Source organism: Numida meleagris, chromosome 19 (genome assembly GCF_002078875.1).
Source record: "Numida meleagris isolate 19003 breed g44 Domestic line chromosome 19, NumMel1.0, whole genome shotgun sequence".
Taxonomy (NCBI): Eukaryota; Metazoa; Chordata; class Aves; order Galliformes; family Numididae; genus Numida; species Numida meleagris.
In genome coordinates this window covers 8,729,720-8,800,229 of record NC_034427.1, presented here as the reverse complement: position 1 = coordinate 8,800,229, position 70,510 = coordinate 8,729,720, and the positions used below count along the sequence as shown (strand labels likewise).

Genomic DNA, 70,510 nt, shown 5'->3' with positions numbered 1-70,510 from the left:
ACCTAGCAGAGATCCTGACTCAAAGGTGACTCACACACACCTCTATCGCCCGTGTGAGTGTGGGTGCTCGTGTCTGGGCACCTGCTGCGTGCGTTTGTTGCATCTTGTGTTTGGTGTGGTTGGAAATCAATGAGCGGTGCGAAAGAGGAAAGAAAAACTTCAGTTGAATAATTGCTATAGTGAACACCAAGGGGAAAACAATATTATAGCAGTGTGCAAGCAGCCCTAATGAAAATCAAGTCTGTGAGCTTCTGTTCTGTTCATGAAGCCAAAGAGATCCAGCCTTTCTGTAAAGACTTCAGGTTGGAGAGTAGGAAAAGTTTCTTCTCCAAAAGAGCAGTGATGCAGTGGCACAGGCTGCCCTGGGATGGTGGATCACCGTCCCTGGAGGTGTTCAAGCACCATGGAGATGTGGCACTGAGGGATGTGGTCAGTGGGCATGGTGGGGTGGGCTGAGGTTGGACTTGGGGGTCTTAGAGCTCTTTACTAGCCTCAGTGATTCTGTGATTCTTTGACTTTCTGTATTGAACAGAAGGCAGGTGATAGTCCAAATGTAGGTACTGGGGAACTGTAAGTGGTACCTTTGTTCCAGTCTTCTTTTTAACAGGGTTTGCCTGGCTGCTTCTTTGCTTTTGTGTTGATGGGTTGGTTGCTATTCGTGCTCCTTGGAAAGGAGACAGAGGTTGGCTTTGGTTAGGACAGGCTGTCCAGGGCATGGGCTAGCCAGCAGGAAATCCACTGGACTCAGGAGCTCAGCAGAACTCATCTGTGCTGGGAGGAGGAAGGTGCCTCCCCAGGAAATGTTCCCTATGCCGAGGCAGGTGCTGCTTCTGTGTGCCTGCTGCAGCTTCATTGCTGTTGGAGTGTTCTGTGTGGCAGTGAAATGGCAGCACTGGGAGTTTTTCTCCTGCATGTTTATGGGGTTTTGCGCGACGTGGAGTCTCAGAGTGCCCATTAATTGAGTTTATGTTTGCTTGGAGCTTCGTTACTAGGCCTGAGGAATGTAGAAAGGGATGTAAGAGCACTCCATCTTTCACTTTAGAGGAGAGCAAAGGAGTTGAATATAAATCTCTCTATATTACAGCTGGGCAGAGAGCAAGGCCACGCTGACTCCTGCCATGCTAAGCCTTATGGTGGTGAAGCCAGAACACTTCCAGAAGGGGCAGTGAAGAACAAAAACCTCTCCCAGTGCTGAGGGCCACGTGTTGCTCCTGGAGCAGGCTCCTTGTGCTGTGGTCGCTGGTTCCATTCTGTGTTTGGTCCTCCTTCTTCTTGTCCTCTGCATGGCAAGTATGGGGACGTTGTCCAAGCAAACCCCTCACTGGGCCTTCCTCCAAGTTTCCTGGGTTTATTAGCACTGATTTGTGCTTTGAGGACTAGTGAGACTCCTGAGTCATCTCCTTAGGCAGGGAGCTATTTATTGCAGTGTGTGTGTTACACTCCATGGGAGTGGGTGTCTCTCTTCCGCTTTTGGATCCTGCCCTGACTCTATATAAAGACTCCAGGCTTGAATGAGCAGCAAAACTCTGGCTCTGCTGTTGGGAAGATGCATGCTGCTGACCCGTGTCTCTGGCTGAAGGAGCGTGGTGGTTCCGAGCACTGGTAGGGGTTTGCATGGGATATTTGTCCTCCTCAGCATCTCCCAGCTGCTAGGACAGCTTGTGGGGACACGGGGCACTGCGTGATGGTGTCCAGGAGTGCTTCTTGCTCTGCAGTGGCTCACAACCAAGCAGGAAGTGTGACTGGTAACTCCTTTTCACCCCTCAGGTTGATTTGCTGATGCTTTTGGCTTTTTGATGAGTGGGTGTTTTTTTTTCTGTTTAGGAGAGGTTGAGGTATTTCCTAGCAGCTGTAATTCTCCGTTGGTATCAGAGCAAAGACTTGGAAGTGCCACAGGCAAATGCAGACAGGCTCCTCTGAGACACTGACAGCACAGGAGCTGAGAGGAGCTTCACCGTGTCATTTCTCCTGGGGTGGAGAAAGGTCTACCCTGTGTCTTCGTGTCTGGGTGCCAGGCCAGTCCCTCCCCAGCAGCTCTGTGGGGAGCAGCATCTGTCTGAGCAAGGACTGATGGCGGCGTTGGACCAGGGCTGGCTTCACACCCCATTAAGCATCACGCTGAGCCACAGGGACGAGTCCTTGTGTTGTGTCTAACTGAACTGCTGGCACTTCAGGAGGGCTCTGTCTTCATAGCCTGAGGGGTTGATGCGTTTAATCTGTATTAGTGCTAAAGAAACTTTGTTAATTGCAAGATCGTGGTTTGGTCCTGGGGGCTCCTGGTACACGTCACCGTGGTCTGTTTTTGTTTGGTTGGTGGTTGTTTTTTTGGTTGTGGGATTTTCTAATAAAAAGGAAAAAAGAGAGAAAGAGGTTGGGCAACTTTCTCTGTTGTGTCTCAGACATGATAAGCAGCCATTTAGAATTTGGCACTGAATCTTTTTTCTTGCTTTTCACACTTTCCCTTTTAGAATCTAGATGTTTTTAATGTAAAATTCTTATTTGCTGCTGCTCTCTTAACGTGCATGCTAATAAGGAGAAAGAGGGATCCCTGCACTGAGCTTTTGTTGCTCCTGATTTTCCCTTTTGCAGCAGAAATTAGATCTAATGTGAAGCCTCCATGAGCTGAGCTGTGACCACTGGTGGGTGCTGGGAGCATCGTGAGTAGTGCTGGATGGCCTGGGGCTCGCTACAGTTCAGTAGGTGCCACATTTGAGCCAGGAAAGATAACAGCATGCAGGGCTGGGACGTGGTTGTAGGTCAGTGATGGCTTCATAGAATGATTAAGGTTGGAGATGACCTCTAAAATCATTGAGTCCAACCATTCATCTTCCTTGATGCGGGAGGAATGATTTGAGGTCTCCCTGTATGGCGAAGTAACGAGGGTGTTGGAATGGGACAGATGAACAGGACTCTAAAGATGTCTCTGTTTCTGCTGCAGCTCTGCTGGGAGATGGGGATGTAGGCACATGTAAGTGGGTGAAACGTGTCCCAGGCTCAGGTTTTTGCTCTGTGCTTAGGAACGGCCAAACCTCGTGCAGGACCTTGGGCACCTGGGGAGCATTTCATCCCACTTGCCATTTTTGGCTCCCTTCTTTGTGAAACCTCTGCAGAGTGAATAAGCCTGAGCCCCAGCTCCCTGCAGAGAAGCTGAAACATGCTGAACCCCCAAAACAAGCTGCATTCCTACTCAACCTTGCTCTGTTGGCCCTTGCCGTGGGAGTGGATATTATTAAAAGCACCCAAGGGAAACTCGTTAAGACAATGGATTGCCAGCCCCACCCATAGCCAGGAGTGCCCGTCTTTCCTGCAGCTGCATCTTGGCATGATGTGGGTCAGAAAGAGCTGGAGCTGAGCCCGAGCCTGTACTGTGTTCCCAGCCCTGATGGATGGGGACAGAACCAGGTGGCTGGTGCAGCCAGCCCGGCGCTGGCTCAGCTCGGACCTGCTGGGGCAGCACTGTTATTTTTCATTTGCAGAAAGCGCAGCAGAAATTAAATAAAAGTTAATTAAATCTTTTTCTCTTTTTTTTTTTTTTGCCTGCTTCCTCTCCCTGTTTCTAGGGAAGACTGTAAAAATGTGCTAGAGAGGAAGCGAAACTCTGAGCATCCTCTGGTGAACGCAGAATATGGGCCCTGTGGGACTGCGGGGAAAGGCCCTGTAATTACGGGGAACGTCCTGCGAGGCTGGGTTACACAACCAGGACGGAGAGCTGCTCCTGCTCTGTGTGTTAGCAGCAGGCTGATGAGGCTGTGACTCAAAATACTACCTGGCTGTTATCCATTCATTGCTTTCTATCATTGCTGGTGTCCTCTACGCACAGCGCAGACCGCTCGCGAGGCTCCGAGCCAAGGCAGCAGGGGAGGAGCGTGCAGGACCGCAGCAGGGCCATTTGATATTGACAGTGACACGGTTCCCAGGTGGCCCCAGCATGTCTTGGGGCTGGCTGACGGTCGCACGGCAATGCCACCAAGTGAAGGTGAATCATGCCCAGCTCGGGCAGGAGCAGTGTGCTGCTCACGAGCCGTTGGGTTAGGGGATGGAGTGTTGTAGCGAGTGCCTGGAGATGTTGTACGTGGGGACTTGCACCTCTGCGTGGTGCTGGCCGTGCCCTGGTGTCATGCTGTAGGATGCTGTTCTGCTTTTGAGCTGTTATGTGATGCTGTTGTTGGCTCTGATCTGTGCGAGCCTTGCTTGCTGGTGTGCTTAGCAGCGTCTGGTGCCAGGCTTTGTGCTCCTCTAGGAGGATTTATGAGTCTGTGGGCATGTCTGGGTTTACACGTGGGCTTAACCTTAGCTGTGTGCTGGGGCGAATCATCCCCATTTGGGAGGAATTCTGCACCACAGATGAGAACCTGTGGCAGTGCCCAGCACCCTGTGCTGTCACCATGGCCTCTCCCTCCTCCAGCAGCAGTAATCACTTCCTACACAAACAAGGAGGCTTCAGTGTGTATCCTTGTCCTGCTAGGCCTTCCTTGGCTTTGAATTATTAAATAATGTCTCTGTTACGCATCACAAAGTTTGTTAGAACGCAGCTACTTATCAGAAGAGAAAATAGTCATTTCCCTCCGTCAAGAGTTGACTTCATCTACTTGTGAGACTTGCAATAAATGGAAGAGCATTTTACAGGAAAGACATCTGGGGAGGCTGAGGTTGGAAGTAGCTATGTAGAAGCACCATCTTTCCAAAACAATATGCAGTTCTTTGTGGTGATATCCCTTTGGTAACTAATCTGTATCTTCTCTCTCAATCAAAGCCAACATATGTGGGTTTCTCGTTGTCTCTGAGAGCACTGCCTGCAGAGTGCTATCTTTTCCAAGGTCAGATTTTTGCCCGCTGCTTGTAAGAAGTCGGACGGTACCCACTGCTTTGGAAGAGGCTGGGTTTGAGCAGCAGCAGCCCAGCCTGTGTCTCTCCTGTTCGTTTTTCTCTTGCTTGAGCAGTGCCTTGCCCCAGTGCCCCTACAGCATCCCTGAGCAGCACTGTTTGATTGGACCCAGGCAGGCAATTCCCTATTATTCCTAAGGAATACATGATGGGAACTTGCTTGAGAATGAGCTGGATGGTGGAAATGGGGTCACGCTGGTGTCAGGCTGGGGCTGATTCCCTCTGGACCATCCCTGTGCTGCTGAGCTCCCAGGAGCAGCCATCCAGTGCAGCGCTGCAGGAGCTGCCTGGGGACCGGCTGGTGCCTAGAGAAGCGGGTTAAAGCAGGTTTTCACAAAGCCTTTGCCTGCCATTTTAAATGGGAAGGATGTTTCCTTGGCAACGAGATGGATGCTTCCCAGCAGAGCATATGGCTTCCATCGACTTTGATTTACCGGCGTGTTGAAATGGCAGCTAGATAATCCTCTTCGGCTTTAATGTGTCCGTGCCCCGTGTCCCTGTTATTTGGGAGCTTTAAAGACCCTGGGTCGAGTCCTTGCAGTGCTGGACTTGTTCCCAGCATCCTGAGATGGAGCTGGCAGGATCCCCACATCCTGGAGACCTATGCAAGTAGGGAGCAGCACCTGAGCATCACCCCTAGCAGGGAGCTGCAGGGCAGGCAGGAAAACATCCCCTGTTCCTGCTGCCTTCCACCAGCTGAGCTCCTCCTCCTAAGGGAGAATCATCTGCAGTCCTCTCTTCCTATTTTCCCCCTGCTTTAAATCATTTTTAGATGTTTTCCACCTTTCACCACACAATCATCTGCCTCTTGCAGCTTGCTATTTATTGTTGTGTTTACTGGCTCTGGGAAATAAGGAGAGGGAACAAACCTCTCATTTGCTGGATTGGGCTCTGCGGGTTTGCTGAGCTCGTGCATCCTCCTCCTTGCTGCTGCCCATCAGAGAGGAAGGCTCTCTGTGCTTTGGCAAACTGGATGAAAACTGGCCAATATGGCCAAATATTAGGGGGAGCAGCCAGACAGGGCAATCACATGAGCCTCATTGCCTTAGGAACTGGGATAAAAATAGACAGAGAACTCCTTTCACACGACTGGGTGGTGCTGGGGCGGGTGCAGGGCTACGAGTAGCAGGGGATGCTGGGCTCAGGGCTTGGAAGGGTGACCCTAAATGGGATGGAAGCAGAGTGCTGGCCTGCAAGCATCTGCACTGCAGGGATGGGGATGTGCTGCCCCGTTGTTATTGCACCGATGCTGCATGGTTGGGTGAATCCCTCGTGCTGAGCGTGGGTAGCAAAGCAAATCCCCTGGCCTTTGGGAATGGGGACAGGGTCAGGGCTCCTTCTGCCTGCAGCCCACCTGTGTTCCTCTGCACGCTCCATTATTCCTATGGGTGCATTTTCTTACCTCTGTGGTCACCATCCCTTGGGGACTGGGTTTCCCTGGCTGCCACCAGCTCCTGCTGCTGCGCTCCAGGCCCCTCTAACTGCCAGCTGAGGGAGGGTGAATTGAGCAGGTGGGGAAATCACCAGCACTAAGCCATATTGCCCGTACTGTGCAAGTCTGCGAATGCGTCCTTCTTTTCCCCGCGACTCAGTTAATTAAAACTGATGAGCAAGTGACATTAGCAATGCTTTGGTAATGCTTGTGTTTCCTGCTTTGGCTTTACCCATGAGCTTTTTGCTCCAAGACCCCGCTTTCTTGTCTTCGTTATCAAGGCACAAAGTGGGGGCCAGACCTGCCCTCAGCATGCGCTGAAATCTCAGCCCATCCTTTGCTGCTGGCTGTCACAATGGGAAGGGAGCCTGAGAGCACAGCTCTGGGGTCCTATGTCTAGGAAAGCATAAACCATGGGCTTGAGGCATGGCGAAAGTGAGATGATAAAGGCAGCACAGGGATGCTGCTGAGGCTCGGAGCTGGTCCCTGCAGCTCCCTGTGGGGCTCACTGTGAGGATGCTCAGTGCTGAGGTGCTTTAATTCTTGTGGCTGTAGAAGCAGTGCAAAGGCGGAAACATGGAAACAAAGCTAAGGATGCTCAGAGAGGTGCAGCTTGTCCTTGGTGTGCAGGGAACCTCAGTCTTGAGCTGAATAGCTGATTCTGGGACAGACCTTTGGAAAGCTGGCTACTATTCCTGTCTGCAGCAGGAACCAGCCCTGCATATTTTGAAGACAATCTTCCTATCTGCAATTAGACCAGGGCCTATTTTTGTATATCCCATTCCCTCGAGGAATGTTTAGATGAGATGCAGCATTACATTTTGCAGGGACATCTTGCTTTTAACCCAATTTGAGAGCACAGTTAAGTCAGGTCAAGTGACTTGCACAAGTCAGCAAGAGGATTTTTTATGCCTCCATGCTCAGATCATGCAGAATAACCCTTAGCTTTTTTAATTTATTTCCTTTTTTTTCCCCTTATGGTATTGCTGAAAAGCAGGGCTTTGCTGTGAAGATGCAGAGAGAACTTGATCTTTGTATGCAGATAAAGGTTAAATTTGTAAGGCTTGTGTTCCTGTACTTACTACTAATAATTTCTCAGAGGTAGAGAGGAAGCAGAGATTCTTTTCGGGGAATACCCTGTGGGATGAAGCACAGGCAGTGCTCAGATTTCAATCTGAATAATACTGGTATTGCATGAGACAGCAACTTTCCCTTGCATTAAGATCAATGAACATACCCTGAATAAATGCCTGCACAGGCATTTTAAGAATTACTCAAATGTCCGATGTTTGATACTCTTAATTTACCTCTGAACGCACCATAATTGCACTGTGGTCTTTAGGGTTCTGTCCTGTGAACCATTCCTGCAGTTGCACGGATGTATTTCTCCCCATCTGGTTTTTGCATCAAATCTCAGCCCTGCGGCACAGAGCCCGTGGGCAGGTGTGCTGATTGATGAATGCTTTGGGTTTTCCTCCAGACCTCTGGCTGCATTTCCCAGTGATTCATGCTTGAGGAGGACAGAGAGGAACATTTGAGCTAGAGCTTGGTGTGTTTTCATTATTAGCAACACGGCTTTGTTATGAGTTTGAGGCGCCTTGAGTAAGTTAAGTAATTAGAGCCAGGCAAGTCTATAAAAGAGACTGCTGATGGCTGAAATGCAAGCCTTTTTCCTGCCGTGAACGCTCAGTTCTTGGTCTCTATCGCTGATCTTTTCCAGCTGGCATTTGTTCTTTGAGCATTCCATCCAGGAAAGCTCTGATGTGTTCGAGCTGTTTGGTGTACAAGAACTGTGGAGATGTGGCACTGAGGGATGTGGTTAGTGGGCATGGTGGGATGGGCTGATGGTTGGATCTTAGTGATCTTTTCTAGCCTTAATGATGGTATGATTCTATGCTCAGTCTTGCTTGTAAATGTGGATGTGTATATGACTTTGCTGGACAAGGGACAAGGTCTGCCATACAAAACCTTTTTCTGCTCAAATTGCTGCAGTGCATAGGTTCAGGATTTGTGGGATTGGGGCAGATGAGGCCATTCCTGCTCTTTGCATTACAAACAAGAGGGAGCTGTTGGGGAAGCTCTTCAAGCAGGAACTCTTCAAATGTGGTGGACACTGAGGGAGAATATGTATGTCAGCCCATAGCCTGTCCTTTCTCTAACTGAGAAACATAGTTCCTTGATAGAGGGAAGGCAGAAGAGCAGGCGTGTTGGAGAAGACCCATCTCCTAGTTTGCCACGTTGCTGTCACGCAGCTTTGCTAGTGACCTTGGGAGATGATTTTGGCTGAGGCTGAGGGATGTGGAAACCTGGAGTGGGGCACTGAGGCTTGTGTTGAGCCTTGTAAATGGGTAGCTGGGCTGCGGGGTTCCTTATGTGAAGAACGATGATGGATGCTCCTGGTTAGGGCAGGGACAACGTGCATCGTCATGAGCCCTTGGACAGCCATGGCATGGTCAAAGTTCTGCTTCTGATTCAGTGGAGATTCACATTTAGCTGTAAGTACTCCTGTTCTGAGTGCTAAAAGGCTTTTTACAGCCTCTGTTTATCCTCGGTTTTTTTCCACCCTGGTTTATTGTCGTTGCTGCATTTCGAGGCCTCTGATTTACACCCAAGTTTCAGGTACTTGAAAGTCAGCATCTTCCAGAGACCACAGCAAATGGATTGCTGGGATTACAGCTGGACTGCCCATAAGCATTTTGGTTTTATTTTAGCACAATTATCAATGCCTTGTTTATTTCCCCAAAGCCATTTTTAGGTGTTTTAAGTTATTTTCTATTGTGTGGCTCTCAAATGCCTGGAGTAAAATACTCCCTCCTTTCCAGTTTTGCTTGTTCTAATTAAACAAATCATTAATTCCTTCCCCACTTCTATCGGAAGGCAGCAATGCATGTAATGAGCCCATTGCCTTGTGCCACCTCCTTGCATTGCATCCATCCCCAACGCATCCCAGCATCCCACTGGTGCTCCATGTAAATGGGTGTGTGGGTTCCAAGGGAGTGTCTTTTGGAAGGCAAATGAGATTGATAACCTGAAAAGATTTATAAGGATTCTGTTCTTTACTTTTCCCAAAGAAGAGATAAAAGAAAAATCTTTCACATTTCAAGTTATTTTATTTCTTTATTTGTTTACTTATTTGTTTATTGGAGCGGGAGCTCACTCGTTTCTTTTTCTACTGCTAACATGTAATGTGGCGGAGATGAAACCTGGATATGCCAGATTTTGTGCCATGATTTATAATCCGGAATAAGAAGCTTGCCATGGGTGTTTTAAGTTGACATAACCTTTGGATGGAAAGCCAAACTTTGGAGGACTTTGGGTTTCTCAGTGTTAGCAGCAGTCAGATTTGCACAGCTGAGTCTTGGCTGAGCATGAAGGTGGAAGCAACTCAAGAAGTGGCTGTCCCCAGCAGCTCGCAGGCTGTTGCCAGCTCTGTCCCTGCTGTCACCTATGGAGGGGATGGATGTCCAGCAGCACTTGCTGTCCTTTGCATCCTTGGCCAGTTTGGAGAGGTCGGTGCCAGCTCTGCCATGTAGGGCCCAGCTCCTTTCTGCTTGGGGGGAGGATATTGTCTTCTGCCCAGCTCTAAGCAGAATTGGCATCTTTAATATAAAAATCATTAGATGGGACGTAATTAACGTTCCTTATTGCATATTAACATTACCCAGAGTCAGGCTGGAGACATAATTTCCTTTGATTAGATATGTAGCTTAAAAATTAGATTCATCCCAACCTCTATGCTGTTTACTGGCCTGTTTCCCTTTCCCTTGCTATCCATTATGAGCTGGAGCCCTGTCCTGCACTGTCTGGGTAGATTAGGTGAAATGAAAGCAGAGTCAGCCTCCCACTGCCTGCCCTCCATGGGAGCTCGGAGGGTGCTCCCCACCTCGGCATGGACACGGCTCAGCTTTCTCCTTTTATCCCATGCAAACAGGGGAGCTGCAGAGCCTTCAGGGCCTTCTAGGAGCTGTGCAAACCCCAACTCCATGAATCCAGTCAAAAAAATGTTTCACTCCCGAAGTCTACTTTTCCAGAGGTTTGGGAACCATGGGTTTGAGCAGAGCAGCCCTGGCTCATCCCACACAGCCACAGCTTGCACAAGGAAGATGTTCACCAGCAGGCATCTGTACAAGAACCTTATCTATTGGGTTATGCTTTCAGCTCATGTTGAAGTGATAGAGCAAGTGTCTTTTCCTTCCTTTTTTTTTTTTTTCTGCCCCATCAATACATTTCTAATAACAAAGGTAACATGCAGGACTCCTCTTTCTCCTGGCATCGATCCCCAGCAGGACTCGCTGTTTCAGTGTGGCTTCATTCTGGATCCATTTGAAGCATCCACCTTAGTAAACAAGGTGTGCACGTCTGCTCTGATGTCAGCACTTTGCTTTCAGCACCTGTCTAAGCATTTTATTGTGATATTCAGTCCCAGAAACACAACCCACGCCCTACTTCTTCAATCAGAATATGTGGGATTTTCTTTTCCCCCATCCTCTCCCGTGATCTATTTTTTTCCCCTCTTCTCTTTCTTCTTTCATCGATTATTCATTTGTTTCTCACTCCAGCGTGGGAGTGTGCACCAAAATCTGGGCCACCCTGGGAGCGGGGCTGCCTGACCCATTTGCAGCTCCCTCTCTCTGCACCGGCACAGCCTGCGAAAACCACTTTGGGTGAGAGTGATGGTGAGTGGGATTGCAAGGGGCAGTTCCTTGCTTTTTGGGGTTGTTCCAGGTCCCCGAGTACCAGAAAGGGAGAAATCAAGGGACTGTCCTGAGCTGTTCTGTGCTGAATGGGGCTTGCTGCTGGCAAAACTCAGCCCTTACGGGGCGGCTCTGAAGGTCCCTTCCCTCCAGCAGACTCAGCACTGCCTGTGGTCAGAATAAATACTGCCAGTCCCCCCCCCCTCTACCTGAGCACTGTGATGATAATGGCCATTGCGAAGCCGCAGGCACGGCCCTGCGGTGCCTCTCTTTACACAGTGCCGAGGAGCTGTACCCAGCAGCCCGACCGTGCCTTATAAATATTTTGAAAGGCAGTTTGTAGGAATGTGAGACAAAGCCAGACAGATGAATTATTTAATGCTTTGAAAGAATGCAGCTTTTAGTTCCTCCCTGTGCTGGCCTACTTCGTTGTTTCAGTAAATTGATCTGCAGTAAATTAATTCCCCTTCTTTTGTTTGAGTAAGCGGCGGGCATGGCAGGTTGGTGGGAGCTGCTCCGGCCACGAGCAGGTGCCAGGACACCTCCATGGCTGCAGAGCTGGCATCAGACGTCAGAAGAGAGTGGAGCTTTGGGTTGGCATTGGTGCACTCAGTGCCCACACAGAGAGGACACTCGGTGGGGACAGCCTCTGTGTGCATTTTATCATAGAGCCACAGAATATCCCAAGTTGGAAGGGACCTATAGGGATCATCATGTCCACCTTCTGGCTCCATGCAGTGCCACCCAAAATCCAAACCTCACCTCTGTTAAATCCCCATCTTGGGTAATCTGTGGACGAGGGATGCTGGGAAAGCAGTCGGTGGAATTAAATCTGAAGAGCTGCCAAGTTTTTCTGGCAGTGAGGAGGCAATAAAGGAGCGTTTCCATGCTCGTTGGAGCTGGCATAACAGGGAAGTGATCTCAGAGGCTATCACAGCCACGTGCTGGGAATGGGGGTGTCTTGGCACTGGCCAAACTGGGACTGGTCCAGTGGGTCCTCCCACGCCCAACCCTTCCTGTTCATAGCATCGGGGATCCACATTCCCTTTTGCATGTTGGTTCTCCCCCACTGTTAGACACGAGCCCTGCAACTGATCTGCAGAGTGCGGTCCCAGCGTGATCCCAGGCGTGATTGCATGGGCCTGGTGGCCTCGTTGCTGTCACTTCTTATCCCCTCAGTGCCAGCGAAAGGTATCCTTGTAAAGGGACAGTGTTAAAGCAGCAGCTCGGTGAATGCTCCTATATGTAAATGTCAAAATGTGTGACCAAGTGTGAAAAGTTCTTGCTCTGAAGACTGATGTTCTGTCCCTCTGTGTTTTTTTGTTTTTATCTTTTTGTGTTCTGTAGTTTTCTACTTGTTTTCTCCTGCCTGGTGCTGTCTGTCTTCTCAACCATTGATGAGTATCAGAACAGCTCTGAAGGGGCCCTTTATATTCTGGTGAGTTGGGATTTGCAAACAAAGTGACTGATGCCACATCAAAATAAAGTTAAAAATACACACAAAAAAGCAACCCCTAAGATTGGGGATATTTAACTCAGGCAAGAACTTGACACTGATGCACAAGTGACAGTTCTATTGGGACCCGCAGTAAGGAAAGGAGAAATCTGCATCAGGGCACTCAGGAGTAACCTGAGCACAATATTTTCTCTGATTAAATATTTTAAAGCCCTCTTCCTGAACTTTTTCTGTTGTTTTTGCTTTGCTCCACTGTCTCATCCCCCAAGCAGCAAAGTGAAAACCCAGCGGCTAAGGTCTGAGCATCGCTCAAACTAGGGCTTTCTACCACGTGGTCCTGTGGGGCAACTCTGCCTTGTGTAGAAGCGCAGGGTTGGGGCTGCAGGACTTGGTCTCTAATTCTGGAGCATGCCCTTCACCACATTTCCTTCTAGGCTGACCACGTGTTGTCTCCCCTAGGAAATCGTCACCATCGTGGTGTTCGGGGTGGAGTATTTTGTGCGGATCTGGGCAGCCGGCTGCTGCTGCCGGTACCGGGGCTGGAGAGGAAGGTTGAAATTTGCCCGCAAGCCGTTCTGCGTCATCGGTAAGACCTGCCTCCTGCATGGGGTTTCCCAACCTAAGATGGCTATTGAAGAGCTTGCTTGCACAGTGCTGCAGTTTCTTGCTTGCAGTTTGGGGATTGCTCCTCACCCGGAGAAGGGAGAGGAGGAGCTGAGGTCCCCGTCCAATCTCTCCATCGATTTGCTCACTCTGTGCCTCATTTTGCCTTCCCTGGTGCCGAGGAGCTGCATCACAAGGGGATTGTGAGACTTAATTAATTCCTGCTCATAAAGCACTCGGTGCTCCTGTTGTGCGAGGGGCCATCTGAGCACTGCGGGTGCTTCGTTTGGGGTCAGGAGTGGCAGTTGATCCATGCCATGCCCCATGGAGCCCACGTTCAGGTGTCCAGAACTAGCAAGGGTCACACATGGGACTTTAGCTTATTGCACAGAAAGTCATTCATTAAAAATTGTATAGAAAAACAAGAAAGAGGAAGAGTTTCAGGATCCTGCCCCATCCCTGGAGGTGCTCAAGGCCAGGTCGGATGGGGCCCTGGGCAACCCCACCTAGTGCCTGATTTGGTGATTGGCAACCTTGTCCGTGGCAGGGGGTGGAACTAGATGGTCTTTGAGTTCTCTTTCAACCCAGGCCAACATATGCTTCTATGATCTTTGGGTTTGGGATTTATAGCGTAAGGCTTCTTTTCTTGGACTCTTGCTTGGATTTTCTCTTTCCTCGAGCACCCTGTGGTTGCTATGGTGAACCTCTGGGTTTCATTCCCTGTTTAGACAGGAGAGCTCACGCTTCTGGGCAGCACAGTGTCACAGCACCTAAAAAAGGGCCTGGCAAGGGCTTAGCCTAGCTTAGCCCTGGATGAGAATGCAGTTGTGTGGTATTGGGCAAGTTTTCTTGGGAATGATGAGTGTGGAGGAGTAAACTCAAATGTTTCCATCGGGTGTGTAGCTGCTCCTTTTGTCCGCTTAAGGTTTCTGCTGTGTCCCTCCAGCACCAGGTATTACAATACCACTTCCACACACATCCTTCTGCTGCCGGTGGCAGTGGGAGCGCCGTCCCCTTTGGTGGTGCTCCAGCAACACGTCTCCAGCTTTCAATGCCCTTTGTTCATGCAGACATCATGGTGCTGATCGCATCCATTGCCGTGCTGGCAGCGGGCTCCCAGGGCAACGTCTTTGCCACCTCGGCGCTCAGGAGCTTGCGCTTCCTGCAGATCCTGCGCATGATCCGCATGGACCGGCGGGGTGGCACCTGGAAGCTGCTGGGCTCCGTGGTCTACGCACACAGCAAGGTGAGCAAGCCCCAGGCAGGGACATGGAGCCACTCTTTTCATTTCCCCCACTGGGGATATTGCCTCGGTTTGGTTCCCCACCCCAAATATCTCCCAGGCTAGGGAGGATGGAAGGGACACTAGGTGGTGATATGCAGAGCTGGAACACAAGGTCCCTTGGAGCCCTCCAGCCAGTAGAAGAGAAATGGGAGGGACGCTGGAATGTTTATAAGGAATGTCTTGAACACAGTGACCACCTGCACACTGAGCTCATTTCTAAGAGTTAGCAATTAGCTGGCAGATTTTGGGGCTCATGTTTCACTTTTAACTTCTCTGTGGGCTGGTGAAGCAATTATATTTTCATTTCTGTTCCACATCTTTAAGTACTGGAGCTGTGACTGCTCCCTTTCCTTCTCCACTTGCTGAGGTGTTTTAGGTGATGTACTCTGCAGGGCAGGGGTCACCCTGTGAGTGCTGCATGGCACCACCAGCGCGTGGGCCCATCTCAGATGTCCCCTCTCTTCACTGCATTGAAAATCAGCACTTCTGATCTCCAGCCGAAACCCAAAGCCTAAATATGCACAAACGCAGAGAAGGTTCAGCTCTGAGGCCAACCGCAAGCAAGTGGCTCAGCTTTCGGAGATGCACACCAGGATTGCAATTATTCTATTCTATCCCTTAATGATCTTGCAGGAGCTGATTACTGCCTGGTATATTGGCTTCCTCTGCCTCATTCTGGCCTCTTTCCTGGTATACTTGGCCGAGAAAGGAGAAAATGAGCACTTTGATACGTACGCAGATGCACTCTGGTGGGGTCTGGTAAGTAATTTTCTTAGAGCAGCTGCTGGTTATTAAAATAAAATGTCCATTAACCCTCCATTTTCTATCACTTATGTGAGGAATCAACTTACAGACTGCTTAGTTAACATTTTTATTAAATGGCTTCAGGCTACTCCATTTAGCTACATTTCTTAAGTAAAGCTTGTAGGAGATAGTATGGGATTGCATTTCTTGAGCTAGCCGGGGCAGCACGGTGAGAGGGGGGCTCATGTGCTGCTCAGCCATGGGACTCTGCTCCATTGTGGCAGATCTAATAGGGACCCCGTGCTCATCATTGTGACAAGTATTGTCACCATTCCGTCATTTATCATCATACTTGAGCTGTTAAATGCACTGGACTAGATTTCGTAAAATTAATGCATTCTGAGTACCAAGAAAACTTCAGTGCTGAAAGCACTCCCTTTGCAAATCTTTGCTGACAAAAGAGGAAAGGGCAATACTTCCAGTTTGCTCTGTGTGTGCGTGGGAATTATTGGATTACTCGATTAACAAAGGGAGAATTAATGACGTTCTAATCTCCTTGCATTATTGTTCTTCTGCTCTGGCACTGCAGCGCTGGTTTGGCCTTGATTACAAAGCATGTAATGAAAATCCCAGATCTGATCAAATCCCAATAACAGGCTTGGGGAGGAATCGGCTGATCAAGCAGCTCCTCTTCTTCAATAAAGGGAATGAAATGCTGTTAAGGCAGTGAATTGCTTTTCAAGCCCCTTGGTTATGACAGAAAATAAAAACAAAGCCCAATTTGACATAACTAGGAAATAAACAATGGGGGAAAGCTGACGGCCCAGATCAGAGCTCAGCATGGGGAAAGCCATGGGCAGAGCTGTCCCTTCCCGGGCTGGAGAGCCTCATGCAGAGCTTCCCACCTCATTCCCCATTTCAGAATGTGTTGGTGCACCACGTGGTGTTGCTCCTGTCCATCTGAGAGTGGCGTTTCAGCCTCATTAAAATCAGCAAACGTTGTCATTGTCCAGCTCACAGGTCCAGTACAGGACATGCTAAGAAATGAGCAGAATGAATCAGCTGTTGGGTTCAGGAGCTTGGTGGCTCCAAATCCTTGCAGTCGTCTCCATAAATTGTAAAAAATTATAACCCATCTTCGTAGTGATTAAGGAGTGAACGTTGCTTCAGCTCAATGTTTCAGCACGGAATAGCCACATGGATGCATTTTACTAAACGCTTTGTCAAAGTGGCAGCTAATTGATAGGGCTTTTAGTGGGTGTAATTAAACGGTGCTTTGGGATTGGGCTTCCATTTGGTTAAAGCAGTTTTGCTCCAAGCTGAAGGTGTAAAGTTTCTGACAGCACACTGGGGATACTGGGACTCCGCCACCCGTGGAGACATCTCTGTCGTTGGGGGCTGTGGGTCAGGGACCTTGGGTCCTTTGGGCAGAAGTCTCCAAGAGGATGTCCCCATCATGCTGGTCCTCCTGCCCTGTGTGTCACAGGCTCTCCAAACTCTTCCTCAATTCCTGATGGAGTGCACAGCATTCCCCATTTGTGAGGTTCATGGACTGAAGCAGGAAAAGTCACCTTTTGCTGCAGTTTGAAGCTGAAGGGTTCTTTGTTTCCAGCAAATCTCTCAGCTCCTTCCCCAGAACACACACAACAGCTTGCCAGCCTCTCTTGGTGTATTACATTAATACCAAGGAGGGGAAAAATACCTCTAAATTAGGTTGTACAAAGCAGCCTGTTGGGCTAATGTGCTGTTTTTAAGTAGGAAGGGAGACCAGCTAATAAGCACTGCTGGGAAAATGGGCAATAAACAGCATCAGCTCTTTATGTGTGCAAATAACCTTGATTTCTTTTGAGAGGTGCTGATGATGGGATGGACCCCGAGTTTGTCTGCTCCCCACCACCTGCTTGGGGAATTTTGGTGGCATTGCTTTATTTAATTTTATTATTGTTTTAGTATTTTATTTTAGTACTTATTGTTTTATTATTTTATTTCAGTACATACTTATAAAAAAAAAATGATGGAGAGCAGTTTTTACATGTGCAGATAGTGATAGGACAAGGAGGAGGGGGGTGGTTTTAAACTAAAATAGAGGACATTCTTTACCCAGAGAGTGGTGAGGCCCTGGCCCTGCTGCCCAGCGAGCTGTGGATGCCACATCCCTGGAGGTGCCCATGGCCACGGAGGGCCCTGTGCAGCCTGGTCTACGGGAGGTGTCTCTGTCCATGGTAGTGGTTGGAGCTGGGTGGGCTTTAAGGTCTCTTCCAACCCAAGCCATGTGATTTCCAGTAGAGAGCTGTGTGACTGAGGGCCGGGGCTCTCCTCTCGCAGATCACCCTGACCACCATCGGCTATGGGGACAAGTACCCGCAGACCTGGAACGGGCGGCTGCTGGCTGCAACCTTCACGCTCATCGGTGTTTCCTTCTTCGCTCTCCCGGCCGTGAGTGTGGGCTGGGCTGGGTGGGCAGTGGTGGGGCTGAGCAATTATCTTAGGGTCAACCTGTGGCTTCATGCACCCGAAGAACTCCCAGCTTCAACTGCTTGGCTGCTTCTGAGTCAAAAAAGAAAAAAAAAAAATAGCAGAGAGGAAACCTCGTGTGGACAGCCACAGTGTGTATAAGCAAACAGGATGGAAAATGTGGACGTAGTGCTTCACAAATGAGATGGAAGGTGTTTGTTGAAGTGAAACCATATTCCTGCTGCTGTTCCTAGGGGTGGCTGTGCCATTTCAGTAAATCACCCTGCTTCTTTTTGCAGTGCGTTGCAGTGTGTTGCATGGATCTGATTTTCCCCCATAGGGATAATTTGCTGCATGGTTGTGCGATATGGATGTTTCATGTTTTATCAGCAGTTTTTACCAAAGCAGCGAGCACCAGCAAAGCCCCCACTTGGGGCTGCCTTGGTTGAGGGCTCCTTGCTCCTTTCCTCATGCATTTGAAGCAAAAATGAGACAGAGCAAAGTTTTGGAAGGAAAGCTGGATGCAACCTCTCAAAGCTTCTCTAACACTTGCTAACTGCACAATTTCATTCTTTTCCCCAGGGCATTTTAGGTTCAGGGTTTGCTCTGAAGGTCCAGGAGCAGCATCGGCAAAAGCACTTTGAGAAGAGGCGAAACCCAGCAGCAGGACTGATTCAGGTTAGGAGTCGGGAGCCTCAGGGTTGCATCCTCTCAGTTTTGGGGTCTAAATGGACTTTTAGGAGCAGGGGAGGAGAAAAACAGGGCTGCCTGTCTGAAGTGTGAGACAGCAGCTGGTGGCTGGTCTTGTCTGGGAACAAATGCCAGGAAGGCAGCCATAGGGATGCAGCATATGTGAAAGGCAGTCTGGGGGAGAAAAGGAACTAAACCCAGCCCAGCGCAGTGAGACAAATACACTGGGACAGTCTGTTTTCACCAATTATATGTATTTTTTTTCAAAGAGAATATTTATACTGATATCAAGTTACAATTGGGAGCATTCTCCTCATGCTAACAGATGTCTGCACAGAAGGCTGGCCTTGGCGGATAGCTTGGAGATTTGCAGTTAGAGTGGTTTTACACTCCCCTGCTCTCTTCTCTGCAAATTGTGTAGCTCCCCAATGCGCAACTGCAGCGCTGCTGACAGCGAGTGCCTGGTACCTGCAGCATCTTTAGCACTAGATCAGTGGCATCATGGTAGCACCCCAAATGTGTCATGTGTCAAATGGGTTGGTGGCATCATGGTAGCACCCCGAATGTGTCACATGTGAAATGGATTGTTGGCACCGTGGTTGCACCCCAAATGTATCACATCCCAAATGGGTCGGTGGCATCACGGTAGCACCCCAAATGTGTCACACATCAACGAGAAGTCAAAATGTCAGACCCACAGATAGCAGAGAATCGGTGTTGGTAGAGGTTTATGGAACCCAGCCTGCATCTCCATCGCAGCCTGTCTCCTCATAGGCTGCATGGAGGTTCTATGCCACCAACCTGTCCCGCACGGACCTGCACTCCACCTGGCAGTACTACGAGCGCACCGTCACCGTCCCCATGTACAGGTACCTCCTCCTCGCGCCGCCCGCCTCGTGGTGCCAGTGTCTCCGTGTTTATTTTTGTTACCTGGACATAGACTTTTATTGTTCATTTAAGTTTTTATTCACGTAAACTTTTAATTTATTTAAGTTTAAAAAAATTGATTTCCACAGCTCTTAAGAGCCGGAATATGTCTTTTCTTTCAAAGTTTATTTGTTTTTGCTTTGTTTCATTTTGTGTTTCTTTTGGCCTCAATTTTAATTTCCCTATTATTTTTTTTTTCTTTTCATCTCTGTGTGTATGTATGTGCTCTTCTTTTCACCTTTATTTCTCCACGCCCGGGGTAGTTGCGTTGTGTTGTGACAGTGCCGTGCCCAGGTGTGAAGACTCCAAGCTGCCCTGGACCTAGGTAAATGCTGCCTTGCCCTGCGTGCAGCAATCCGCGCTGCTCCGGCCGGGCTCTAATGGTCCTTCTGCCTTTCAGCACTCTTCTGTCCCTCTGGGCTGCCCTGGAACTGTCCCCAGGTGCATTTGGCCTTGGTCCCAATTTCCTTTTCCTCTTCCTCTTTTCCTTTCCCTCTTCCCCTTTCCTTTTCCTTCCTGGGCAGCACTGTGCATTCCTTTCTGGTGTGTTTTGGGACTGCCCAGGTCTCTCTGGATGGTGTTGGTTGGATATTCCTGCAGCTTTGTGAGGGTTTTTGGGGCACGATGGGGCTCCTTGTGCTCTCAACCCTTGTGGTGCAGAGCTGTTGTCCAGCGCTGGGTTGTGCCAATGCCAGTGCAAAATCCCTCTGTGTTTTCTGTGTTACTGGTGCCTTTTAGCCATTTGAATGCATTTCCCAGGGCAAGCATTAGTCTGTGTTTGAAGTGTTAGCCAGCCTGTTAATCCATCTTAGAAGCCTGTTGGAATTCACGTTGTCATGGTCAGTAAGTTGTCGTTGGATTCATTCCCAGTGTGTGCCTGATGGGTTGTTTGTTCCCTGAAGATATTTATGAACTGACATCAAGATTTTGCTTTAAGAAAAACAAAACAACAACTCAATGAAACAGAACCAAACTGTTTCCCAATAGCATTAAAACCCACTCATCCCACTCTCTATGTCCCACCTCTGCATTGGTTGGGACCAGCTGCCGAGAGGAGGAGCACCTGGCCCAAAGCCCTCTGCAAAGCGCACAACGCTGACGTTGGCTTCAGTGGGCTTGGTCATGGTTATACTGCTCTTGGAAATCCCGAACTTAGCATGCAGCCAGACATACAGGGGCACCCTTTGGCATGAGGATGAGTGCATCTGGCACTTCCCTGGGGATGGGGCTCTCTGCTCTCTCTGCTTCACCCTAAAACTCCAGTTGCAGTCCATGCACAGGCAACTTGAACATAACCGTGGGAGGTGAGCCCTCATGGCTTCAGCTCTTTGTTTGTTTGTTTGTTTGACCAAGCAAGCTGTGAACTTCTTTTTGAGTCTCTTTTGGATGTGTTCAACTGGAATAATTCAAAATACTTGTCCCCTAATTTAAAAGGGGGGTAACTGTATGTTCTGGCTGCCGCTTCCATCTCTCACACTGCCCATCTACCCTTCCTACCCACTTCTCTAAGCCAGCTGGCGTGCACCAACAGCTGCACCCTGAGCCCAATGCCATGGTGTTGGCTGCTGCATGCAGCTGAGCTGCACGCCATGCTTGGGAACTGGGTAGGGAGACACAGCATCCCCTCTGCCAGAGGTGAGCTGCAGTCACTGCTGCCTTAGCACCTTTTCTGCTCAACATTGGGCTGCTTGTCCCTCCTAGCAGGAGCCCCATGACTTGAGCTTATGTCTTTTCCCAAGGCACCTTTGAAAAGAGGGGCTGTTTGGTGGAGAAAATTGGTAGCTATGACTTGAAGGTGCTTGTGTGTGCCCAAAGCATCACTCAGAGCACTGCAGGAGAGCTGGTCTCACTCTGCTGGGGAAAATAGGGTGGGCTCTGAGAGCATCTCAGCTTTGATGTTGAAATTCAAAATGTGGTAAAGCAAATCTGCAATGTACATCTGGCTCCTATATGAAAAAAACAAAACCAACAATAACAACAACAAAAAAAAACAACAACCGAAACCGAACAACAACAAAACCCCCAAACTTACTCTTTATTATCACTCAAGAGAACAGGGTATTGTTCTCGGCTATGTTCCTATACTTGCACATAAGAAGTTACTGAAATGTCACGTTTCAGTAGAAGCTGGAGCTCCTTGGAGCCATCCTGCTGGTCCAGGGAGCCCCTAGCTGGTGGCACCGAGTGCTGTGGATTCCTCCCTGAAGATCTCTCAGAACCCCCCCACATTTTCCCTGCCCCGTGGTGCCTGTTTGCTTTGGGAGCGAGGTGCCAGCAGCCTGTCTCGTGGGTGGCAGTGGTGCGAGGAGCAGGGAGCGAGCTCAGCCCGCACTGGTGCTCACCCGCGGCCTGGTCCCCGCGCGCCTGCTCCCAGGGTGCACTTGGTTCACGTGCTAATTTTCTTTGTTCTGTTTCTTTTCTCCCTCCCTCCATTTTTCTTTCCCTTATCCCTTTGGTTTTCTTTGGTGAAAACTCTTGAAAAGCACGCAAACGCAAACGTACGGTGCCTCCAGGTATGACGTGCATGTGACTCTGAACTGTGTGTCATGTCGCTCCTTGTTCTTCGTTTGGGACTGTAACATCCAAAGCCTTTAACTAAAAAAAAAACAAACAAACCCAGAAAGCTCTGAAGATCAGGTTTTTGTCAAAGGAATGAGCAAAAGCCCAAACCAGACCGCCCATCCCGCTGCCTGCTGACTAACTCCATGTGCCTCTATACGCGTTTTAGCTATTGGTTCGCACAAGTGTTGGGAAACTGTCTTCCAAAATGATGATTTAAGGAAGGAGAATGGGAGAGCGCTTGATCAGCTTGCTTTATTAACGATGATTTCTTGATGGTCTTACCAATCTCCTCCAAATCATACAGCTCTTAACAACAATACCTCCCCATTCATACTTCCATTTCCCCTCTCCCATTACTCATGTGTGTTCCCCTTCCCCAGCCCTCTTCTCCCATCCATCAGTATATCTGTTATCTCAGTGCTGTAGGAGCTGTGCACCCTGGGTAGCACTGAGTCTGCTGCCCTTGCTGGTGCGAGGGGTGCTGGTGGCACCATGGGACACGTCGGTGGTAGTGCAGAATAAAATCGCAGCAGTGGCTGTGCCTGTTTTTTAAGGAGAATGGGAGATCAAATGTAGGCCCAGTGTGCTAAGCCGAAAAGTTCGCTAAGGATTTCCCCCAGTAATTCAGTGGGATGCTTGGAAAAGGAGCGTCCCATCTCAGCAGGGTAATTACGTTTTGTTTTTTCCTTCTGTAACTGAGCTGGAGCCAAGCAGTTATTAGTCTTGGTTGTTCCTTCTGAGAGCTGACCTTTCAATCCAATGAAACAGACGTATATGTGGCTGGGGTGAGATTTATTGCAAACAATATTATCTCAGGTTCTGCAGAAGAGAGCAGGTTTTCAGATGATAGGCGTATTTTATGTGAGGTGGGTACCTGAAGGTGCAGTAAAGTCAATATTTGAAGATGTGGAATTAATGGCTTACGTTTGGAGACTGTGAGCCAAGCTCTGTTCATAGAGCAGTTTAAATCCTCACTAGATGCATTAACGCAGATGTGATTTAGTGCCTGATTTCCAAACCTGGTTCCAGTTTTCACAAATATGAGTTTTTGCTGCCTTACTAAATCACACTTACCACTTTGTGTGGTTAATTTACAGCAAATTGCATCCGTGATTGAAAGTGCAAGATTATGAGTGCACGTTAGTGCTGTGCAGGGCAGCAGCCTACTTTGAGAACTGGGCGTTTTTCTACTGCTGGAAATGAAATAAGAACATGATGCTTCCACTCCAGCTCTTACCATAACATTTTTCATAAGTCTCATAAATATTCCCCACTATGAGGAATGACTTAGACTGGAGTCAGTGTCATGGTGAGCGTGATAATCAGCTCCTTGTAGAACTCCAGCGCAGCATGGAGACTCATTTTAGTCCCCATCACAGTATCCATCTCCTCCTCATCACCCCCTCCCCCATCGCTCATACTGGGGCTGTTCAAACAAATCATCACCGTCTGTGTGTGTGTTGTGTGTGGGTGTGCGTGCTCCTGTGCTCTGTGGTGTGCTGCTGCCGTCTCTCCTCGTGTTGTGGGCTCTCAGTGATGTCCTGGTCGGAGGCATGATGTCCCCATTGTCCCCAAATGCTTGAACGTTGTCTGTGCTACCAGGAAAAGCAATTGTACCTTCCCTTTGGCTTGGGGAGTGGAGTCAGTCTGGTGTTTGTGTGTGTGGCCCTGGGAGGTGACGGGTTGCAGCTGGGTGTTCCAATGGTGGCATGGGCTGTGTGTGCTCCTGGGGTGTGCAGACCTCACCCAGCTCCCCTTCACCAAAACGCGCTTCCCTTTGTTAACCAAGTGGCACGGGACTGGGAGGAGAGAGAGAAAAGCACACAGAGCCCTGACAAAGCAGGCTTCCCTTTGGGCTTCTGGTGAAGTGATGCAATGCAGAGCAGTTTCCCAGGCTGCTCATGTAAGGGTAGGGTAGGCTGAGCACTCAGTTTGGATCACATTTGGGGTCTATATGGGACCGAGTTGATGCCCATTTTTATTAACTGTCTTTTCAGTGCAGCATTCTTTTCTCCACCACATGTGCACCGTGCCCACAACTGCTGCAGGAGCAGTGAATCTCTGTGGTTGCTTATGTCATCACCTCTGCATGGACCATCTCTGGTGATCCTCGAGGTTGTCACCTTCAGCACAGTGCAGACCTTGGGTTGTGGGCTAATGCAAGGGAAGGGTCCTTCTGGGACCCTGAATCCTTCTCTTTAGTGAACAGGGACCCCAAATCCTTCCATTCAATGAGTTCATGAGGTCTTAGCTCTGTGACTTGCATCAGAGACCTGCATTTGTGATCCTGGCTGGAGAAGTTGGGGTTGTTGCCCTGTGTTCTGGTGGGTATGGAGCTCTTTGAAGAAGAGACGTCCATAAAAGAGAAGGAGGAGTTGGACTTGATGATCCTTATGGGTCCCTTCCAACTTGGGATATTCCACGATTCTAAAGAAGAATAGTTGTACACTCAGCATTAAGTGCTGAATACACTTTGCAGTTAGCAGTACACTTTGTGCTTGATTTTATGCACCTCCTTCTCCCGTCTTGGCATCAATCTGCAAATGCTGTGGTGGGTTTGCACGGAGGTGACAGCCCAGCACTTGCACACTGCTCCAGTGCTCCAAAGTCAGCCTCCTCCTGATCCTGAGGAGGATCATTAATTCGTCTACTCAGGACATGCTCTCCTCTGGGTGGAAGTGAGCAGAGCTGCACTGCGGAGCAGAGCCAAATTTTTCAGCCCTATTTTTATTCTTTCCTCCATCCTTAAAATTGGAACATTTTTTGATTGCCTCAGTTTTGTAAATGCTGAATCTGTTCTGCTGAACAGCCACGTTTTGAGTATGGGATTTGTGCATGCAGAGGAAAGGCTTTTCCAGTTGTTGCTTTTTTTTCTTTCAGTTAGAGGAAAACTGTGAACCTATTGGTCTCTTAATGGCTTAAAAGCTGTCAGCAGACCTATTGCTTCCCCTTTCCTTCCAGTACTCAGCTGCAGTTTGGGGCAGTTTGAGCAGATTCTGCTTCCATCAAAGCCCATGTGGCTCCTTTCCCAGCATGAACAAACAGCCCCCTCCTGGGAGCTGTGCCTCTTTGGGCTGTGGCCCCATCCTTGTTGCAGGCACTACTGGAGACAGCTGCTGTGCTTGCTTTGCACCCTATAGCAGAGCCATGGCATGTAGCCTTTCAGCAATATGTGCTGCTGGCCCAGAAGGGAGCTTGCAGCAAGCCATGGGATGAGCCTGAGAGAGAAAGGAAAGCCCTGGTTCCTTCCTGATCCAGAAGGCCATCATACAGGACTATGCCTCTTTTGGGGGCAAAACCTTCTGCAGGCAGTAGGGAATCAGTAGATCTCCACCCAGCCGTGCTCTGCCTTTCCTGGCACCCTGCAGGCTGCTCCCTGCATACACCTCATGCATCCTGAGAGCAGCGGGGCTGAGTTTCCCCATGTGCCTCCAGCAGAGGAGCATCTCTCCACCTGACACCCAGCAAACCTCCTGCCACGACACCCCCGTGCTGCCCAGAAATGCTGCCAGACTCTGATGGTCAGGAGTGTGGTGAAGGAGACAATTTCTCTCTCTCTTGCTGTCCCAATCTCTTCCCAGCACCCTGCTATAGGTCATTTTGGGAGCAGCGGGTGATCCCCTCTCCTGCCCCAGCTGTCCTCATTGCAGTCAGTGGCACTGAGTTGTAGTGAAAGGAGAGGGCAGCAGGCGAAGCTTCCAGAAGGGGAGGCTCTGGGATCAGCTCTGCCTGAATGTTAACACTCTTTCTTCTCTCCCTGTAGACTCATCCCACCTCTGAACCAGCTGGAGCTCCTGAGGAACCTGAAGAGCAAGTCGGGACTAACATTCAGGTTAGCAGCAGTTAGGAGAGCTCGGAATGCTCACACTTCTTCACTGCATTTTTTTTTTCTTGTTTCTCCCTCCCCCTCCCCCATTCCTGCCTTTTGCTTGTCGGCAACCTTGAAGATGTGAGAGGTGTTGGCAGCCGATCCCCACGGGTTGCTCAGCGATCTCCTTCCCGCCCCTCTTCCATGCTGCCCATGCATTTCTTCAGCCTAATTTTTCTCTGGAGTAATGTTACAGCGCTTGGCTGGAAATGCAAAGTGGTACTTTCAGAGGGTCAGCTCAAGGTGGTGTTCCTGGTTTGCCTCTGACCTTCCTGTTCCTCACCGCCCTCAGAGGATGCTCAGGCCCACGATGTGCTAATTCATTCCCTACCCTCCATCTTTCCATGAGAGCAGGCAGGATTTAGTGGTGAGAAAAAGCAAGGGGATGCTCCCTTGGTCTCTTGCCCCTGACTGAAGCACCACGTCCCAGATTCCCATAGCTCCATAAGCAGGTTACAAAAATCACAGATTCTGCTGAGCTGGAGCACAGGACATGGCAGTGGTGGCACAGACGTGCAGTATTGCTGTATGGAAACCATCCTGCTCCGCACAGCTCTGCTTCTCCTCTGGGTGAGGCTATCAGTCAGCCAAAAGCACCACCTCACATTTGCTAAATTTGCTCTGGTGAGATAGCAACAATCACCCCAGAAGGCCAGGCATCCTGCGGCTTCAGTGTGTACTCAGGAGGGGTCATTTCATCTACTTAAAGCAAGGTAGGTCACCCCATTTGGTGACAGGGGCAGTGAAGAGCCCTGGGGATAGAGATGAGATGCTGAGCTGGTGAGTGGTGAGTGGGACAGCGCCTGCCCGGGCTGTGACCCTGCAGAGCACAGGGATCTGGGATCCCATGGATGGGTCAGACTGCAGACTGAGTGTGAAAGTCTGAGTCTGGGGCTGGGCTGAGCACAGGGCAGGGGCCTGAAGGCCTTTTTTAGTCTCTCCAATCCAGTTTGCCCCCTTCCCCTCCAGCCAGCCCATGCTTGGTGCCAAGGAATGCAGACCTTCACATTGCTGACATTTGCAACCTGCTCACTCTCTTCTGTAGTTGCATGGGCAAGGCTGTTTCTTGCAGCCTGGTGTGAAGAAGGTGTAAATAGCTGAAGGCAGAACAAGTTTTCCTTGTTGGTGCAAGGAAATGCCACCAAGCTGTTGGTCAGTAAAAGGGAGACTTCTTTAGTGTGGCTGTAGGTAGGCTTGTGATGTTGTGCCTATCCTTTTGCAGGTGTTCACCTCACTTTGTCCTCAAGGTCCATGGTTTTTTCAGTGCAGCCAAGTGGTTTGGGATCTCAGTGGGAAACTGCATGCAAGAACTGTGGTCCCCACTCCCTCCACGGAGCCTTTGCCAACACCAGAAAGGATGGCTGAGGTGCCAGGACCTGGGGCCAGGGGTCTGTGCCCCTTCCCAATTTTTTCCCACTGGCCAGGAGGGAAAAGCAGGTAGCCCAGGCTCACAGGAGACGCTCCAATCCTTCCCTGTGTGCAGAAATCACTTGGGGACGTGCGTTTCCAAAGGAAAGGAGCTACCCTCTGAGCGCACCGAAGTCCTCCTGTGCTCGTCCAAATCACACGGCCGTGGGGTGTCTGAGTCATGCATAGGCACAAGGATGGGTTGGGAGCAGCTCTTCAGCCCTGTGCGTTGTATGTGTCTTCTCTGAGGTTGTGTGAGTCTCCAGTGATCTCCTGTCCAGGACAGAAACTCCAGGAATTAAGTACTCCTTTCCCTCTCTTCTGTCCGCAACTTCCACTTAGTTGTACTGTTTGGTATTGTCTTTTCGTTATGTTTTAACAGTGAAGCAGCAACATCTGTTGCCACCTGACACCATGCTAATGTACTATTGCTTCTGTTTAAAGGAAAGAGCAGCAGCCTGAACCATCGCCAAGGTCTGTATCACTGCCAACACGCCATCCCCATGCATTACCTGTAGATCTGTGTGTGTGTGTGTGTGTGTACCATGTCGTGGCACCATCGAGGGAAGCATTTTAGGTATTAACGTGCTTTTTCTGTGCTGTGGCAGTCCAATGTATCTACGTGTAATGCTGGACCTTAAATCATCCCTTTGCAGTCTGGCTGGGTGGCTATGAGGACAGTGAGGCTGTAGGGCAGAGGGACAGCGGTGGGTAGGGCTGCAGACCTTTATTTGGGGTGACAGCAGGGCTTTGGTTGATGCTGCTTTTTTTTTCCTTTTGTTGCTGGAGTTGTAGCCGGAATGGTGTAAGTGGGGCTTGAGATGTGCCAGTGGGTGGTGGTGCTTTGTCCATGTCACCTCCATCCAACACGGAGGTGACTTTGAGCACAAAGCTGTCGCCGTGTCACCAAGGTGGCATCTCCCAGGCATGGAAGGGCTCTCTGGCACGGCACTGAGCTGCATGGCAGAGACAGCCCAGCCTTGCCTCACCCTCTGAGTGATGCCCAGCCCCTGCCCTGCTTCCCTACACGTGCAGAGCGTGCTCCGCTGGGTGCCCTCTGGACGTGGTGAGCACCTTCCAAGGCCAGCCAAAAATCTGACCCGAGGGAGAGCTTCGATCACTTTGTATGTCCCAGGGAAAGCAACAGGGCTGGTGTTTGGGATGCTTTTGGGAGACTTTTTGTCCTTCTAGAACTATTGAATTCTGGGAAGTTTTCCTCTTTTTTTTTTTTCCTAGTTCTTTACAGAAATAATTTTGGGACTCAATCTCCGTATTTATTTATTTTTTTTCTTAAGGAGCAGGATGCAAAACTGATGATCTGTGGAGATCATCTGCTTGGCTTTCAGGTCTTCCATCCCATATCTCAAAACTTAGCTTAAATATTGCAAATACTGGAAAATGCATTTTAGAAGTATGATTAGAGCCTGGCATTTTGGAGATGGAACTTTCTGCTGTGCCTTTTAGCTTATCAGAGGCCAGAAACTAATTTTCTCTTAGCACAAAATCCAACCAAAGATGTCTGGGCAGATACAGTGCCAACTAAAGGAAAGAAATTTCATCCTTCCTTCCTTTATCCCCCACTCCTCTTTTTTTTTTTTTTTGTCTTTCATTTGAGCTTTTTCTTTGCAAGCAGAACCTCCATAGCACTCCATCCACTCCCTGCCAAATAAATCAAATCACCAAGATCATGTTTCAGCGAGCCAGAATTTCTCTTTTTTTCCTACTCGGGGTCCCAGCTGGTGCAGTGAGAACAAAAGCAGCTTCCATTCAACTTGATTAAAGCAGGGAAGTGCTCTCTGGGAGCAGAGCAAGGCTAAAATCTTGGGCACCTGCCCTTGGTATCAGGGTTTGCATTGTCACAAGAAATCCCTGTTCGACCCCAGCAGCTCTGTAGCTGGAGAACTTTGAGAACCACTGTCCTTCATGTGGTCCCAGGCACTGGTCTTCCTTCTGTGGGCATCTGTGTCCTTTTGCAGCCCTCATTTTCACCAGTTAGCACAATAAGTTAAATGATAGAATATTTCTTCACAGAGGTTGCAGGTTTTTCCTGGTCATTTTATACAATGCATTCTTTACCTTATGTCACAGAAAGAAGTAAAAATAGCCTTTCATTGTCCTTTTTGAAAGTATTTCTTACTACATAGGGCTCCTTCATCGGGGTCATTTCCAAATGCTGTTTTCCTGCTACTGTGGCCATTTCCTGCAACAGTGCTGTGTGTTGTTGCTCTTCCATGGAAGGTGCTAAGCCTTGAACCCAGGTGTGCTTAAGCTGAGGGTCTGTGGCTGCCGTATAAGTGACAGTGGAGGACTTTGCAGACTGCTCAGTTCAGTTGCCAGGGCAGAGTCAAAGCTCTTTCCTTCTCTGTTTCATTAGGATATAATTTCTACCTGCTCCCACTTTTCCTTCTGAGAACGTCTCAGACCTCAGGAAGACAATTTGCACAGAAGTCCTTATATTCAGAGGACCCCAAATCAGCTATTTCTCAAATAAAAATCTCAGAGTCTTTCACAGTGACATCCCAAATCTCCCACCCGCTTTGATTTCCAGCAGCCTCATTGACTCTTGGTGTGTCATCCTGCCCTTACAGGAGTAATCTCATCTCCTCTGCCATTCCACCCAGTGGTGTATCCCTAGCTCTGCTTAGTCACTGGTGATCATGACTTTCAAAACTCCTTTGTTGAGTCACTTCTCCTAGCAGACCCCAGCGCTGCTTTGTTACTGCTTTGGCAAGTGAAGCATTTTCCCCTTTCCATTTCCATTGAAGTAAGAAAATGTCCAGTCTCCCATCTGGGCACAGCTGGATCTTCTTCCTATTGCAGCTCTGTGTAGGAGTGGCTGATTTCCTATATCTGTAACCAGTATAGTACCAGGACATTCTTACAGCAAATAGCACAGAAACGGCTTTTCTGCTGTGTTGCATCTTCCAGCATTTGGTGTCAGAGTGGAGATGCTGTCCCAGCTTGTGGGAACATGCTGTGCAGAGCTGGCCTTGCCTTGCCAGCCCCTGGGGTCTCACAGTTCTGCCCTCTGCCCCCAGTGCTGCTGTGGCTGTGCAGATTTCTGCTGATATGGCACCAGGAGAGCGGCAGCCTGAGCTGGGAGGATTTGGAGATGTGAGCAGGTTAGTGAGGCGGGGAGTCAGGGTTGCCTGGAATGACTCTGGTGGCCTTCGGTTGTGTCTTGGAGTACAGTGGGACAGCCATCAGGAAGACAGGTTATGACCTTTCTCTGTCATCTCTGTTTTGTTCTCCACCATGAGCTTTTCTGCGTCCATCTCTGTCTGAGCGCAGGGCAGCGGGGTGCTGACCTGCTGCGGGGACAGGAGCTCAGCTCCCATGGCACAGAGCCGGGCTGCCAGGAACAGAACAGTCGCTGGCCTTTTGCTACATGCTGTGGGCCCCTTTGCCCTTTTTGTTTTCCTCCCATTTACAAAAAAAACTGCTTATGGAGCCTCCTCCTCTGGGGGCCACTTCGGGCTCTGCACCAGTGGCGCCTCTGAGCCCTCAGGGTCTGGATCACAAATCCAAGCCCTCCAGTGCCATGCAAGGAGGAATTTGATTGCTCCTCTGCTAGTCAGGTTGAAAATTCACTGTTGATTTTTGTCTTCTGACTGTAGTGTTCAAAAGGCAGACGGGTGATTAGCCGGGGCTGTAGAGGCTCTTGTGGGAGAGGTGTGCTCTGGATGCCCTTTCCCAGATGGTTTGGTGCACATCTGAAAGCATCCATGACCTGATTTGTTCCTCTCATATCTTCCAAAATATGGCTGGGCAAGAAACTAAACATAAATGAACGGGATGATCATAATCATCTGTTAATAGTAGAGAAAAAGAAACAGAAGGATTCCAGGGAGCTGGGAAGCTGAAAGTCAGATTACTTTGTCCAGCATGAGTTAAGTTCTATAGGCAACGAGAGGAACCTCTTTCAAAGGTTGTCCTCAGCTGTGGTTTGTCCCCAGCCCCAATAAACTCAGCAAGATCTTGGCCATCATACTGAGTGAACGCTGGACTGGGCCACTCTGTAATGTGTATGTATATCTGTGCGTATATCTCTCTATATCAGTGTATGTATGTGTCTGTCTGAGATGCACACTACATCCATAGCTCTGCTCAGGGCTATGATTCAGGCTTTAGGATGCACTAGAGGATGCCTTTGGTTGACTCAGGGGACACCTGCTCTTGCCAACCCAGGGTTGCCAACTTTAACCTGTTAAACTGGTGGCAGAGACTCATGCTGGGACCGACAGTAATCTGGAAATAATCAGTTGCCTTTCAGGGAGCGGATTATTTGCACGGAAGGGACCGCATCTTTCCATAGGGACCCCGAGGCTCTGCATGCTCAGCGCCCCACAGCCGCACCGTGATGCTCAGCCCCCGGTGACGCCACTGCTCTATGGGGACATGGTGACCCATTGCGAGCTCCCGGGGCTCCCTGGGGACGTGGGGTCCTATTGTGAGCCCCCAGCAAGGAGAAGGCTGAGCTCGTGCGGGATGCGGGAGGAATTCCTGCACGTCCCTTCTGTGCGTGCCCACTGCTGAGCTCAAGGCTGAAGTGAGCGTGGGGCTTTGTGCCCTTCCCTCCCTCAGCCTGCCTGTGAGCTCAGCTGGCTCGTTGGCTTTGGCTGTGTGCAGGGCCACCTCGTCACCCTGCCGCAGGCAGAGGGCTGCTCCATGGCACGAGTGTCCCCATAGTGGTGGGGAGGTTCAATGGGCAGTGCTGGGATGGGTCCACGGAGCCAGGAGCTCCCCAGAAGTAATAGGGGACATCTGAGGAGTGGGACAAAACCTGGTGCTGAGCGCTGATGTTCAGATGCCTTCCCATAAGGGGCTGCACCGCCCTCTGTTTTAATCTGTGTAATATTTTTAATGCCAGGCTTAACCTGATACTACTACCTGTATGAGAAGTGCACATAATTCACAGATTAATTAGTGCTCTTGGTGATGTATATATATTAAAGAGACAAAAAAGAGAGAGAAACAAATATATTCAAGCCTTTCAGATGTTGCTGGGGAAAATAAGTTAAATTTTTGGCTCTCCATACTATAGACAATCAAAAGATGGTCTTTTTTTTTAATCTATTTAGAGGAAGAAGGGAGTGCTTTTTGTTTCCAATGCAGTTGAATAAGATCTTCCTGCAGGATTCATTCAATTGCAGATGAACTGATGCCACCAATCAATGCAGAATGTGTCATGTCCGATAATGACATTTATTGACCACGGCAAGACAAATTTCAGAAATGCCCTTGATTTCCTTTTTAATTTAATGCTCAATCATAACAATCCTGTCATGGACCTGGCCCTCAGATCACCTGTCTTTAAACCCAGAGTCAGTAATCAAAAGTTTCCTGTCTGGCATTTGCTTCTAGGTCTAATTTTTACTCTCCCCTCATTTCCAGTAAAAGCAAACCGTGCAGAGAGTCACTATGCGGATGCTGCTCAGGAAACTCTAGGTACCACGGGAAATGCGTCGCACGGAACTAATCAAAAGCTGCACGGCTCATTCTCCCTCTACCCTGCTACCACCCGTTCTGATCACTTCTCTGCTTATTAGAGGTACTAGATGAGTAAAATAAGGTGGAAGAGCCTCCCCATTGCCCGCTCAGAAATCAGAAGCTTCCTTGTCTGCTTACTGTGCAGAGCAAAAAGAGATGAGGATGGGGAATTTGGTCGGGGCTAGCAAGCCAGCGGCTGCTCAGCAATGAAGGAGGCCAGGAACTGAAGTTTAACAAAACAACTAAAAAATTTAAAAAAAAAAGAAAAAAAAGAAAAAAAAAAAAGGGACTCCTTCCTCCCTATCACTTCATTCCTCCTCAGGGTCCAGAGAATCCTTGCAAATTACATTGCACTGAGCAGCAACATAAGTTAGTAGCATGAGAAATACCAGCTTCCCACCTCCACTCGATCACCATTCCTTTGGCTCTCTGAACACTGCAAATTGACCTTGCCTAGTCATGTGGCCTTTGGAAGCCACGGCTTGCCTATCTAGCACCTCTACTACGCAGCTAGAGGACTAATCTCAGCCTGTCCCACCAGACGTAGGGATATGGGTTCTCCTTAGTGTTGACGTTGGCCTTGTGAATGGTTCTGTTTCTAGATCCAGCAGGGAACAGACAGCTAGAGCACAGCGTTTGGTACAAGCGGTGATTTCATCGTTTCCATCCAGTTGACAATTGCTAGGAGGCTTCCAATGAGCATCCCTTAGTTCACCCGTCTGATGGCCATGAGGGCACGCAGATATCTATATTATTTTCCTTATGTATAAATAGATCTACTTTCACGCCTGCACTGGAGGAGTCTCTCTCCCTGCCCCAGACACTGCTTTTGGCAGCAAACGTGCACCTTCTTGAGTTACCAATGCCCAGAGTTTGCATGCTTTGAATGCTGGCAGGGGAACCCCCTCAGCTCTTCCCCCCCAGGCCAGGCAGGCAGAAGCCCAGGAGTGGCACTGAGTGATGCAGCATGTTTGTGAAACTGGATTTTTGCATGCTTTTTTTTTTTGGAGTCCGTTTTAATTCTCAAAATCACCAGTCTCTGTCTCCTTCAGAAAGCCGATAAACTGCAGTTTAAAACAACAACAACAACAACATACATGTATCTCTGATTTTCTCCATTAATTGTTCCAACTTGTATCTTTTCCTTCCTTGCTGTTTTTTTTCTTTTCCTTGCTGGCTATTTTTCTTGCGTGTCAGACTAGAGGCTAAGTGAGGTGCATACCCCAGACTTGCGCGTAGCAGAAGCTCAGAAGTAGCATGGTAAATCCCATCTCTGAGTGGGTAACTAAGAGTCAGGGGGCATGGTTTAGTTTCGTGATAGCAGTTCCTGGGTAAACAGCCTGCATCTCTGAGTTAGCCTCACTACGTGTTTTGTTGGTACTTCAGCACTCCTTGGAGTTTATCCTTGAAAAGGCTGGTTTAAATATTGGGTGATCGTCAGTTGCACAGACAACATTTTGATACATTTCCAAAAGGCAAAGATTTGCTTAGTAGTCCATCTGGAAAATGTACCCTACCTTCCATGCCGCTTACATTTGCCAGGTAAGGTTGCTTTATCCTTGGAGGATGAACCATAATGCAGGCGGGGACTGCCCCCAGAGAAAGGCTCTTTCCATTGCTCAGTGCTCAGGTTGGTTTTGGCAGTGGTTAAAACAAGCAGTGATATTTGTAGTGCTGTCCTCTCACCTGTCTGTGTCCAATTCTGTTTTCTGGAAAATCAGCCACTCTGATCTTCATGTCTTCCTTGCATGTCTTTCTAGGCATGAATTTTTAATTGGTAAAGCCAGTCTGTGTTTTTTCTCCATTTTCTACTGAATTCCTTTCTGCTGTGGTCCTCATTTCATCTCCCCCATCTTGAGTTCTGTGAGGGAAAGGGAGGATGAAACGAATTATTACCTCAAGATCTTCTCAATCCACCCTGCAGTGGGGAATTACAGACTGTGCTCCTTCCAGTCCCAAAGGAGTCTTGAGTTTTGGAGTAGCCACAAGGGCATCTTTACTGCCTGCATCCATCCTGAGTATAGCGTTGTGCACTCTGTGCTTTAGTAAAACTATAGGTTAACCCTGGAGGGATGTAAAAATAATTCCAGTGTCTGGATTGCTCGGCCCTGGGGCTCCACACCGCTAGTGGCAGGCGCCAGTTCTTCAGTGCATCTAAGGCTGAGTGCTAAGGAGCCTTATTCTAGGATGCATATAACAAAATAACAGCAAACAGTGATGCAATCACAGAAAACTCAGTGTAGGTAAAGTAATAGAAAACTCCTCGGGAGCTGGGGCATTGTAATGTGCTGAACCAATGATCTCTAGTCAATAAATGCAATGATGGGAAGGGAAGGAGTCTGCAGAGCCATTGGCTGGACTGCGGGTCTGGTGCAGCGTTTCTTGAAGTCTTATTTAAGAAGTAATCAGCCAAGTTCAAAGATGCAATCTAGCTGTTTTGCTCTGCTCCTGAAATGCAAAGCAGCTGAGCTGGCACATTGCTGGAAGGCACAGGACATGTGCAGTTTGACTTTTGCCAGTGCTCAGCATCAGTTTGGGAAAAAACCCTTCCTGTTTTAGAAAGAGAGGGGTGACAGCATAGCAGATGCTGCAGAATACCAAAGATCAAGGTTAATGGCATGTGGCTGGAGCCAATGTCCCTTTGTGGTGGTTCCAGCCTTCCCAGCCGTCATTTCAGTGACCTCCTGCCACCTGAGTCTAACACTGTGGTTTTGTATGATGAAGAGAAGAGGGATTAAGTCTTATTTTTGATAGGACAAAAGGGAATGGCCTCAAGTTGTGCCAGAGGATGCTTAAATTGGATATTAGGGAGAATTTCTTCTCAGAAAGAGTGGTCAGGCACTGGGACAGACTGCCCAGGCAAGTGGCAGAGTCACTGTCCTTGGTGGCCTCTAGGGAAAGGGTAGATGTAGTACTTAGCAACGTGGTTTAGTGGGCAATATTGGTGATAGGTGGAAGGCTGGACTTAGATCTTAGAGGTCTTTTCCAGCCTTAATGGTTCTGTTACTCACTGTGACATTGATCATGGGCTGATTTTTTTTGTTTTCCATGGGCTCTGCTTCTAGAAACTCCATTCTTGGGGCTGAGTTCACCTTTTCCATGGCTTTTGAGGAAAATGAGCTTGGTTGCTGGTTGAGCTTGTGTGCAGAGATAGATTTGAGCCCATGGCAGCCTAACTCAGCTTGGCTAGTGTTTGCTGCCTACAGAATGGAACAAGAGAATGAAACAATTGCTCAAGGATAGCTTAAAGTCAATGGCAAGAAGTTACAGGTGATCATTTACATTGATCCAAGATTACTGCTATTGTTATAATCCACATTTTAAAAAGTACTGATTTAATCCCATAGAAAACTGGGGACTAAACCCCCTAGCAGAGGGTTTTGGGCAGGAGCTCCTGCCCCCAGCATTCCGTGGAGGATGGATAGCAGCTCATCTGAAGGTCACTTTTCATGCATTTTCCTGCTGAGGGTGTTGGACACATCTGAGCCTAAATGCAAAGCCCACCAAAACAGTAAGCATCCTCCTGTTGGCTGCTGGGGCTGCGGTGGGTCCTGGCTCTGGAGTGGGTCCTTACATGCTCATCCAGTGTGGGCTCTCATTTTTCTGTCTGGCAGTAGAGAAGAAGTCAATTCCATTTGTATCTTTTGTTTAATTCAAGCCAATAGCTGAAAGACTTCTAGACCTTCCCTGAAGACAGAACTGAACCCTTTTAGTTGGTTTTTTTTTTTTTTGGTCATTGAATATGCTTTTAATAAATACCAACCTAAGGATACTGTGAAGATCCCAGAATTAAAGCACATCTTGTGCTGCTGTTATGGCTTTCCACAGTCTCTGGTCAGAGAGCCACAATTTTCTCTCTCTTCCCTCTGGAACAAGCAGTGCCATGTGCTCACACTGCTCTTAGCTGTCATCCCTGCAAGCTCTGGTTCGCGTTGTGTAGGGCTGGATTCCTGCTTCCCCATGTTCATGTCACATTGGCCACTGAACTGAAACTATTTGCCATCTGCTTGAGTTCCACCTGAATAGCACTTCTCTGGGACGCTGTGTCACTGTGCATGACTTTCTGGTTGAAGAACATGATCTTGGGCCGGCTGGCAGCGCGCAGCTCTCTGTGTGGGTGTGTTTCTCCTGGGCTCTTTCGCACCGCTCTGCAGGGACTGTGCTTGCATGCAGATTGCAAGGGTTGTTCCCAGTCACAGAGCTGCATGGCAGAAGGAGAACGTCAGTGAATCGTCCGTGTTGTTTCATGTTGTCCTGGTTGAAACAAGAGTTACATCGGGTGCTGCTTTATTTCTGAGCAGCAAGTGCTCGGAGGCAAAACCCGCCCAGATCCGAACTGTTCTTCAGGTTCCTAGGAGAATTCTTAAGCGTAAAAGCACCGCGCCTCATGCTACCAGGCTCAGAGCCCTTCCCTCAGATTCCTTGCTGAGTTCAACGCTTTCTTTTTTTGCTATTCGTGATTCTTGCAAACATCTGCAGTGCCATTATTGTGGGAATAGAAGAAGAGCCCCAAAGCACAGGCCCTGCTCAGCTCAGTGAGGTGCTTTGAGTGCTGAATGTTGGTGCTTTGCTGACTTGTTTGTGTAAAACTTCTTTTAAAAAGGACCACGCAGTTCAAAGCATTGGTACTACTGAGATACAGTAGATCCCAGGAATGTTCCTCTGTAAAATCAACCGCAATACAGAAACAGAAATCCAATTGGCCTTGTTAGGATTGAATGATGAATAACATTTCAATCTGGCTTCCCATGCGTGATACATGGAGTTGCCTTTTGGCATTTGGCTGGCTGTGTATGATGATATCAGTAGCACCAGGCACTGAGGCTTACAAACAGAAAGGTGTTGGGATGCTTGCTCCCACAGGGGTCGTAGTTCTGCTCTGACTTTCAGCTGCACTGAGTGTCTGTGGGCCCCTTGCTTTCGGGTGCACTCGCATGCTGGACATTAATTCCCTGTACCTGTCTATGCAGCTTCACTGAATTAAAAATGCATCATTAATTGGGTTAATTCTGACCTTTCTACTTGAAACTTGACCATGAACATGTTTCATTTGCATCTCTTGACCTGAGATTGCAGCCCCATCCTGCATGGAGCACTGCTGCCCAAGCACCTTTCTGCCCACGTCTGTGTTCCGTGTCTCACAACGTGAAGTGACTCTGTAAAAATAGCACCTTCTTATTCAACAGATCTGCTCCCTGCGTGTCTTCAAGTCATGTCTTCCTTTTCTGACAAAACCACGTGTCTCGTGCTGCAGCTGGGGAGGGAGCTGGAGTTTGCTTTGCTTCAAACGTCAGCAGCCAAGTTCTGGTTAAAGGACCTCGTGCTGGATGTGAAGGCAAAGCAGGGCTGTTTGCTTCTGAGTTTCAAGGGGGTGTTGCTGAGAGACAGGAGAAAAAGAGGCCTTTGGTTGGCACCCTGGAAACCCAGTGTGGGAATCAAAATTCCAGCAGCGTTCTGCCTGCAAACCAAGGCCGAGCGTTTGCAGCACAATAAGTGGCTGCTGCAATGGTACGGAGTATTGGAAAAGCTATCCTTGGTTTTTATTCAGTTTTGCATTGCCTCTTTATGAAATATTAGCTCCATGCACGAATGCCTTGCACTGGTTGTCCGACCTCTATTTGTATACTTGAATAAGCAATTGCTATTCAGAGAATATCAAATCATCGCAAACCGTTTGCAGTTTGCCTCCCCCGAGGCTGTCTCTAAGCCGGTGGCCTTTTCATAAAGATTCATCCTCGCTTTTTGATTTGCAGTTTCGGCGTGAAAATGTTGTCCCCTTCATTTGGATGGAAGTTTTTAATTCCCAGTTTCAGAATTTGGAAAATAATGAAAGCTCGGTGAGATCATCTCTTCTTCCGGAGTGATCTTTTTGCATTGTTAAAAAAATGGGGCTCTGACAGAAAAACAGCAATTAAGTCCCATATTTTGAGGTTGTACGTTTTCCTGGCGATGGTGCCTGGAGCAGAGCTGCAGTTAGGTGGTAGTTAGCTTGCAGATGGAATCTTTATTAGGATATAAAGGAGTTGCATGTTTTGGTACTTAAATATGTGACTGGACAAAGATGAACTCATTGTAAGATTTAGAAGGGGCACCTTCTATTTTAGGAGGGGGAAAGACAAGGTCTAATGAAGGAGGAGGGGCAGGTCTGAGCACCAGGGATGGTGTTTCCAAGTGAAGTTGAACACTGAAGGTGAAGGCTTTTTTCTTGGTATTCTCTTATTGGATGTAGGGCTTTGAAAGGCAGTTGTGAAATAAAAGCTTCCTCACTCATGATCGGAGCCGATCAGTGATTTAAGGACTCATGACCTCATTGTTAACGTCATTCTGTCCCGCCAGCCCTGGCATCCCACGAGGGGCTTCTGTTTAAGTCCTCATTACTTTTTCTCTCTTAAAAATCATTCCCATCTCACTCATTACGGCGGAAACATTTCTACAACGCTTTATTTAAAAAAATAAAAAATAAAAAAATTAAGGCAATAATGAAATGAAATAAATATATATTTTTTAAAAAGCCAACAGCAAAGCTACATCTCACTGCTGCTTGGAAGTGCTCTTGGTTTCTAATGGCTGGTGGGGAAGGACTGCGTGGTTTCCAGAATGACTCCTCCTGCTGTCTCCTTTTTGTCTTTGTTTCAACGTGTTTCTCTGAACAGTCAGAAGGTCAGTTTGAAAGATCGTGTCTTCTCCAGTCCCCGCGGTGCTGGCACCAAAGGGAAAGGCTCTCCACAGGCTCAGGGCATCCGGAGGTCCCCCAGCGCTGACCAGAGCATCGAGGACAGCCCCAGCAAGGTGCCCAAGAGCTGGAGCTTTGGAGACCGCAGCAGAGCCCGGCAGGCTTTCCGCATCAAGGGAGCTGCGTCGCGGCAGAACTCCGAAGGTGTGGCCTTGGGGTGCTGCGTGGGAACCCCAAACCCCAACCCTCTCCCTCACCACCCCAGATTAAGCAATCCTGTTAAGCAGACCTATTTGGTGGTGAACGGAGTTAAGTCTAACTGGTGACCTGTCACTAGTGGTGTTCTCCAGGGGGGTCAGTATTGGGGCGAGTTCTGTTTGATATCTTTATTGATGATTTGAGTGAGGGGATTGAGTGCACCCTCAGTAGGTTTGCAGATGACACCAAGTTGGGAGGAAGTGTCGCTCTGCATGAGGGTAGGAAGGGCCTACAGAGGGATCCAGACAGGCTGGATCAATGGGCTGAGAGAACTGGGATGGTTCAACCTGAAGCAGAGGAGGCTCAGGGAGACCTCATTGCTCCCTACAGTGCCTGAAAGGAGGTTGGGGGTCAGCCTCTGCTCTGCCGTAACAGCGACAGGACGAGAGGTGATGGCCTTAAGTTGCATCAGGGGAGGGTCAGGTCGGGTGTTAGAAGAAATTTCTTCTCTGAAAGAGCAGTGATGCATTGGCACAGGCTGCTCAGGGTGGTGGTGGGGTCACCAACCCTGGATGTGTTCAAGAAACGTGGAGATGTGGCACTTGGGGACATGGTGGAAATGGATCAACAGTCGGACTTGATTTTAGTGGTCTTTTCCCTGCCTGGCCTGGCTGGAGAATGCTAACACACTGCTTTCTATCCCTGCTTTTCCCAACACAGAAGCAAGCCTGCCTGGGGAAGACATTCCTGATGAGAACAAAAGCTGCAACTGTGAGTTTGTGACGGAAGATTTAACGCCAGGACTGAAAGTCAGCATCAGGGCAGTGTGGTAAGAGAGGGAGAGGGGGAAAGCGGTTGGGGAAAACAAGTGATAGAAAACAAAATATAAAGCCCAAGCAAATGCTGCAATGTCTGTGCTGCAGGCTGCTTTTCCCCTGGGTGGCCTGCCCTCCTTCACAGCAAATTCTGCCAGAAAGGGACTTTTTGCTGAGGGAAGGAAAAAATGCAGGAACAGGAAAATCCCCTGCAGGGATGCATCCAAGCGATCGCTCTCACTCGCTCTGAGATTTAATGCTGACATTTATAAAAGCGGTGTGGAGCGGAGACTCGCCCAGCTGATAGTCCGGAGGTCGTCAGTGTCCCCTGGTGCTCACAGGGCTTCAGCCACAAGCCCCCACCAGCCCCTTGCTCTCTCCTATTGCTGTGTTGGGCACGGGGTTGGGATTTACTCTGGTTCCTTTCCAGCTCCCTGTGGGTTTTAGCTGCCACCAGGCAAGTCGGGGGCTTTATTTTTCCTTCCCTCTCTTGCAGCATTATGCGATTTCTCGTCTCCAAACGCAAGTTTAAGGAGAGCCTTCGGCCCTACGACGTGATGGATGTCATCGAGCAGTACTCAGCTGGCCACCTGGACATGCTCTCCCGGATCAAAAACCTCCAGTCCAGGCAAGAGACCCCTCTGCTTGCTTCACTTTGTCCCTGCTTTTTGTTCATCACACGGATGTTGCCATGAGAGACACTTTCCCTTGCAGCTACACCTTAATATTTTTCTCTTTGAGAGAAAGTTCAGAGGAAGCATCGCTGCTTGTGTCTGGGACCCATGGGGATGAGTGGGACAGGGAGCACGTGCAGAGCGAGCACTGGGGTTGTGCTGCTAAATCTGCCTTCCTGCCCACCCCAGGACAGCTCTGAGCTAGATTTCTCTTTTCCCACACACACAAAACATTTGAAGTTCACCTCCTTGCAGTCTTTTCTTCAGGAGTTTCATCCGTTTGCCCCTTCCATGGCCCCTGTGTCGCATGCCAATGACCAGCTCAATGACTGAGCTCTTTCAGCTCAGCAGAAGTGGTCTCAACTCTGTTGAGCACAAGGACACCTGGAGCAGGAGGCACGGCTTGGCCTCGGGCTGTCTGTGGTCAGAATAATTTACCATTTACTTTTACACTTGGATAGTGAAAGTGCTTCTCTTGTTGACTGCAGCAGCCCAGCTTCCGCTGAAAGCCACGGAAGCCACTTTCCTTTAATTTCCAGCCCATTTTGATCATGAACATTTGCAAAAAAAAAATGCTTTTAGGAATGCATGCAGGAACGGAATAGGAAATGTGTCTTATGTAAAAGAGGAATCTCTCTCATCCTAATCTCTCAAAGACCCTTTAACTCTGCTATTTTTGATGCTCAAGCAGTGGAGCTAACTTTCTCAGTGTTGCTGCATGCTGTGCATTTCCCATTTCCAGCTCTGCTGTCAGAAGGTAAATTCTCCCTTGCAATGAAAACTAAAATATCCCAGAGAACTTCCTCTCTCTGAGCCTCTCACCCCCACTCAGTACAAATTCAGTGATGGTGTATCTGAGATGCGCAGCTGAATCTGGAGGGGGAAGAGGAGGAGGAAGGGATTGATGTTTCCCAATGTGAATAAGCTGGAGCATGAAATCTCTGGGCTGCCTCCGCAGCAGAGAGCGAGCCGTTGGTTGGCATTTCCACTGGCTCCGGGTGGGAAACCTGAGTGCTTAGCCTCCAGAATAGTGCCACCAACTGCTACCTCTTCCCACCAGTCCTATTGGCATTCCCCAGTGTGCTGCCAAGACAAAATTGGTTGGTTGATTGTTTTTTAGGGAGTTTGAGGTAAGGAATTGAAGCTTTTAAAGATGAAGCTGAATTGTCCCCTTAACTGCACCAGTGGGACGGTGAGGCTGAAGTCCCTAAGACTGTCATTCACCCCATTACAGGGAAGTCAGGAGGACCAGAATCTGCTTTAAAACCACGTGTGAAGTACCTGGATTTGGTATCTAGGGCTGATGAGTAGCTTCACTGGTTTCCCCATCCCCACCAACTAGATCAGTGATGGTGGTGGCAGCAGAGCCCCTTAGGACACCGAGAGATACCCTATCTATGACCTGCCCAGTCCAAGTGGAAGGGACACCCTATAGCTGGGGTATGTGCCTGGGTGGCCATGGCCAACGCTGGAATGTGAGCTGGAGCTAGGAGTGCAGTGTGTCCATAGGTGGAGCCCAGGGAGGATGTCCTGGGGCGGCTCAGAGGAGAACTTTTATTTTTGTTCTCCTGTCCTGCAGAAACCAAAGCGCTCTGCTTTCCTGCCTGCTGAGCTCCATGGGTCTGGCTGTGTCCTCCTGAAGCCAGGGCTGGGGATTAAAGCACATTCAAGCACTTCTCTGGGGGATTTACCTGCACTTTTCTCTTTAATCACAAATGTCTCTGTCACTGTGTCGTGTCTGTAATGTGCTCTTTTCAACGTTGTGTTCATACTGTCTCGTGTCTCATCCCTTGCCAACCACGGATGTCCCCCATTCATTGAGTTCCACAGTCCCACAGTGTATCTCACCGACTCCAACAGCTCGTGTATTTCTGAGCTAGCTGAGGGTGCGTCATCTGGCAGTGTAACTGAAAGGAGAATGAATGTATGTTGTTTCATGTCCAGCCATCTCGATGGGATAGTGCTGCAAATATATTCCAGAGGGTAAAGCATGTTATCTGTTAAGTCTGGGGTGGGTGGGGGTGGGGGGTGTTCTCCTAAACAGCAGTGGTGCCAAAATCTCCAAATCTTACCCCAGGGTGGGTAAGGTTCTGGCTTTCAACAACAACCAGGCGGTAGGAGAGAAACTTCTGTTTCTAGTGGAATATATTTTCAATTTCTCTCTCTTTCTGTCGTTCTGTTTTTCAGTTGTTTCTTTCCGCGACTTTCTGACCAACTTTTCTCGACGTGTTGCTTCATTATGCATTTTGCTGGTGTCTTTTTTCTTATTTACTTTGCCAGGATAGATATGATTGTGGGTCCCCCGCCCCCTTCAACTCCCCGGCATAAGAAGTATCCAACCAAAGGACCCATGTATTCTTCCAAAGAGTCTCCCCAATACTCGCCTAGGTTAGGATTCACCAAAATGCCGCTTTCTCTGGATTTTTCATTTGCTTAATGTCAAACCCCTTTCATGCCAGTTATATGACGGCATTTATCACTTAGCAGCTTGCTAAATCGTGACTCAGAAGGGCTTGCTACTCTGGGTATGATCTAATTTACTTGCACTAATGAACTTTCACACTAGGCAAGCCAAAGGAAAAAAAAGGGGCATTCCTACCATCATTAGTAACCATCAGTTTCTTCAGCTAGCCTATCGTCAGTCTTCCCCAAGGCAGTGTTGAAATTTAGCTTTTTTAAATCTCATACTTTATCAGACTATCTTCAAATGTAACAGGTGGAATATTTACCCACAAAGCCAATGTAACCCAAACCATCTACTTTCTGAAAGATCAAACACCCCCACACAAGCAGAGGAGCCTCTGTTTGCGGCCCTTTGGACTGTGAATTGAGTTGATCTCGGTGGGCAGATTAAGAATGAAGTGTTTCATGCTGAGAAATGCAGCCATCTCTTTTTGCTGATGCAACTCTACTGACTATGGAGGTAAAAGTTCCATTGCAATGTTATCACCACGAGACTCATATTCAGAAAAAGGTCCTGCTTTGGTCTGCAGAAAGAAGAGCCCAGCCCACGCTATAGCCACTCAATGAGATGCTGTCTTATTAAGTTCTTGCATTAGGTAGAGCTGCACTCATAGCTGATGCTGTGAGGAGCATCCTTCCACTGAGCTGCTCATTTGGGGGCATTCTCATGCCTGGGCAGCAGACAGCTGCATTTTCACCGTGTATTGAGACCGCTAGAGCCCAAGGCGGGTAGAAATATTTGCTAGAAAGTCATTTTCCATGTGCAAACAGTAGGTGATTTTTAAACACAGTGAGATTAGCCTCAAGTATTTTTTTTCTAAATATACTTGCCCTGCTGAAGTGCTAATACATGACAAATCTCTTGAATTTTCTTTAAGCTGCTCTGAGTAATCTTCACTAGCGGGATGTGAGTAAAGAGAATACTGAAAGCCTACCTTTCCCACTCAGCAGGTTCAAAGATGAAATACAATAAATAGAGAATTTTCCAGAAGCCCCAAAATTCATGCTTGGAAAAAAAAAAAAAAAAGATGCTTTCAGAAAAGCATTTTTTTCCCCAATTCTCCCTCCCTCAAATGATGAGGCCCAAACTAGTCTTTAAAAACGAAATAAATCTTTTATCTGGACTGAGATTTTGATGTGAAATTAAAAATAGGGATTCAAGTGGATTTTGCTCCATTTACCTTTTAGGTGCAACCAGCTTTCAACAGGGGCGAGATTTCCACATGAAAACGAATGCCCTGCACACAGGATGGGTGCTGGGGGGGTGGTCCAAACTCTGGGTCAGGCTTAGCTTCCGTGATGCTCTTCCTTTTTAGCACATCCCTGTTTTAGCCAAATGTTACCCACTCAGAGAATTGGGATTAATTCTCTCCAGTGTCTGATTCAAAGCAGACCTGTTCTGAAGTAGTTGCAACCTCAGCTAGAATTTGTAGGCAACAGATATTGGTCAAAACATGTCTAGAGCAAACCTGATTGAAAAATGGGGAGGTAAGGAGCAGTCACGTGACATGGATGAAGGGGGTTTGGCTTCAATGCCTGGATTGTGTGAAAAAAATATAACAGATAAAGAAAACAGAAAGTAATTGAATATATATTCCCAAACACTTCATTTTTATCTCATTTGAGCCGTTTGACCTTTTGATGTCTGCTTCTGGCCCAAGGGTGACATATTACACCTCTTTGCATGTACTGTTAGCATGGAGCATAATGAAGCATGAGAAAACCTGCACTGTGGCTGATGCAAGAGTTTACATTTTTTTTGTATCATGAGAAAGAAGGAAAGATATCAAAGTTCACTTTAAAAAGCAACCCCCCTTCTCTCCACCTCCCAAACTAAGACCCAGCAGAGCGTGTCGCAGGCAGCAGATGGCACAGCTTGTCATGCATCTCTAGAAATCTTGGAATCCTCTTCTGCCGTGTAGGGAAGAGTGTAGGTCTGCCTCTTCTGAAGCCCCAGCTGAGGGTTTCCCTCCACACATGTGTCTTCAGCGCGCCCAAGATAATTTTGGGAATGCACAAGGCTCCCCATGAGATGTAGCGCAGGGGGGGACTGCATCTCTGGGATGGTCCCTTGTCATGCCGTAAGAATATACACTATTCCCCACTGCTTGCAAAGGTGAAATGTATCCATTCTTCTTCATCTTTTGAGCTTTGTTGCCCAGTTTGGATAAGAAATCAGACTCTTTCAGAGTGGCTAAAAGGGCCAGCTGCCCTTTGCTGATGGCTGTGCCTTTGCAGTGCTCAGGCAGGATTGCTTTAGCACTGCTGGGGGTTCTCAAGAGGAAATTCCTCTTTTCTCTTTTATCAGATAAGGCAGAAGGAAAGTTCCACATTTTCCTGAGAATAGGAGCACTCTCCCCAGGTTTCTAGCTTCTGCCATGAGGAGCAAAGGGATGAGAGATCTTGAGCCTGGTTTCTCTTACCCAGGTGATGAGAGAAGGGCATGGTTCACCTTCTTCTGCGCTGAGGCCAGTGTCCCACAGCTGCCAGAAGCCCAAGGTCCATGAGACCCTGCTGCCAAGGTGACATCAGGCTCTGGTTTCTCAGAGCTGCAGAAGATGCCAAGGCTGAATTGTGGCATAGCCAGGTAGGGAATGATCCTGACGGGAGTTCTGTCAGGCTCTGCTATCAAGGACATATGGGCAAGGGCTTCTGAATGCTTTATGGATGAGCTCTGTGAAGCTCTGCTTGTAAATCACAGCAGGTCTATAGGAAGTTGTATCCCACCTGACAGTGGTGGAAGAAGTCAGTGCTTTTCTCTGTAGTGTGGTGGATCACTCCATCTGTGAAGTACACTCGACCTGTGCTTGCCATGGGTCATGTGAGGCTCGCTTACTGGATAGCTTTTCTCTTAAAGATATGGAAGAAAGCCGAAGTCCTTCCTCAAATTCTGCAAGATTAGAAATAAGGTTGCAAGAGACTCTCTCTGCTATTACAATATACAGTAACATGGCCATGATTGGTTTTTCTCTCTGTTACTGTCCTGCCTCCCTGCTCTACTCCCCAGCTGTTGAAGGACATCTCATTTTCACTAGTGGCACACATTTCAGTGTTAGTGTTGTGCTAGATGTGGCAGAGTACCCTGTTTTTTCTTGGTCTTCCCCAGTATTCAGTAGCAATTAGGCTTTGAGCCTCTTAAAATGCATGTTCATTGCTTTACTAGTTTACTTGCTTGTGCATACAGGAGAGGAGTTCGTACAGTGGCTGTACTACGGCTTGACTTGTGATTCCAAATCAAGGTAGCCCGAGGTATCCAATTTAATACCTCTTTGCTTACATGGTAGCAACATTGTCGTAGGATTTCTTGTGCTGTATGTCTTGTCAGTAATTGCATCCCTTGTGGGGAGTTCCTGTACATGTCAATAATTCGCTTCTCCTATTACAAGAGAGAAATAAGGCATGCATATTCCTCACACTTGTAATTATAGCACTTGGTGCTCCTTGTACTCCTGTGCTTATATTGCTAAGCAAAGGATCAAACATGACTTTTTGAATTGAATGGTATTTTGTCTCATCCCTGCCCAAATGAAGTATGTTCTGGGATCAAAGATAAACTCCAAAACAATGGTTGGCTTATATTTTCTGTCTTTGGTGTGATATGCTCACCCACTTCATCCCTTTGAGCCAGATCTTCTGGTACTGCAAACTGCTGTCACTTTGATATAACCCAAGGGAGTTGCGTTGGTCTATACCCACTGATATCTGTCCCTTTATGTCAACAGCTAACACACATATTAAGTCCCCGTCACACGTGAAGAAAACAGATGGCTCTTGTGTTGGAAATAGCCTCATGTCTCATTCCTTTCCTTGTTTTTTGTTTGTTCATTTTCCCCTGTCTGTCTGTGTTCAGCTCCTTCCTTTTCCTCCTCCTGGTGCATGGACCCATGGCCCACACAGCAGAACTGCGTAAGAAGCATTTTGAGTTTTCCCGCTCAAGATACCTCAACTTGGTTTCAATCAGATTAATTAACCCTTCTTTTCCCTTGCCACCCTTACTTTTGGTGCATTATGCAAGAGTAAAGTTTGCCTGGCATAGAATTGGGTTATGAACCGGGCTGCCATTAAGAACCTATTCCAAAACTGGGTTGCTCCTCTGGCTTTGGAGGGATCAAATAATTGACTTCCAGCTTCCAAACTGGCTCTGCCCTCCTCTTTCCTGAGGTGTTTACGAACCCAGTTATTTTTGGACTGGGAAGGAGGAAGTGCAAATGTAACTTGTGTAAATAACTTAGTGCCAAACAACGTGCCCAGTAACTTTAGCTGCAGATACTGCAAGAACGTCCTCTGATGTTAACAACTTAGAGCCCTGCAAATAGAAAACATCTAATGATACAGGTGAGAGCTGCAGCAGCACTGGGATGGAGGCAATTTGGTATTGTTTGGTGAGTTATGACCAAATTCAGCAAAATTCCATTAAAGCAACAGCACACCTGTTTGTTTGGATCTGAGGGCAAGGGGCTCATTTTCATGCACATGAGAATTACACGCCTACATTTGCGTCGAGGAGAAGAGACTGCTGCAAAGACTGAAAAAAATCCCACCGACATATGCTAGACAGAAAACTTGATCTTCCCCCAAAATAATACAGCCTCAGTGCAAATAAAAAGCTAATTGATTTGGAAGAAAGCCAGTTGCAGAGATTCTTTGCAGTGGACAAATTTACTGTGCATAATGTGCCAGATTTTTATCTGTATAAACAGAAATGGATAATTTCAAACTCTGCTAATACTGCTCTGAATTTTGCATCTGAATTAACACTTCAGTGCCACTGCGTGTCTGTGAGTAATTTGGAGTGCTAGCGGGGAGAGAGGCTGCTGCTTTGTCCCCTGGAGGCGTGATGAGCGGAGCATCCTTGCCTGCTGCCTCCAACTGACTCCAGTCCTTTTCCGGGGGCGGGGGGATTTTCTGATCCTGGTAGAGTTGACCAGATCGTTGGGAGAGGATCCTCCATGACCGACAAGGATCGGACCAAAGGGCCAGCTGAGGGGGAGCTGCCTGAAGACCCCAGCATGATGGGCAGGCTTGGGAAAGTTGAAAAACAGGTACACTGGGGTGTAAGGGGTTCTTGTCCGATGGTATTGCATGTGTTGTGCGGTTGTTTGGGGTTGGGTTTTTTTGTTTGTTTTATTCCAATAGGATATAATCATTTGAAAGAAAAACTAAGAGCAAACAGTATTTTGCAAAGGAAACGATGGATCTTATGAAAGGGCACTGAGCATCTTCAAAGCCTCAGAACAGATTTAGGCACTTGGAAGTCTGTTTCTTACAGGCTTTTTGTTTCTTTTTTGGTGAGTCTACCAAAAATCTACTTTATTTTTGAAGATGGCGTGGTGCCACTCTGTTAGACATGTATCAAACGAGTCCGTGAGCCTGGCTGCTGCAGCTGCCAGCCTCACTGAACATGGAATCCTCCCAGAGAGTGAGGCCCAGAAATCCTTCTGAGCACCTGAGCCCAGGCAAGGGCCAGATGCAGCAAGGAGCTGAAAGATGTCAGAAGGATGCAAGAGTCCTCCAGCTTTCCTGGATTTTGGTGCATGTCAGAAAGATCACAGGAGCTTAAGGAAACCTGCTAACGAGGAAGAGAATTAAAAATTGTTTCAGAATATGACAAATATGTACTGAAAGTTCCACTTTGGTGTAGGTCAGCGTAGGCAGCGAAGTCCAGGCCCACATTTGTGCCTAGGTGGATTGGAAGCTGCTCATCCTCAGGATGTAGTGCTGGAACTGTGGTGTTTTGCAGGTTCAGTCGATGGAGAAGAAGCTGGACTTCCTGGTGAACATTTACATGCAGAGGATGGGCATCCCACCGACGGAGACGGAGGCCTACTTCGGGTCCAAAGAACCAGACCCAGCCCCCCCCTACCACAGCCCCGAGGACAGCAGGGAGCACATCGACAAGAACGGCTGCATCATCAAGATCATCAGGTCCACCAGCTCCATGGGCCAGAAGAACTTCTCGGCCCCACCGGCCCCAACCAACTCCTGCCCACCCTCGACATCGTGCCAGCAGCAGCCCTACCAGCGGCAGAGCCACGGCTCCTCGCCCGTCGGAGACCCCGGCTCGCTCGTCCGCATCCCACCTCCGCCATCCCACGAGCGCTCCCTGTCAGCCTACAGCGGCGGGCACAGGGCGAGCGCCGAGTACCTGAGGAACGAAGACATTACCACCAAACACCACGAGAGTGCCCTGAGAGACAGCGACACGTCCATCTCCATCCCCTCGGTAGACCATGAGGAACTGGAGCGCTCTTTCAGCGGCTTTAGCATTTCCCAGTCCAAAGAGAATTTGGACATCCTTAACAACGGTTGCTATGCAGCCGTGGCCAAAATCAGACCCTACATTGCGGAAGGGGAATCGGACACCGATTCTGACCTCTGCACACCCTGTGGCCCTCCTCCCAGGTCAGCCACGGGCGAGGGACCCTTCAGTGACATGGGCTGGTCGGCCCCCCGGCAGTGAGGGCCCCTCGCAGCCTCAAGCCATGGCTGAGCCCCGGCAGCTGCCTGCTCCAGCTGTCCTCACGTTGAACTTCTCAAGGAGATGGACAGCTAAGGGTTTCCTCCATCTAGGACATCCTTAGCTGCCGGATGCTTTCTTGCAGCTTACTCTTGGGGGGGAATGAGCAGGCCCAAGCCTGTGGGAGTGGAAGAGGTCACAGTGGTGAGCAAACTGGAGCCGTGAAGTCTGGATTTCTTTCATACTCTCTTTCTAAGATCTTTAGGTGAAATTTTTTCATGGTGCAGGATAAGCAATTTGCATTTCTTGGGAATGTTCAAAGATGCAGGGCAGGAATAAATCACCCGGCCAGGGCTTTTGGAAGTCACGTCAAGTGGTGGTGAGCAGTTGCCATACCGTGGCACTGGTGATTACACCTTTTGGTATTTTGGAGTCGCAGAATGAACAAGTGTCTGTTTCCAGCTTAGATTTCAGGTCGCATGAAAATTGCTGGGGGGATGTTACTCTGTGGTTCATCATTAACAATCAGGAAGATGGGAGAGTTCCAAAATAATACATGGAAATTTTGTACAGGCCCCTGGAGGAGAGGGACAGTGGCTGGAATATTTGTGTAAACAGAAGTTATGGCCTCAGAGTGGGACAGGTTAGGGGACTGCTCTGAACCAGCATGGTTTGGAAATTCTCCTTGTCCAACTGCTTAGGAAATTGAAAAACTCAAAAATTTGACCTTGCATGCAAGAGCTGAGACAACCCAGGGAGCACAGAAATAAGACAGACAAGGAGAACAAGTGACTGTGTTGCTGGAATTTTATATTTTAAACCATGTATTGTCTTTAATTATCTCTCCGCCCACTGACATGACCTGGAGGTGCTTTGGAAGCAAAGGCAAACCAAAGGCAGTGCCTCCATAGGGCTGCCATGGTATGAAGCCGTTCTCGTGACCAGTAGGGCTGTTGTGGAGTCACAGCAACAGCAGACCAAAGGGAGAGCTGGATATGCAACACGCTGTGGTCCCCGCACTGCTGCGACCTAAGTGCTGAGCTCCATCCTTTTGAATTCCTGTTGGTCAGAGCGGGCCCTTTTCTTACAGTTTGCATTGTGCCTGAACACTTTTGCACACACTATGCCCCTTGAAAATCCTCCCTTTCTTCTTCTGCCCTGGCAAGAATGTCACACCCCCGTCCTCTGGACATCCTTTGGCTTGTTTGGATCCCTTGGGCTGAATTAAGAGGTACTTCTTTGTTTCTTCATGATCTTTCAGAAGCCTCTTAACTGTGTGCGCCCACAAGTTGTGCCAATCCAAGTCTGCCCTGTTTTGTTGTTCTTGTTTGTCTTGGAAAGATCATTGTGTTGCTATCAAGAACCTCAGCAGTGTGTTCAGCTGGGGGAAGGTGAGGGTGTTTCTTTTGGGACCAAAAAAAAAGCCACAAAGTGATCTTTTACATGGATGGAGATTTTGTTTGGCAAGAGAATGGATCAGACAAAGCGTGTTTTGGGATCCATCTCCAAGGCTAGGACACCACAAACAGCGTTGTGCCTCTGATGCCTCCTGTGTACCTACAGCCCAAATCCCCTGTGTGTTTTTTTGCAATAGCCAGGGCTGTATCTCTGATTTTAAACCCCGTCTCTCCACCATCTCCCCATGTTGTACCAACAGCTTCTGAGGATATTTAGGTGACAGCTTAATTTCTGTGTGGCCTCTGAGAGGTTGCACATTGCCTTGTTTGGGCTGAAGGGAGAATCACAGCTTCCTCTCCCTCTGTTTGCTTGGCAGCAGCCAGGTGAGGCCCAAACTGTTTTGGCCCTTGGGAAGATGTGGGTGCAGTCTGTGAGCTTACAGACAGGAGGTAAAACCATCCTTTTGCTAGTGCTCAGGCCAACATTCAGGGCTCCACATGGGACTGAGGAGTAGGGGAAGGCTCTGCACAACTTTTCCTGCAGTTTTGCATCCAGAAGGGGAAAACATTTTTTTAGAGGGAGCCCTGACTTTTCAGCCTTGCTAGTTCCTTTCCTTCCCATTTGATCTTCTTTGTTTGTTTGTTTCCTTTTGCAATTTTTCACTATCTGTTTTTCCTCCCAATCTCCTTTTGGCTCCAGATTCCTTTGTTCAAAGTGAACTCACTGATGTCCTTAACTTCGATGCAGTGAAACTGTTCCTCTGTGAGTGTAAAATGGCCATAAATTGTGCAGATTTGGCCCTGCTGTGTTGCAAGCTTAGACTCCTCCTGGTAGAGCAAGATTTTCACCAAATCAGAGATAACAAACATTTGCTATCTTTTTTTTTTTTTTTTTTTTTTTTTGCAACTACTTTTTGAGGCCTGCTGGAAATTTGGCACAGAATGCTCCAGATAAGGCTGAGAATGATGTTGTGTGGTCCTATTACAGCAAAGGTTCTTGCCTCATCTTAAATGTAAGTGACAAAGCCAATAGTACTTCAAGGCACAATTTAAGTGGAATGTAATTTTCATCATGTCCTAAATTTGAAGCTCTTTTGGCTCTATTTTGAATGTGCATTTCCCAGTTTTTACTGCAAAACCTCTTTCTCTTGCTCAGCTGATGTTATACATTCAAACACAGGTAATGCCAGTGTGCCCTGAGGAGAAGTAGTTCCACTGTGTCCACCTTAAGTTTTCCACATTGCAGTCCTTTACCTCCCTAGGGACTGCATAGGAAGAATTGTGTTTCCGTCTTTAAGTAAATTTCTATACCAAAGTCTACAAAGATTTCCTGGCTTGTAGCTTTAAAAGGTGTTACTTCTGTCCCACAATTACAGAAAACAAGGTTTATATCTGTACAGCATAGATTGTATCTTACTGCTACAAATTTCGTGGAGAATTGTTTGGAAGAGATAAGCAATATTGCATTCTAATCCATAGTGTCATTTCAAAGAACTTCTGACCCCCTTGTCCACAGCCATCCCATAAATCAGCATTTCTTGTTCATCCAGGCAAAAAGGCTTGACCTGGAATTTTGTGTTAACTTATCCCAGAATTGACTCCAAATAATGCTCTTATTTCAGAGAAACGATTCATGGCTGTGTAAATGGGAACAGAGCCTGGTCTAGATGAAGGTTTTGTTCTTTATCAATAATGCTCCTTGCAAAGCCTTCTCTTTCAGTCCCTCAGTTTCCCCATGCTTGTATCACACTCTCCTGGTGATAATCTCCGCCCCCCTCCCCCCAAAGGTCTTAACCACTAGATTAAAAGAAAACAAATTAGTTTTACTTTGCTGATAAGGCCGGCCCAATGATAAAGACTCTTAAAAAGACGCGCAGGCCAACTTTGTCCCTCTGCTGAGCCTCTCTTGGGCTCTCTTTGCTCTGCTGTTCCTCCTACGTCTGGTTCCCTATTTTTTGTCAGACCCTGGAGGGCTGAAAGAAGCTTCGGACCACGCTAAGTGTGAACACAGGAGAGCTGAAGAGCACTGGAAGGCCCAATTTCCAGCAGGCCATCTTGAACTGCTCCAGAGCTGCCCGTGCCCACATGGACACAAATTCTATGGATGACTCCACCTGTGGGATGGGGTAATCCCTGATGCACTCTTCTGGGTGCTTCAAGACCAAGAGGGAGGTCAAGTTGCCTGAGATATTTGTGACAAGAGATGTGGCCAGAGATGCTGCAAGCTCCGTGCAGGTGGCCTTTCCTAACACGACCCTGAGACATAAGAACAGAGCACTAGCCATAAGTCACACTTCCCAACATTTGGGAAGAGACTTTAATGTTACTCCAGTGTGGATTTTGTATGTGAATTTCCTTGTTGACTCATTTTCTTATTAATAATTTTTAGAACAAGAATATCAAGGAACACACCAGAAAAAAAAAAAACAACTCTTGTTCAGCTCAGAAAGCCATTACAGTTCTTTAGACAGACTATGTGATAGATCAGGTTTTCTAAAAACGTATTTTATTTCAAATGCTGCTTAATAGATCCAAATAAATTCTACGGGGCCATTGCTATTTACAGACAAATAGGTATATTTTTACATTTTTAATTGATTTTTAAGATTTTAAATTGAATTTTTAGAACAAGTTTGTATAATCTACCTGAAAAGCCAGAACATCACTGCAAATACAAGTGCTCCCCTTCCTAACTGTTACCCAAGAGAAAGGAAAGACGTATTTCTTCATCCTTTTCTCAGGCGGGAGCTACTGCAAACCTCATTTCCTTTATATCCTCAGACCATCATGGTCACGGCAACATTATTACTAAAAACAAAATGAAAGCGTTAAAAGAGAAACTGGAGTTTGTGTCCTGCAGAGGCCAGAGGAGGCAGTGCGGGGTCAGGTTCACCCACCTCGTTGGGGGCAGGTGGGCACTCGGATGGTGGCACTGAGGTAGGGTCGTCTTGTTTCTCATCCAGAAGGTCTTCCTCCTGCCTGAATAGCAACTGCTATGGCCTTGTGAAAAATTCATCTTATAGGAGACCAGAAGATGATACTGGCTTGCTTCAGGACTCCCCTTATAAGAAATTCCTAAGGAATATATATGAGTTATCCCATATAAAGGCCCGTAGCACTGAGAATTGTATTGGGAATGCTAAAAAGCCCAGGAGCAGGGTAAGTCTTTCTGTTTCTCCATCCACACTCATGCGAGCCTTTGGGTTGGGAGAGCCACCAAGCCTCCATCCCTCCCTCCCCCACGCACTGTCCCCTGTGCCAGCAGTGCTCCGAGCCACGACTGCACACCCTTGTCCCTTTCTGTTTTGATCAGCTTCCTTTCCATGAATGAGGAACAAGGAAATCAGATACAAAAGCTCCTTCACCTGCACGTAACATTGAGGCTGCGACGTGGAGGGATGTGGTCCTGAGGTGTAAAAGCAAAGTCTTGCTTTTAGCACACAAACCTTTCTGTCTCACAGCGCAAAAGCTGCTTAGGGCAAGGGCTGTGGGTTGGTTGGTTGTTGTCTTTTTTTTTTTTTTATTAACAATAACAATAGGGTTTTTTAAATAATAATGATGATGATAATAATACATAGGAATCTTCTTTAGTATACCATTAGTGTTTGATGCCCCAGTGACACAATACTGCTTGCCTTATATTAGTGTCTAGAGGGAGAGGGACTACACACCTTTTGATACCGTATTAATCACGCTTGTAATTTAGGTAGCAGCAAGGAGCGGTTGCTGCAGGAGGAGCAGCCGTGTCCTTTTTAATGTATGAATGTGCTTTCCAGCCTATCTCACTGACTGTAGTCTCAATTTTGCCTGCTACTGCATGCAGCCTGAGATGAGTAGACAGCAATATGCTCCAGCTGTATCTGCACTCCCAGATTGCTGTAGTACCTGGAGAGGGGTGACATAGCTAAAAGAATCATTTTGGGGAGAGGCCATCCTCCCAGAGACCCATCACGTAGGGTGCTGCGGTGCTTCTGTAGGTAACACTGATATACCAAGTGTCTTTCATGCTACGATTGATCATTTCCTCATCCCTCTGATACGGCATGTACAAACTCCACTTATAAGGGGTAAAAAACACACATCTGTAACCTGTGGGCCATTGAAATGTGTATATGGGGAGAAAATAAGGAAAAAGATGTGAATTTTGTTGGCTGTGCGTAACAAGCTCCTTTCCACCCAGATGCCTCTGAAGAAGAGCATCCCAGATAGCCCTTCCTGAGCGCATGGAGGAGCAGGCAGAGCAGGGCAGGCGATGCCAAAGGCAGAGCCCTGACCTTAATTTAAGAGATGCCATTTGATCCCATATGTGTGGGACTTGCCATGTTTCTCATTCCCATAGGGCTCTCTGCACTCTGCTCTGGTGTTCATGTGTGTTGTGCCTGCAGCCAAGCCCAAGGGGCAGGGGAGAATGCAACTCCCAGGCTTTGGAAACCCTCTTTGGAGATTTCATTGACACCACTGTGGGATCCTGGGGACCCTCAGCTGTGCCATATCGATATTTCACGGAAGCATTTCTTACTCTCCTTATGGAGGGGCACTGAGCTGCCTTCATATCGCCATAAAAGTTTTGCCACTGCTATCACCTGCCATGGTAGCAGACTCACAAGGCCTTCAGGATTTGCCCACATTGCTGGTGTTTGAAGTCTCTTGTATCTCTTGTGATGCTGCTGCAATCTGGTTTGACATTGTGTCCTTGCATTCCTTGTCCAGACCACGTACAAGTGAACGTGCAGTGCCAGAACTCTGCTCTGAGACTTTCTTTTGGCCTGGCATCTCTAGATGCCCCAAAGAGCCTTTATGTCCTGTCAGCATGACAGTTTTGCTTTTTCTTGGTCCTTTATTTGCTTCCTTGTTGAGCTGCCATGGCCTCAGCACATCCCTGGTTTGTTCTGATGGGATGGATGGATGGGGTCTGCTTTGCCCATTCGCGCAGCACCCTGTGGGGGTTTGTCCCCTTGGCTAGAGCTGTCTGTGGGAAAACAGGGATGGGAGTTGAGTTCTGGTTTTTGTGCCAAACTGAAGGTCTCAAAGAAGAGCTCACAGACTCCGACAGTGTTGATGCTTTCGCTCCCTGAAGCAAGAGCTGCTTTCCCCAGCACCCTTCAGCGGTGCACATATGTGGCTTTGCATGCCAGCCTTCAGCTTGGTAACAGGGAGACTCTGAAAGCAGCTAGTCCAAGCTGTGCTATTTCCGAAGCTGCCAGGGAAACCTGAAGCTTCTTCATTTCTCCTCATTTCTGCAAATACAGCCTCAGATGAATTGTTCAAGCAGCATCTGTTTGCCTAGTCCTGAGAAACTTGAGCTAACTGCAGCTACAAAGCTTTCCAAAACACAGTGCCAAGCTCAGGCTAGATTTCACCCACAGCTATGCCTATAATTTTAGGGCAGGGTTAATGGTTTCAGGTAGAAGCCATGCTCAGCATTCCAGTTGGGATGGTTCTGGCCCAAAACTGAGGCTGAATGTCATGCTGCCGGTGAAGCCTGCCCTGGGATTTCAGTTCCTTGTGACACTGCTGAGTGCGGACTGGAGGAGTTGCTCCCTCCTTCCCGCTCTGCACAAGGAAATCTTGGCACAAACCTTGCAAGCCAAGCTGAGACAATGCCTCTGTATTCCAGCATGCTGTGAGCATCTCCCATTAAGGCAGGAGCAGCGTTTCACTGTAACCTCTTGAATCTGACCAGCACAGTGAGCATCACCCACTATTTCACATATGCAGTGATGCTCCTGAAAGGGATTTATTACAGATGTGGGTATAGAGGGCTAGCTCCTCTAGCATCTCTATAGACACTGAGTTCAGTTCTTCCTGATGGAAAACTCATCAGTGCAGGTGACAGATCTCTTCTGTCCTGCCTGGTTATCCACGCTGGTCCAGCATCTCCCCTGGAGCTGAAGCTGCTCCTGTCTGTGGGTGGGATGTGGACCATTCTGTGTTGGTTACTCTTCCCCACTACCTGACTCCAAACCCTAAAATTCAAATTGATAATTTTCTTCCCCCTCCCCCCCCCCAAAAAAAAAAAGACACCTATGTACAGAACCTGAGAATTTCAGGATGACGGGGGCAAAGTACAACTGATAATTACAGGGATTTTGTTATTTTTAATCAAGATCACATTTTAAGCATAGTTGCAGTTGCTGCGTGGTATATCAAATGCTTTAGGAGATTCAATAAATTATTCTCAGAAATGTTTTATTCTTTTATCAGTAATTTGTATAGGTGGGTGCTACTGTTCTTACACAGCAATGCCCCGTACACTAAAACTGTACTCTTTCTCCAGTATAGCCATTGTATGTATGAAATCTATCTTGCTTGGTGTCACTTCGGCACAGTACCCACATATACTGCACACAGATTGCACATTACATGCACTTGGCTGATAGCTATCCTTACATGTAATAGGCGTGTGTGTGATGAACAGATGCCAAACAAAGCGTTACCTGTCTGGTTAGTGGTGTGACTCAACATAAATGGGACAAGGGGAAAACAAAGATCCTGTCTTGTTAGGAAATACACCACATTCAGATGCTTCTTTAGCCAGATTTTACCAGGAAACCAAACGAAGGGAGATTGTTTCTGCTATGTTACTTAAAGACACTGGAACAAAAGCAATCAAACAGCTCTAAAATACTTCACTGCTGTATTTCTGTGTATTCTTCACTGCTGTTCATCTGAACTGTAAATTCTGTACAGATTGAATGAGGTTCACAGCCTGTCATAACCTGCGAGATGAAAGGACAACACGACTTTGGCTGCAGATGATGTGTGTTGTTTGCACACATGCACATGCATCTCGCTGTACATGTGTGTATACAGACACATGCACACAGAAGCTTTAAGGCAGAAAGATTTGCATCTAAGATGCATGGGGGAAAAGAATTTCTTTCATTTAGTGGCAGGAGAGTAGGTAAAACCAAAATAAGAGACAATTTTGATAGCATTCCTATCAAAAATTAAGTCTTCGATTGTCCCTATACTGAGATTTCATCAACCTCAAACAATTTCCCCTCTAGGATTTAATTTTGCCCGTATTTTCACAGGTACAAGATTGGATAGAACTTATTCTTTAGTGTTTAATGTCAAAAAAAAAAACAAAAAAAAAAACCCAAAGCACGAAGAGCTAACTTCTCCAGTTAAATGCTGCTGGATGCCATTGAAAAAAATTGGAACTAAATTTTTACTTTAGTCTGAGATTCACCTCTAGTTCCAAAATCATCAGTTATAAGAGCCATTTAAAGGTCCCACACCAAAGGCATGCTCACTGCTGGAGTATGTCGTGGTTTCCCTGAGATACCTTGAAGCTATCACAGTTTACAGCAGGATCTGGCTCCTTTGGCCTTAATCGGGCCAGAAATGGTTCGTGCACTTGTCCTGAGGATGAGCAGAGAGGTGAACGTTGTGCTGGGATGAGCTGCTCTCGCACTGGGGAGAGAAGGTGCTGCACGCCCTCACCTCCCGCTCATCAAAATCTCAGGCTCCGTTGAGCACTGAAGTTTGGTTGTCCTTTAGAAAGCAAAGGCAGCTGCTGCTTTGCTTCCTTTCATTTGCTCTGTTGCCTTGGCTTTTTTGCACTTTTGTTTCATCTCCAAAGAATCTCTCATAATGCCTTTGGTACTTCTGTACAATTTTCGAACGTTTTGTATGTATTGAGTGGTACACACTTTCTCTTGTAATATAGCAATCGGACTTTTTTTTGGTGAATGTGTAATTTCCACTGTACATTTCCACCATGACTTTGTGCAATGTACATTTTCTAGGGACAGATGCCAAGGGAATGACCTGTAGTTTTCTAAGGGAACAGCTAGGAACAGAACGACACAGACGCAGATGGTTTCACATTAGCACTGCAGAAGAGCAACATAGCCCAAGCTTTTAGCATTGAGCATGACACAGGGTGTACCTTCACGTGGACGACTGTGGCAGCTGCAAAACTGTCTATGTGTGATATTAGAATCAACAGCGATGGTTGCTGTCAGAAGGGAAATGGAGGAAAATTAAATAATCACACTCATTAATTTAAGCCTCGAAGCATCAGAATGGAAAATTTGCATTCAGTAAAATTACCAGAGATTTAACCTTCATGAGATGAAATACACATTTATTTTTCTTTGCACTTCTTGAGCGTACTTCGTTTGTTTCTTTGTTTCTGGTGATTTCTCAGCGGGTTGGGGACATGCTTAATATGGGATGTACTGAGGAGGTGCGAGATGGTGGCTGAGGGACACGCCTGGCGTTAATCCTTCACACCTGCCTCCCTTGTTGCTGACTTCAGACAGCGCTCTTCTTTCTGACATCTAAAATCAAGCTTAGAAATCTCAAGAGCCCTTAGCTGCAAGGACACCATCCATTTGGAGTCCTTGGAGTATATTGATTTTCTTACAGTCTGGCATCAGCCGCGTCCTGGCAGAAAAAGGATGGCTCCTGCAGCTGTTTGCCCCCATGCCAGCATCTTATCACCGTGCTCACATAGAGGCTGGTGTCATCAAAGCAGGCTCGGAGCCAAGGAACTGCACCTTTATCTGCCCCACATGTTATCTTGCTTACCAGGCGTTGGTCCTAAATTAAGAAAGCACATGCTGGATTTTGGAGAGCACTCTCGAGGATTAAAGTGAACGGGCTGACGGTATTTTCCATAGCAAGGCTGAGCGATGAAACAGCACTTTCATGTTGCAAGAAAAAAGGGAAAAGCTAAACCCATCCCTCCACACTGATGCTTTCTCCAAAGAGATAAACAGGGAGAATCGAGAGGATTGAGTGCTTGGAAAGCCTCCTGGTCACGGGACAAGGCTATGACACGAGCTCGGCAGGAGCGGCTCATTTTGGGCACAGCAGATGACTTGGCTGCGAGCCACCAGCAGTGCCCATCCTCCCAAAGCTATTACAGGAGCCCAGGTGTGAGCCTTTCCCAGGCGGACGTGGCAAATTAAGGTGCACTTAAATAACATCGTTATATTTTATCTCATTATGTTTCTCACCGGTGATATAAACAGGAAAATTCTCAGCTTACTAGATCACATTCCCTTGTCATCTGAATAGGCTTAGTGCCAGGCTCTTTGCTGATGCAGGAAAAAAAAAGCCCTTGTGGTGCAGATACAGCATCCCTACTGCATGCCCACACAAATAATATGTGCTGTGTGTACCTTCACTTTAAATTACCAGGGAGAACCCATAGCTGCTCATCACATGCACTGGTCAAAAGCCTGCCTGCTGGTGTGTGTTCTTGCAGCTCCAAAAACACAAAGGCAGTGGGGTAGCCCAGGGGCACATCTACGTGGGTTTACAGCCCACTGACTCCAAAAGCAGCTGTTCTAGGAAGTTAAGTGAAAGCTGTTTTCCTAATGAAGTGTGATTATTTGGGGTTGGAGATGTATATGCAGCGACAGGACGTGAACTTCTGCAGGTTGAGCTCACTGCCATAAACTCTGGCAAGGTTTAAGCTCTGTTCCTAACAGGATCCCCATGCCAGTATCTCAGTGCTTCATTCATTGACTAATTAAACCGTACACTGTCCTTGACAATTAAAGACAGATTTCCTCCTTGCTCACTGGGTAAGCACGAGTCCTTACAAGCACTCGGGCTGTAAGATGTCAATTCTAATTTTGGGCAGGCAGCTGAAGACCCCTGCAGTTTCTCTGCCCAAGGAGCAGCTGCAGGCTCTGACCCCACTAACACACCTGAATCCAGCACTTCAATTTCCAGCCCAGGCTGAAACAGTAGTACTACTAACGGACTCCATTTTCCTCTCCAAAACTGTGCAATAACTCAGTGGCAGAACCATGAATGAAGTCCCTCATCCCTTTAATGCTGCTCCTCTGCTGCTCTGGAGCACAACTTCCCTCTATTGACTTCTTGGCAGCAATCTCCTCTGCCATCAATAATAATGTAATGGTGGTTTTGGACATAAAATGTCTCTCCGGAAGGAGAAACCTTCTCAGCAAAGGCAGCTGCTGTTTTCTTTTACCTGCACTCTTCTATAAGCAAGTTAATAATGCATAGCTAAACAGAAAGACAGACACCAAAGCATTAGGAAGAGCACAAGGGATGTATTTTAAGGGCGAAGACTCAGTGGATAACAGAACATGTGATTTTTCACACAAAACTCATGAGCAAGTTTTTTCTCTCCTTGCCCTTGATGGGCTCCAAACAGGAAGCTGGAACTGAAAACCAGCGAGGTTGTACTTCAAACCCATCAGTTTAGATGTTAAAGAAAACAAGTGAACACCCCCATCTCTTCCACCTCTGGCTCTCAGGGGTTTGTCAGCCTCAGCTGAGTCAGCCCCATTCTGCACAGAACGCCGGGTGCTCCCCCAGGAGCAGCCCGTTAATTACACTTCTCCTGATGTTCTTCTAGTGAATGGAAGCTTTGGCTGTGCTGACACGCTTCATTGCTCCAGCCATTCAGTGCCACAATGGAGAAGGAATATTTCCAGTTCCTTTGTATCCCTCTCCCGCAGCACTGCTGTGAGTCTCCTGTTGGCCTGGTACTTGTTGAATATTTTCAGCTTTCTCTTCAATTACCTTTTCCATCACAAAGGCAATGTTTTGTGGGCTGGCTGTCCCTTCTGAGGTGCAAACGTGGTTCCTGCACCTTCTCAAGTCTTGTTTTCTTCTTTAGAAGTCAAATGTTAAATGTATTGTTTGGGTTTTTTTTGTCTTGTTTTGTTTTGTCTCAGCTGAAGCTCGTACTAAAATCAGAGCATGAAGGAGCCAGTGAATATAAGTCAATTAGGGCAGCTGTAATTAAAAGTGGTTAAACAATTAACAGCATCCACCAAGGCTTGGTGGAGCCGCCCCAGCTCCCTGCCATGCACAAATGGAGCATCGTCAGAGCAAGCACACAGAGGTAAGTTGTTCTTGGTGGGAAAGGGTTGAGATAACAGATAAAAAGGCCACCCTACATGAAATAGTTCCTGTACTGATGGAACTGGAGATGCCTCCTCCCAGCAGGTCAAGCAGTAGCACAGCTTCAAGCCTTCCTGCATTAACTCATCCCTGAGCAGTGCACAGTGTGCTTTGCATTTATTGCACGCGTTGTGTGCTCCAGCCTGGGGTTTCCATGCCCTGCACGGACCCTAGATGGCAGAGCGAGCCCAGCACAGCGCTCCCGTCCTGCTGCTGGAGCGCAGCCTCCGTGCTTCCAGGGGCTGACAAGGTGATGAAGTGCTGCTAATGAGCCTCTTTGCTTGTTTATTTTAACAGCCAGAAAAATTACATTAGTGCTCTGCGGTGAGCGGGCAGTGTGGATTTCCTCGGGGAATCCCTCCCGGCTGCTCGGAACAAGCAGCGGAGCTCCTCGCCTAATTGGGAGCGTTGCCTAATTGGGAGCAGACTAATTTGCTGTCTTTTCCAGCTGAGCTTTTGGGTCCCTCAGCGTCCAGAGACCCGCTGACCACTGCTCAGTAATGGTAATTAAGTGCTAATTGGACAAACGCAGTGGAGCTGGCAGGGATTCCCGGGGAAGCACCTTTTTGCAGCCCACACTTTAGAGCCGCTCTGCACTGTCCCCTAAATTTTTGCATGGGGAAAGTCTGGGCTCGCGCCCAGATGTAGGAGGTCTCCCAGCTTCTCTGTTGTTTGCAGAGCAGTAACAGCATTCCAGGCAAATATTAAAAACACCCATGGAGAATGGTTTCCTATATGGGGTGAAAAGTGTTCGTGTAACTGAAGGAGTGGGAAACCACCCAAGACGTGGGTATTAGCATCCCCTGGCCTCTTGCTCTTCAAGCTGAGGGTGAAAGGAGGGGAGGAATAGCATTTTTGTTTCATCCTGTTATTTATTGGTAGTATTGGATACGTTATCCAAAGCTCCCTTCTCAGTGCTTTGCAGGGAAGGCAGCAGGGAGCTGGAGTCCTGTATCCTCACCCCCAAGGTGAGGTCACGCTTGGTTTTGCTGCGGCGTTCAGAAACCGCTGCTTTAAGCCTCACGGATGTGAATTCCGTGGCAAGTTGGTGTGCTGTCGCGGTAAAATAAGTGCTTTTCCATGAACCGCCTGTGATGGGCAGACTGTGCGCTCACAACCAGCTCCCAGCAGAGGGTGCAGGAGCTTCATTTCCAGAGCCCGCCGCTCGTGGCTGGGTTCTTTCGGGCGATGTATCGCCGTGCTGGTGGTGAACCGGTCCTGTCTGCTATCACTTGTGTTGCTGCAAAGAACGGGGGCTGTTCTCTTCTCATATGTGCACAAAGATTTGACACACTGCTGGGAAAAGGGAATGAGGCTCCCCCCATAGCTTCAGTTATCTATTTTCCTCCCCCTGAACTGCACTATATTACCCCCGTCCTGCATTATTGCTTGCTTGCACTGAGCAGTGCTATTTAGCTAATGGACATGCAGCTCTTTGAAGATGTATGGCACTTTGTGAAGTCTTAGTGCGATTACTCTGCATTAGTCATAGAAGGCAACGATGCAATTCATCTCCCACCGCAGGGCAGGAGCCACTGGGGCTGGCTGAGCTCTTATTTACTTCCTTTCTTCCTAATGAAGAGAGGGCTGGAATGGCTGGAGCTGGTCTTGGAGAGAGATGCTGTGCGATGGGTATCGATACAGTGTTTGAGAGAGAAATGGGATGGCTTAGAAAAGAATTGAAGCAGTTCTTTACCAATCAACTTTCTGCAGGCTTCTCTAAGTGGGTACAAAGTTGCTCTATCTGAAATATCAAAGCAGCAGCTATGACAGGCTGGGGCCTTGCAAAGATGCGAGTGAATACCACTTCTGCAGAAAAAGGGCACCTTCACCAAACCCTTCTCCCCACTCCTGCACAGAGCTCAGTCTGCCTCTGCTGCAGAGCATTCCAGGAGCTTGTGCCAGGGTCTGGGTACAGCACAGGGATGTGGGGAGGCTCTGAGCACTGCCCAGCACGAAGAAGGGGGATAAAAAGAGCCAAGTGCTTGATTGCTAGCAGAGTCTGGGAATTTCATCTGCTGTGTGACGGCTTTTTGAGTGTAAATCTTAAATAGGCTCTTTGCTATGTTGGCTATAAGACAGGAGAGTTGATGAAGGAAAAAAAAGAAAGCAAGAACCTTTCCCCTTTCTTTCATTTCCAAGATTTCCAGTAATCAGAAGGCAACCTAATCCATCTGGGGGGAGGGGTGGAAGCCCAGTCCTGCATTGTGCAAGGGGAAAAACGCTTTGGAACCTGGGGAATGGACGTGCCAGGTGCTGAGCTTTATTCACCGCTCACCCTCTTGCTGTAGTGAGAAGAAATGAGATGCTGAAAGGGAAGAGATGTCCTTAGAAGGGAAGTCAGCCCTGGCCTGCAGCGATAACTTTGCTTCCTAATAACACACTGCTGGGGAGCACAGTGTTCCTGCCCTGCTTCCACGGAGCGGAGGTTTGCTTCACAAAGCCTGTTTTCTCCTTCGATCTTCACAGATATTGATCTGTATCAAAATGGATTTTATGAAGAGGAGGAGGGGGGAAAGCAGCCTCATGACCTTACATCTATTTGGTGTTTGGAGCTGTGTGAAAAATATCTTGATTATAGCCTGGCAATTTTCTCCAGTTGCTCCGTAGCAGAACGGCAGAGCTGCCGATGTGGGCAGGAGTGCAATGCTGGCAACAGAACTTGCTTCTGCAATCTGAAGAGATGTATTCTGGAGGGCATGGAGTGATTTCTTTGTCCTATTCAGGCCTTGGGACTCACAGCTGAGATCACTGGTTTTGCCTTAATGACATTCTCAGGGCACCAATTGGCCAGCAACCTCTATATAGGAATTGCTTGTGTTTATACGAGTTGATGCTATCCCCAGCCAGATCTTATCCCTTAATCCATGCCATGTAGGACACCCAGCATGATTCCCAAGAGCCACGCAGCTGGGATTTGATCAGGGACGCTGCAAAGCCACACATGACTCATGGAACAGCATCAAAGATGCTCCCAAGCACTGCTTACATCCCACTAAATAAACCAGGCACTTTCTTCATAGACAGTGGTACATCAAGGGCATCATAAGGTGTATGCATGGACTGCTGATCTAGTGATCATCACTGAGCACATGCGTGCTTGGGGGATCCTACAACTCAGGATCTGAAAAGCCAGAGTCTGGAGGTGATGGGTGGATTCCTTCTTGGAGAAAGTCTTAAAATCTTTCTGGTTATGGAGATTGTAGTAAGGTGTAGTTGAAGAAATGTCTAGGCAGCTCACAGATGTGGTGGCTGATGATATTGATAACAGATTACTGGAAATCCTTGTTCTGGTAAGTCCTTGAGCTCCAGTTCTAATTTTTGTGTAAGGTATTATTAGTGTTAGGCAGTAGAGAGAAAAAAAAGGAGGAAAAAAAGTAAACTTCTACAGAAGAAGAAAGAGATTCTTTTCTCTTGCCTTTGGCTAAAGTATCTTCAGTAATGCTGGCAAAATAGAAGGAAAAAGCACAAGTTTTTTTTCTCCATGGATGGGTGGGCAGACAGCCTGAGGACTTGAGAAGAAAGCTCCAAGCTGCTGTGTGCCCTCCCCAGCACAGAGACCTTCCCCTTGTCCAGGGCAGTTGCAAGAAGCTGCTTCCTTTGCAAGGGTTTCTGTAAAGCCTTTATTGAGCTGCCTGTGCAGAAGTCAAATGGGACACGGGAGAATCCCAAACGTGCAGGTCTGCTCTTCACTTCTGAAGAACAACATCTCCAGCGTATTGCCCTCCGGAGAAATAAGGTGGGCATAGAGAAGGAGTAGATGCCCTAAATTCCTGTCAGCTCCAGTACCACCAGCAGCAGGCACAGTCAAGCAAGCTTTCCTTAGAGTTTACAGGGGGCACTCGGTGCTAGAACAGAAAGAAGTATTTTGCTTGCAATATTTCATTAATTCCCCATGCAGACAAGATGTGCACAAGCCCTAATAGCTTCTTCAGAAGTTTTGCCCCCTCTGTAGATCTGCAGTCACAGAGCCCTGCCCAGTTGCTGTCATGCTGTGATGTGCTGAGTCAATTAAAAGTCTGTGCTTATCATGGGCACGCACAACAAATGTTATCTACCTTATTAGTCTGGTAAACCACAGTGCAAGCTACGGTTCTTCACGATAATAAAATAGTGCATTAGCATAAGTCAATCAAGAGCAGATTTTAGAAATAATTGGTTTAGATTTTCAGCTAACAGCTGCTTTGGTTATTAGCTCTTGGACACTTTGTTTTTAATTGGACAATTTGAAGGAAACGTTATCCAGTGCCTCCAGGCTTCCTTCAGTAGAAATATTCTTTTTTATAAAGAGCTCCATGAAAGCTTGCCTTTCTGTGAAGACAACTGCGTGGCTAACACTGTGTGCAACGACAGCAGTTGCAACTACCGTTCACTGCAAATGTGGCCAAGGTACTAAACTGAAGGAATCAAAAACTGAGTAGCAGTTTTGAAAGGAGCCAAGGAGGAAGAAAGCATCCTGCAGATGATTCTCCACGTGGGGTTGGATTGTGCAGTGGCAGCCAGGGACCTTCTGTGGCTCTCAGCAGCCTTGCTGGTGGCCTGAGCTGGCAGGAGGAGCCCCGTTATCTCCTGCCTAAGAGGCACAGGGCAGTCAGAGGGAGCTGCTAGCAACTGCCCACAAAGATTTCTGTTACAGAAAATGGATCGTGTGTTCAGGACTTTAATGTAGAAAGCTAGCAGTGCACACCAGATGGAAGAAACCTGCTCGTGCCAGAGCAGAACTTGGCAAGTGATGGCTGAAACTGTTGAGATAACAGGGGCTTCTGTTTCATTTGAAAGCTGTGTTCATTTTTTTTCTAAATAACCTGAAGTTCTGATGCAAAAAAAAAAAAAAGAGAGAACAGAAGAGGGAGAAAGATCAGGACAGTGTCTGAGAGAAGACCCTTGGACCTTCCCCTTCAAAAGCAATGTGAATCCTGGCCCATCCCTGGTGTTTGTCCTGCTCCTCGTCAAGCTGCAGCTTTCCAGCATTGCCAAATGTTTTCTGTTGCTCATCAAGTCTGCAGCCTTCAAACCACCCTCTTACTGGCTCCAGAAGCTTGGACCGCTCTCTGTCCACATTGACTATTGCAGTCCTTCATGGGAACCCCATCACCCCCAGCTCAGGTGCCTGCAGGGTCCCTTGGGGAGATCAGAGCTCCCCCAGCTGCTCCTGCAGAAGCCAGCAGAGACCCTTCCCAACAACCTCTCCCTTTCCAGCCCAGCTCTCTGGAAGTAGCAGCCTGCCCACATTTGGATACCTTGCCTGGAAGGTGGCAGATGACGCCTGTAAAACTCTTTCCCTGACATTCAGAGCTGCTAATTTTTAATGCAAACTGTTGCCTTGGTATTTGCATTTGGAATGAGTTTGCATTTCCTTAACTCTTTCCACCCCCCTCTGTAGCTATATAGACTCTAATTTTATGGGATCATTCAAGATACCAAGTTATCACTGGGAGGTTTACTTGGGTCTCAGGGTGTGCAGTTCTGGAAGCACCTCAGTAAAAGGATGAAGCTGCCTTCCCCATCGGTGCCAAGACTCATCCCACCAAGAAAAGCCTTGTTCTCACAAACCATTAGCTAGGAATAGCACCATCTCTGGCACTCTTTGTATTCGTAATCTCTTTCTTTTACCTTCCTACATTCTGTGTAATCGAACTGTTTGGTCTTCCCAAAGATGCATAAGAACAGCCAGTCGTTCAGGACGAGTACGCTTCCATCGCAGGCTACATCTTGGAGTAAGAATCAGATAGCTGATGAAATAGAGGTGGTCTCCTTTGCTTGGAAAAAGAACGCCACAAGGATAAAGCAGAAATAGAAGGTGATATATTGGCTCTTCTTCATATCATATTCTTCAAACTTTTTTTTTAAAAAATCTAAACAAATTAATGCCATGTTAGGATAGATGAGTGCTACTACCAGCTAATATAACTGGATTTATACAGAAAAGTGTCATTGTACACAGTTCAGTGGAGTGTGAGGTCTTCCAAGGGATGGCTTGGAAAGAAAACTAGACTTATATGTGCTAGCATTTGCTTGAAAAGTTAAATAGAGTATTTCATTGCTTTCTTTTGTAAGGACGTTTGCTGCAATAACTTATTGTTGCTACCAGTCCTTCTGTTCCTACAAACCTGTAGACATCACACTGATGTCTCACCTTCCTTGGAGGAGAAAACCCAGCATCTGCATGTGTGTGCAGTGCTGACAGAAAGCAAAGTGAAAGGATTTAGCGTCAAGCGTGAGCATGATTCTCACAAAAATAAATTGATTCCAATATACGCGAGCTAGAGGGGGAATGTTATGCTTTATTAACTTTTCCTGCTGTTGTAAGTTATACAGGTATTGTCTGTGCGACCAGCAGAGTGCTGAAATGAGCGATTTCCAGAGGAAAATGGAGCTTACTTCCCCTGGGTGCCACACACAGAGGGCTGGGGCACCTCCAGGAGCCCCCTGCCCCATCCTTTTCCCAGAGGAAGGCTGGCTGCGACCTCAGAGCCCGCTTTGAAGTCAGAAGTCGATCTGTGAATGCCTTCAGGGTTGGAGGTGTTCTGAATGGCAGAAGGGTAGAGCAAAGTTGGCTCTGTGGATAACCCAGCGGTGGCAATTCCCATCAAGCAGACAGCGCTCTGTTATCTAAACTGCATAGACACATATGGAAGTGTCATACTCTTCCTTTTGGCTTTTTTTTCCTGCCAAATCGCATAAGCACGTAATCAACTAAAATCAAATTATGTCATGACAAAGTTAAGCCCTCCAGATGAGGCAGAGCAGAAAAACCTTATACATGCTTTTATCCCATCGGATGGTGAAATGTGTTTGTTTAAGCTTCTCTCATTAAGTCAATCTAATGTGATTGTGTTAGCTGGCACCCTGTAACTGTCTATACTGATGTGCTGGGTAGGATTATGGAAGCAAATCAGCTCTGTCCCCTCTGTCCTTCCCTTTTCCTCTGTACACATAACAAAACAAGACATACAATGCAAAAAAAGAATGCTGTTTTGTCAGGTGTCAGGATCATGGGGGAAGTCATAGCTATTCGCTTTTAAAGGGTGATAAGCACTGAATATGGCAATAGGAGATAGCCTGTGGGCAGTAAGCAGTTATTTGGGAGCTTTAATTTACTGCTTTTTGCAGAGATAGCAACCCAGTATGATAGAATCTGGACACAAATAATATAATTCAGCCAGACAGCTAGGAGAAGGAGATACTTCACTGTCTCAGGATCCACAATATGGTGTGATTTCAGGCTATGATAATCAGCATGCAGCTATTTTGTCACACCGAGAGTGATTGCATTCAAGACTCCTTGCAGCATCATGGCTGAGATACCTGGTCTCAGTGGGAATCCCAAGGAACTGAGTCAGAAGTCAAAAGCCCCACCCCGCGGGTAGAAAATAAATTCTTTTGCCAAAATAAAAGTATAATGTCAATAATAACCAGCCCCAGAAGTCCTGAAATTTCCAACAGACTGAAATTTCAGCTCTGCAGGTGCTGGCTTCTGGGATTGGCACAGCATCCGCAGCACTACAGAGCTGTCCAAAGCAGTCTGAATAGCTCTCAGGTGCCTTAAACTCTCATTTCTCAGTCTAAAATACATGTTATGACTTTTTCTGTTAACTGTTTGGAATCCTATACTTAATCCTTAAATTTAAGAGGAGTCTGTCATGTCTGGCTCTATCTATGAGATTGTCTTTTGTGAACTTTCTAGAACATCCATCCATCTATGCCGTCTTTTCAGTCCCTTACTCACCAGAAATACCTCAGAAACAGAGGTTGCAGGACCTGGCTTGTAATTTATTCTGCGAAAGGAATCTATCTTCATTAGCTCTGTGAGCAGACACATGCATCCAAAGTCCTGTGTTAATAATAACCAGTCCCGTACTTGATTAAAATGGAGGCACAAGTCCAAAACTCTTCAGATGCAAGGGCCCAAATCCCATAAACATTCCAAGTGCCTTAATTACAGCAGATCGGTGAACAGATAGATAGTCCTGCACTTTTTGACAGACAATTCCTCTGTATTACAAGGGCACAGGGAGTACAGAACTTATTTGAATGCATGGCGGAACTGCAGCCCTCAGAACAGCCTGAAGAAAATGCCTACCATATTTTAATGATTTTTTTTTTCAGCTAATTTTCCACTTAAGCAAGGGAGCAATATCAGTTTACAATCAGCTGAGACTGTGACACTAGCTCCCAGTGCTTCCTTATCACATTTACAATAGCTGCTTCGTATGGTTCGGTGGGAATTAGCATTCAGGACCAGCAGCAGTGCAGGCTCCCAAGCCAAGCACCTGTATAAGATAGGAAATTAAAATCAGGAGCCAGAACTGAAAGCCAGATCTTGCATACAAGCAACCCGAATCTCCAGAGATGTAGTGTGTACTGGAGGATTTCATGCTGTGTTGAGCATGAATGCAGCCTGACTCCCACGTCCAAATCCGTTCTTATTGCAAGCA

General features: G+C 47.7%; 1 protein-coding gene and 1 long non-coding RNA gene across 3 annotated transcripts; both read left to right on the top strand.

The window, feature by feature from the left end:
* On the top strand, positions 12,209 to 59,283 carry KCNQ2 (potassium voltage-gated channel subfamily Q member 2). 2 transcript variants are annotated; one of them, XM_021416602.1, is made up of 14 exons: positions 12,209 to 12,448; positions 12,926 to 13,052; positions 14,140 to 14,315; positions 14,988 to 15,113; positions 17,424 to 17,534; positions 18,135 to 18,230; positions 19,017 to 19,111; positions 25,495 to 25,563; positions 27,451 to 27,480; positions 39,186 to 39,373; positions 40,088 to 40,196; positions 40,679 to 40,810; positions 48,238 to 48,361; positions 49,060 to 59,283. In XM_021416602.1, exons 1-14 carry the CDS (start codon positions 12,308 to 12,310, stop codon positions 49,777 to 49,779), a joined length of 2,244 nt encoding a protein of 747 aa, XP_021272277.1. In that variant the 5' UTR covers positions 12,209 to 12,307; the 3' UTR covers positions 49,780 to 59,283. The 2 variants fall into 2 exon arrangements, with proteins under 2 accessions (XP_021272277.1, XP_021272275.1); XM_021416600.1 differs by lacking the exon at positions 27,451 to 27,480 and having other exon boundaries at positions 39,150 to 39,373.
* On the top strand, positions 61,932 to 69,725 carry LOC110408417. Its single transcript, XR_002444317.1, has 2 exons — positions 61,932 to 62,013; positions 64,364 to 69,725. It is a non-coding gene; the product is annotated as an uncharacterized LOC110408417 (long non-coding RNA).

Excerpts from the sequence above, each read along its gene's own strand:
- KCNQ2 (XM_021416600.1), top strand. The coding sequence starts at position 12,308 with ATGTTCTGTCCCTCTGTGTTTTTTTGTTTTTATCTTTTTGTGTTCTGT. Across the intron at positions 12,449-12,925 it reads AAGGGGCCCTTTATATTCTG|GAAATCGTCACCATCGTGGT; the intron begins GTGAGTTGGGAT and ends TGTCTCCCCTAG. Across the intron at positions 39,374-40,087 it reads GTCGCGGCAGAACTCCGAAG|AAGCAAGCCTGCCTGGGGAA; the intron begins GTGTGGCCTTGG and ends TTCCCAACACAG.